Source organism: Gigantopelta aegis, unplaced genomic scaffold, assembly GCF_016097555.1.
Source record: "Gigantopelta aegis isolate Gae_Host unplaced genomic scaffold, Gae_host_genome ctg2552_pilon_pilon:::debris, whole genome shotgun sequence".
Taxonomy (NCBI): domain Eukaryota; kingdom Metazoa; phylum Mollusca; class Gastropoda; order Neomphalida; family Peltospiridae; genus Gigantopelta; species Gigantopelta aegis.
Window position 1 is genome coordinate 68 of NW_024532952.1, and position 72,089 is coordinate 72,156.

The following is a 72,089-nucleotide window of genomic DNA, read 5'->3' on the forward strand; positions in this document are numbered from 1 at the left end:
TACTGTTAGTTGAATTATGAAAATACACTGTAAAAGGTTTTAAGCCAGCTCATTTGTTCGAATATATCGATAGTGTGTTTGACCAAATTCGTGTTTTTCTCCAGCATCGGGGGGGGGTGGTGGGGTGGGGGGCAGTTACGCTTATGCATGGTGTATGTATATATATATATATTATATATATATATATATATATATATATATATATATATATATATATATATACATATATATAATATATATACACACCACACACACACACACACACACACACACACAGACACACAACCAAACACATACAGTGAAACCCATCTTAACCGGACACCCATAGAAACAAATAAAAAGTCTGGTTTTCAGTGACATGCTGTCTAGATATCTGATGCTCTGTACTGTTATTTAAAAAGGATAATGAAAAACGTCTAGTTTGAAAGACGTTTTAGAGACTTGTCACAACACACAATCACACATAAACGAATACATACACCTGAACACATAGCCTACATTCTCAAGTAACACCAGAATCCTCGACAATTCATTCTTCTTCATGGTTTCGTATAAACGTTCAGAGTTCATCATTGCATAATGGTTTAGCAATTCATCTAAAAAATGTAATTTTTTGCTTTGGTTACCCTATACATACATGTATTTTTGTATCAGTATTCTCATTTTACAACAATACTTACTTTATCCTTTCTTCGTTCAAATGTTTCCCGTCTCACAGTCAAAGCAAACATTAATGCAATTATATATATATATATATATATATATATATATATCTATATATATATATATATATATATATATAGATATATATATATATACATGCACTAGTATAACAGATAACAAATAAAAAGATACATGGACATACAGTATATTAAAGTCGCAATCTTTTTCCACCACACTACAACATTTACCAATGCAAAATGACTTACTTTATCTTTGTCTTCAACGGTCATACTATTGCCTGTGTCAAAGGTAATAGGAATTTGTGGTGACATGTTTTCAGTTATAGATGCTTTGTATGTTTGATTTAGATTGAAACTTGGCTTATTATCATTGACATCCAAAATAGTCACGGTGAGTGATGCTGAAAATGAAACATAATTTAATCCCAACTGTTCTGAAAGTAGCATTATCAAATTTCATTTCGGTTTGAGTGTATTTACATTACTTATATATATATAATATATAATATTAGCAACAATATATTATATATTGTGAATCGTCCACATATAATAACTAAAGAGCTAAAGAGAAAATCAGAACTCTTAACAATATATATATATATATATGTCCCTGAGTGCGTCATTAGTGAGTTCACAATTAAAAATACCTGTATATTAATAACAAACTGTTAATTTAGTTTCCTACCACGTGTTTGACAGCAAACATTCTTAACTGTGGTTCATTGGGTTTCCATCTTTTGTGGAAGACCCGGTGGCAAAGCGAATCGGCGCAGTAGGTTCGAATTCTAATAACTGACATTTTGAGTTTCAAAATAATTTTTTTATATTTACAGTATAACTGAATAAGCTACCTGTCTATGAATTGAAGAACTACAATTGTCTGCCTTTACGTTTGTGAATGTACGTGGAATCTATCTAGTGACTCCACTCGTTCAAAACAAAATTATATTTGCAAGGACGTGGGAATTTTTCACATTTCATAGTCAGTAAAAACTGAAACCGTTTAGACCAGCTATTTTATTGCTTTTTTATTTGTTTTTATTCCGTAACAAATTACAATCATATAATTAAGTAAATATAAACACATACATACACACATGCGCGCACGTACACATATCCATCCATCCATATATGTATGTGTGTGTGTGTGTGTGTGTGTGTGTGTGTGTGTGTGTGTGTGTGTGTGTGTGTGTGTGTGTGTGTGTGTGTGAGATACAACAGTTTTGCTAAAATAAATAGTTAGATCTAAAATACAGTGATGTGGTTATATTTTGTATTCACAGTAAAGTACACTCAGAATGACTTAGAACGAACACGTAAAGTTCCGTTTTTCTCTCGCTATATATATTAATACATTTTAATGGAAAAAACCGCACTATGTATGACGAATTAACATTTAAAAAGAACGAAATACTTTGTCCCAAATTGTGAGTTTCAGTGTAAATGAGTGTGTATACAACGAACCGGGCATAAACAAAATGATACAGCAAAAACTGCAATGAAGCAAACACTACCACACAGAACAGATACAACGTTTTGTTTTTAAATGTCGACTCGTGTCAATTATAGGATTAAGTTATTAACAGATCATTCTCACTTCGCTGCACTACAGGCCGTGATGACAAGCAACATTTTTTCAAGGCATGCAACAGAAAAGAATAACACTCATTTTCAACTTGACGGCAATTAGCATGGCTCACCGTGACCTCGTCGTGTATTGTCTAATATTTTGCAAAGGGTAGCTTCAAAAATCCACTTTCTGTGACAATCAATAAAGTTGAAACGAAGTTGACGACGACACGCCACAAATGTAGAGTAAACCGGCGATCCCGGTAAGTTATCACATTGAACGATTAAGGAGGCTGAGGAGCCTATATCTGATTATTGTCAAACGAAATGACCATAATGAAAGACATCGCGACAGTTTTGCAAGTTATGAGGCTGCTGCCAAGTAAGCAGACAAAAATTACAATTTCAACAAAAAAATAAATAAAAATAAAATTTTAAAAACGTGACTAAGTTAACTTTTGTTAAGTTCTATTATGAATGTTTTCTTTTTATTATTGACAATAATTGTGTTAAAATGTATGTATGCTATATGTAACATGTTTTAAAAGAAAAAAATCCAATAAGTCTGACTTTGGAAATGAAAATGACCAACTTCTTCAAATGTGTACTACGAACTACAACTATAACAAACTAATTATCATGGTCCCTTCCAGTTGGTTATAAGAGTACTTTACTGTGCTTGATTTTTCTTCGTAGCCTTATTTTATGTCCATAATGATGTACTTTTAATGTTCTAACCAGTTGCAGTTTGTGGTTTGTTTGTCTTTTCGTGTTGATCCCAGACATGGATATATAAGTGAACAACCTCAGCTGTTTCTCGGTCCAGCTTTCCAATAATTTTGATATCACCTGTGCTTCTGTTTATATTAAACATATTCTGAAAAATAAATACATAATATAATCGAAAACATAAGTACACTTTTTGTTACAAATTTTAAAGCACCTGATCCTTGTTTTAGAGTTTCATACCGTTTCTGTTTTGCATAACATGTATTTTGAGCTATTACATACACCAGGGCGGCTTTTTTAAAAATTCCAAACCTATGATGGGTGTCTCAATAGTTGTGAGCCCTGCTATGAAGGATGTGTTTTATACCCTTAACAGTTTGCATGAATTAAGGACAATACTCTCTATGCTTTCAGGCCACATGTGAACCAAGTACACAACCTGACATCATATACCTGCAAGCATCAAAGTGACTAGGTATTCTCTGTTGAAAATGGATAACCCTGCGATGTCATCAAGTATCTCCAACTGAATTGACTACCACTTTATAATGAGTCATGGGAGATGTCATGATATGATCAAAACGATCCTTTGATTATCTTTTTTCTGATATATGATTTTGATAATGATAATGTTTTTGTCATTCACATTACGTTAACATTAAAGAAATGCACATGCAAGGCTTTTGAACTGGAGAGCATATTCAACGATATTTAATGCACATTATTGCTTAATATCAATAAGTATATTAGTATATTTAATTAATAAAGCAGTTAAATGTGATGGTAATTATATATAATGGACGCAGCCATTTTGTTCCATCCCAGTGAATCTGCCAAAGTGGCTACAAAACAAGTCGAAATAACTGGATCATGTTTTGTCCATGCATTAACCTACATACTGAAATGATAAACAGGGTGTTTTCTTAGTTAATTGGTCTATTCTTTTAATTGTGCCTCCACCTGTAGTTCTTGATTTGGTAGGTAACCAGACTTGGCAGTTGCCGCCATCTAGACACAAAAATAATACCGGTATTGTGATGTATTTGTTTGTAATCTGATGCGTCAATCTATGTCCTAATATTAGTCTTTGTTTAATGGTATTGAGAAAATGTAGACATTTATGTTATTAGCATGTAGTGGATCAGGAACCGGATCACCATATAGCTTTTCAAAATTAAAACGTTCTCTAACAAATAACCTGTCACCCCTAAAATGGTAATGGACATGGTTTATTACTGTAAATAATTCTGTAACATTCTTGATTAAGTAGACTGTTCCATCTAAAATCACAGAACTGACCAATTATGTAGTCCCAAAGAAAACAAAATTATAATGTGTGGTCGTTTTTGCTTGAATTTACCAATAGGCCTAATAGTATGCATTTTTTCTTTGAGAAAAATACTATATCCCCATTTCGTTCTGTTAATGCAAATTGAAATATATTTAGTTAAACAGTTTATTATATTATCAATTCATTTATGTTGCTTTTGATCAAAGCAAAGTGCCTTGTCGTAACTTACTGCGTTTGTTTACAATGTACATAAAAGAGTTGGTAGGACCTGATGTCACTTCCTACCAAGCTAGAGGACCGGACGCGACGAACACGAAACAAAATGGCTGCATCCAGTGTAGCAGAAAAAATCACATTTGTTTTTATTAGTTCTAAAAGTATGCGTTTTTTAAACTGCCAGTATATTTTGGTGGTCTGGGTATGCATCTTTCCAACACATACGGCTCATATTTGACTTTACTTCCCCTTTAATAAACGATGTTGTTCAAATTAAGCATTTTTTCTCTAACTAAACATAAAATTAAAATAAATGCAAAAAAAGAAAGAAAAATAATGATTATTTACTATTAAACACCTCATTTAATTTATAATGTGTAGGCGTATAACATAATTTATTGTAACATTTGTAACATACTCTTTTCATTTGGGCAGTATGGGTAATTTAATTTATATCCACTTTCACGGAAACACTTCTTAGTATATCGAATGTAAAGCCATTGCAAATATTACAATGACCCATAGAGTAAAACAAATCTATGACCCATTGCTCCTACTGTGAGTGGTCTAACCACATGGATACCCCCTGACTCTTTAAGACGAAGGAGTAAGATGTACCTCAATGGTAGAGAACTAGCCTGAGTTGCAGTGGGCCATATTTTGTTCTCCTACCCAAACCAGAATCCACTACTGGCATATTAGAGGTTGTCATATTTGTTGACCTATGTGACACTAAATATAAACGAGCCCTTGGTGCTACTCAGTAAGACTCGACTATGTGGTGACTGTTGATTTACGTATTTATTACCTACTAGACCACACCTCACAATAAATACTAATACATGTTAGACACCAAATAGTCATCGTTGAGCAAACATTCTTTTCCTTTGATATCTCAAGATGAAACAAACAGAAGATATGGTTTAGTATGTTAAGTAAATAATTCAAGTCACATACCTGTGCAACGACAGTACTCCGATTCCACCAAATGGAATACAAAAGTGATGCATCCTCGTCTAGATCGACAGCGTGAACAGATCTTATTATAGTATTTACTGTAACATTTTCATAAATTTCATCATTTACACTTGTTGGTGTAAATGTAGGTTTCTCATCATTCACATTCACTATAGAAACCAATACATTCGTTGTGCTACTTAGTGGCACCCTACCACGATCAGTAGCTACCACCGTGAGATTATACTGCTTTTGATCAAGTTCTCGGTCTATTGTGTTCCTTAAATGGATCTGCCCCGATGTGCTGTTAATGATAAACTTGTCCAGGCCAACAGATTCCAGAGTATACATGAATTCGTTGTTTGGCTTGCTACCATCTTTGTCTTTTGCAGATATAGTGGATACAAGGGAACCTACGAAAACAAATTTGAATATTAAAAGCTTTGAACATATGAATGGCAAAAACGTTAAGGGTAAAAGTTGAATGATAAAACTAGATTCCAATGCACATTTTAACAAAACACTGAATACTATTAATTACACTAGATCTTTGTTTCACCAACAAGGATCAATGACACCATAATAGCCAAACCTTTAGCATGGGGATTGTTATAAGGCAGTTTCCAAAAATAACAAGTCATATGTGGTTGTCAAAGCTGGTTAGAAATGCAAACATGCACTAAGGTATCTGATCACATGTATATATAACCAGTTACAAACAGTTAATGTTTATACTTCTACTTGTATTTACTGTTTGAAGCTGTAAAGACATGTACTAACCAACAGGACTGTTTTCTGTAGTATTTGTAACGTATGGCGTACTCTGAAACTCAGGTGCAAATTCATTTTTATCCTGTTGAAACAAAATGAAAATACGTGTATACAGTTTGGTCAAGTATATTTCTAATTTCACCTTTAAGCAAGAATGTATTGCGTACGTCTAACAGATAATTCGTTTAAGTCATTTTCAAATAATCTACTAAAGATTTGTGCATATACATATAAGTTATACATATCAAGTAGACACATAAATATGCATACGAATTTAATTTGAGATATAGTAATAAGTGTATTGCTACTGAAGATAATTTAAAACATATTAGATTTAATTATGTATTGTGTTTAATGATTGTGTGTCGATATGGAATAGAAATATAGATACACGGTGATACAAATAATGTTTTAGTCATTTGCAATGTAAAGAACTAGAAAGTGATAAATACGGTAAATGATGGATTTTGTTTATAAATGCAATTTCTTTAAAACAGAAAATATAATAAATATATTGGCCAGACAATTTTACATACCTCTACCAAAATTGTAACTTTCACAGTTGAAGACAATGGTGGAGATCCGAGGTCCTTTGCTTTAACTGTTAATCTGACAAATCCTCCAAGAGACACATTCAGTCCTTCATAATCCAGTGCAGTGTTAATGCTTATTTCACCACCAGTCGCATTGATGGCAAAGTTATTAGGGCCACTTATTATACTGTAAACTATTTTAGCGTTATTTGTTCCACGCTCATCGTTATCGGTTGCCTGGAACCAAAATAATGTTATTGCAATATTTGGTACACATCTCATAAATATAATTGCATGACTTTTCCATGACAAAATATATATTTTTCATCACCATTCTTCAATGTTTTAAAGGAGCCAATGGGCAGAGAGTGAGTAGCAACTGTAATGATTTTTGTACTTGTACCATGATTTCCAAAATAGAAAAGGACAATCTTTTTGTACATTTTAGAAGTTATTGTACGACAGACTTTATTAACCATGTTACAAACTGTATCAAGCGTGTGTTCAGATGGGTTAAGGGAAGGTAATTGTTTTTTGAAAATTCAGTGTCTGATCAATTGCCTGGGAGCAAGTGGGTCCCTACTTTATATAGCTGTTCTATTAATGGTTATAAGAAGTATGGCACTCCCCGCCTAGTCGCCCTGTCTACCCATTTTATCTTGTTTTTTAGCTTTATATTGTATCAAACTACTTTTCACACAGATATGCCAACTGAACATCAATACGTACTAACATATTTTCATTCATTGAAACATGTTTACACTTAAGACTTCATAGTGACATTAAATTTATGTTTTCTGCCCAAAACATAACTAGCAACACTAGATGACAACGGGTAACTTAAGCATCTTTCAGACACTGACGTATATTTTAGGCTCCATTTGAGCAATTGCATGCATATTAATTAGAAAGCGCCATCACCTTCCAATAATCGTCAGTCTACAACTATAGCAGTAACTCTATGTAGGTCAAAGCAACTGGACCTACACTGAAAGGAGTGCCATATTCTTTTAACCTTCAAGTTCTGAGGTTACATTCCATGAACTTACCATAATAGTGTTTTTCCCATGCTTCTCCATGCTTTTTCGTGATTGTGCAAAAACATTGTTCATAGTATATAATATTATTATTGCAACAGGACACATACTTAAACCACAAAATTATAATTTATGTCAGGTTTTCAAACCATCACTACATTGGATCTGACAGATTGTGTGAACAAATTACCATTTGAAGTAATGTAACGTTTAATTCTTAAATTTAAAAGCTAAACACTTGTTTTGCTTAACGGCAGCACTAGATGACAATGGTAATTGGCTGTCAAACATCTGATCATTGTGACACATTAATTTTAAATGCATAGCCAGGCTGCTAACTACTATAGAGTTATCACTGTTTCATCCCAGTTATAATTATAACCAGTTTGTGAAGATTTGTTTCTAAGGGAAACACTTTTTCATTTACCAATATATCCATACAAATATTGCAATACAGACTGCACCGTATTTTATTTGTTGTATTATATTGTAGTGTTCAGAGAAAGCTCACTAGAGTTATTTATTAGTAGCAAGGGATATTTTATGTACACCTTTCCAAAAATATGACAGCTTACACCACATAATTTGATATACCAGTCGTGGGATAGGAAGGAAGTAATAAAATCACTACACCTAGCTAATAGTAAATGTTTTGTGACATCATATAATGTCATCTATGAAAAATAAAATGTATTTACATTTCACATTTTAAGCTCAGTAAGTGGTGTTCTTGTATTACAGTGTAACCGATTTTAACACAAATAGTTTAGTAAGTCCCCTTATTTGGTATGCAGTGCATTCTTCTACCGAATTCCTAATTCAATTAAATGTATTCTAACCTGAACTTTAACAGGTCTATTAAAATGTGTAGACCCCTCTTCGACTGTTCCATCGTACTGATCTGCATTGAACCTTGGAGTTTGGTCATTTTTGTCAAGTACTGTTATAATTAGAGGTGCAGACACTTGTCGTTCCCCATCCGAGGCAGTCACAGTGAGGGTGTAGGAGCTTCTAGTCTCCCGATCTAATAGGTGTGCTGCCCTTATTGTAATGACACCAGTTCTATTGTCAATTGCAAACCTACAAAAAGACAGTTACTAGTATGATATATACGAATAATAAAACAGTTCTAAATAGTATCTCTAAACAAGGCAAAAGAATAATTTGACAGCAAATGCAGACAAGAAACTTGCCATCAAGGGTACATTGCACAACAGTAAATAATAAAGCAGAATATTAGATTACATATATATTCACAAACAAAACCCTCAACTTTTATGAAGTTATGTTTAAAAGTACTATTCTGAGTTTGCTGCCACCATAGTAAATAAGAGAGAGAGAGAGAGCGAGAGAGAGAGAGAGAGAGAGAGAGAGAGAGAGAGAGAGAGAGAGAGAGAGAGAGAGAGAGAGAGATGGTTATTACTAGACTGTTTTTCGGTATCGTCAATATCACAATAAAAAATGTATTAACATATAATCTCAAGTGTAATACAACGTCTTTTGTATGATGACTACGAATGGGTATGTCAGTTATAGAGTGTCGCCATAGTACGTTTAAATGCCGTGACTTCGATTAATTTACGTCTAATTTACAAAGTTATCAAATTCTGAAAGTATATGATCTGAAAAATATCATATGCACACACACACACACACACACACACACACACACACACACACACATTGTGCATGTTGTATATATACTTGATAAACTTCATTACAAAAATATTATATATATAATATATATAATTAAATTTTCTTTGCATCTATACACTTTACGGCAATCTGATTGGTCCAGAGGTGCTTACTTTTTTCGTTCATATCTCAATGAACTGCGAAAAAAAAACCCACGCCTACCACTGTCTCGCACGCCTTCTGTGCAGCAAGCCGGATTATTCAGGCAACCATAATTAGATATTTTGAAGAAAATACATGTGAAAGCTACAAAAGCAATACAAAATGTATACTATAAATTGATGGAAAATGCTATATCAGAGTAGACATGTAGATCTATACGCATTGATATAAAAAAACACACCGAAAAACCTCTTTACTAATCATGACATGAGACTCGGTCGGTGGCCAGAGAAATCATGTAGGAAACTTCACGCCTGTAATTTACTTGTAAGCGATGTTCTACAGCTGTTGGCGAAAATTAAACGGTTCCACCGACAGCATAAATGTTAGAACGTTCCCTTCATTAACTTTCATAAAATATAAACTAAACACGAATATAATATAATGAAATGATCCGTAAAAATGCACAGCAGCTAGATGAAATGGTGTCGTTTATCAAATCATTTACCAAATGACGCCATTTACAAAAAATAACCTCATTCAAATAATAGTGAATGAACGTATATGAATGAATTTTGCATAAACAATAATACAGGCATATTTAAAGCTAAACAAAATAAATTCAGTTATGTATTGTTAAAGTATGCATATAAGTTTAATTATAAGATTTGACCGCAATTATTTTTTGGTTCATGCAAGTATGAACCAAAACATAATTGCGGTCAATTCTTCTTATATATATATATATATATATATATATATATATATATATATATATTTTTTATTTTTTTTGTAATGAAGTTTATTGAATTAAATATGACAAAATCCTAATTATAGGCACATACACTTCCGGAAACCCTTGCAATGAATAAGACACAATGCTCTTAAAGTCATCATCTGTGGCCTGAAATAATAGAAATAAAAACAAATAAGGTAAACAAAACAAATATAATTTGAATCAGTATTAAAAACCCACTATTTTCATCTATAATTTTATTTATTCCTTTCTTTTGTATGTTTTAATATAATGCAAGACCTCACGTTTGATATACTAGTAGGTGTGACTGATAGTGAAACGGGAATTCCGAATTGCAAACACATGCCTTACTCTTTATTACAGGCTCTATTTGCAAAAGCAAGGCAAAGGAATGGAAAGGAACATTAATTTTTGTTTAATGACGCTCCAATACATTTTATCTACAGGTACTATGTATTGAACATATGAGTACGACAATCGGTCAAAACTGTAAGAGAAAAAACCCTGCGGCCATTTGGATGCACCTGCTAAATAGTAACAAGGTATGTTATAGAAATAATCTAAACAACAAAACCATTATCCAATATCAAAACATACCTGCACAATATGGTTGAATGGGCAATTGGTAAAATGTTGGTTTATTCCATAAATCTCTATTTACAGGAGGTCTGCCACTCCCGAGGAGATATTTTACAATACATCCTTGATGCACCACTCTGATACTCTATTAAATCAAAATTAGCACAGGACAGAGCTCCTTGGAATAAATAACTCTGATGACATCCACTCGGGTGAAAAAAGGGCTCTTTTGTTTGACACAGGGGTTGAAATTCGAAATGGTTTAAATAGCACATTTTACTTCATATATGAAAAAATGCCATTTTAAAATGTTTCACCCTCTCATAAAACACTGTCAAAACAGTGATGATATAAGAACAGCATATGCCATGGCCTTCGACATACTAGCTGTGAATACTAAACTTATTTGGGAAAAAGCAAATGAGTCCTCCAAGAGGACCCCTCTTACTTATTATCGACATTTCCTTGATACATTATGGAAATAATTCTAAAGTTTTATAATGTCCTTCTTTGAAATACATTTTAAAGTACCTACCTAAGAAATGCCACTACAAACATTATACTCCAAGGAAATGTTTCATCATGCAACACATACGCGCACACATGCACACAAACACACATTCATTTGATATATTTTGTATCTGTGAGTGTGCTAACACAATACATGTACCAACCTGAATATGTGGTTGTTGTATGAATGTTGTTGTATTTTCAAACACAGTAGCGTTATACTCTGTTCTGTTAAACTTAGGGTTGTTGTCATTGACATCGATGATGGTAACCATAACAAACGCATGATTACTGTGTGTTCCATCAGATGCAGTTACCTTAAATAAATTAAATAAATGGACATTTGTTTAACAACTCTACTGCACATTTTAGAACTACGGCAGTTTTATGACTTCTAATGTATCTTTACATAGTATGATATTTAATACTGAAATAAATTATTAAAACGATCATAACATTGTTCTCTTTTATAATAATAATAATAATAAGAAGGTTTAATACATTAATATTAAACAGATTTATTGTAGTATTTTCCAACTGTGGTGTGAGACCTTCACTGGCTTAATAGGGTTACTAAATTAGAGTTATTCCTCCTGATACAAATTTGGGCGCAAACGGCCACTCTCAAAACTGGAAAAAAATTAACTAGCATTTAGCTAAAAAAACTTATTAAATTTAGCAAAAACTTTGTTAAATTGATTTCGATTACAATGCCGCCAACCAAGAGGTTGAGAGGGAGGCGTCTCGCCCTCAGGTTCCGAGGCGAGGATTGGGAAGGAGGACAGCGACTTCGACTCGAAGTTCGCGTTCGAGAGGTGCGCGTGCGAGTGGCATGGCCGTAAGTGCAGCGAGTAAAGATACACAGTCAGGTGAACGGACCAACAGATGTGAATAGGGAAGCAACAGGTAACATTTGGAATTACGCTTTGGCGGTTCCTGATAGTGTTTCTGTCAATAATTCCGATAATCTTACGCCGGTTAACCGGGATGCGGGGACGGACCCAAATGCTATACCGGGGGGTGGTCCGGTGGGCTTCATGCAGTTAGGCGCAGAATCGGTGGGCAACCCCGAGATCTTGCTTTTAGCCGAAGATGACATAGCGGCCCATGTGCCGGGTCAATTAAAACAGAAGATCTGGGCGAATCAGTATATAAATTTGGGGCTTTTGTTGAAAGGAACCATTGAATTGCAAGATTTTTATGGGGGAGGGTCCTTAGTTCTCAATGAAAATGGGGTCCTTGAAACACGACCACGTGTTTTCAAGGACAAAATATCCACTGTTGAAAAATGGACTGATGCATTCATAATTTTTATGCACATCTATATACAAAAATTTCCTGCCAAGGCGACTGAATTGACCCAATATATGTCCGTCATTAGAGATGCGTCAGCCAGAAGTCCGGGATATGGATGGAGGGAATATGATGAACAGTTTAGATTGCGCCAAGCCATTGCCCAGCAATCTTGGTCAAAACTAAACACCGATCTTTGGCTGCGATTGCTGTCTGTACCTAGAGCTGGTGCAGCTAACCCCTCGGGTAGTAGTAGTGGTACCGGCAGAGCACAAGGGGCAAAGGGAGTATGTTATGGTTTTAATAAGGGTTCTTGTAAATTTAAAATGTGTAGGTATCAACACATATGCTCAGTTTGCCGTGGCAATCACTCCAAACTAAACTGTTTGAAGGGGCAAGGTGATTCCTTTCGTAACCAGGGTGATAAAACCAGCGATGCCCAAAGTGCTTGGGGAAAAAGAAAAATTTAGTTTGGGATTTACCTCAGTAAACACCACAGTGCTTGGTGCTGAGTTGAAAGGATATCCTGATGAGGCTATTGCGAAAGAATTACTAGACGGTTTCATGTATGGTTTTCATTTGTAATACACAGGCCCCCGAATCCCCGTAGATGCTCCAAATTTAAAATCATTGAATGACAATATCGCATTAGCTAGAGAAAAGGTTAAAACAGAGATTGAGATAGGTAGAGTGGCTGGCCCCTTTAAATCAAGACCTATTGCTACATTACGTATATCTCCTTTAGGTTTGGTTCCTAAGAAAACCCCAGGTCAATTTAGAATGATACATCATTTATCATATCCAGAAAATCATTTCGTTAATGATTTCATTGATCCCCCATGTATGTTCGGTATCGTATACAAAATTTGATGAAGCAGTTTTTCTGATACAAAGGTCAGATCAAGGGTCATTGTTAGCAAAGGCTGATATTAAGTCTGCATTCAGATTATTGCCAGTGTGGCCAGGTGAGTTTGATTTATTAGGTTTTAAACTTGAAGGGCAGTTTTTCTTTGATAAATGTCTACCAATGGGTTGTGCTATTTCTTGTGCTACATTTGAGAAATTTTCCACATTTTTAGAATGGGCCACACGTAAGAAACTTTACCGGGGGGGGGGGGGGGGGGGGGGGAATGATACATTATTTAGATGATTTTTTGTTTGTGGGGTCAAATAATTCGAACCATTGTCAACAAGCTCTATACACGTTCTTTAATTTATGTAGTCGGTTAGGAGTGCCTATTGCTGATGATAAGACTGAGGGCCCACAGGAGGTAATTTGTTTTCTGGGCTTGGAGATTGATACTGTTAACATGTTAATCAAGGTACCAATGGAAAAGGTTCACGAAATTGTGACTAGGATTTCAGATATGTTATCAGGACAGAAAACTACATTGAAGGCGATGCAGTCTTTATTGGGCATTCTCAACTTTGCATGTCGTGCAATCGCTCCAGGTCGAACTTTTTGTAGGCGAATGATTAATGCCACTATTGGGCTTACAGAACCATTTCATCATTTGAGATTAACAGCTGACATACGTGCTGACCTGCTTATGTGGTTACAATTTTTCAAATCATTTAATGGAATATCGATGTTCCGTGACCAATTTTGGGTCACAAGCGAACATGAAAAACTTTTCACTGATAGTTTAGCAAAACAGGGAAATGGCTTTGGAGCATATTACAATGGTAGTTGGACTTATGCGAGTTGGACTCAATGGTGGTTTGAACAGATGACATTACAGTGTTGGAATTTTTCCCAATTTTAGTGGCAATATTTATTTGGGGCAATAGGTTGGCAAATAAAAAGATACTTTTTCATTCTGATAATCAGTCTGTTGTAGCCATAATAAATTCTATGACCTCGAAGTCGCACAACATTTTGACATTATTGCGTATCTTTGTACTTCGATGTTTACAGTTGAACATACTTTTCAAAGCAGTACATATTCCTGGCAATGTAAATATATTAACAGATAGTTTATCACGTTTACAGCTGGACAAATTCCGACAACTGGCTCCTCAGGCAGATTCCAGGGAGACTTATTTCCCAACCTGGCTCTGGTCAATTTTCACAGTGAAATTAGAAGACTGCTAGGCGCAAGTCTATCGAGCAGTACCCATGCTTGTTACAGTAATGCTATCAGAAGTTTGGCACAGTTTAGATCCTTAATGCATATGGGGGATATATGGCCGGTCCCTATTGAGCATTTACTATTATTCATAGGACACCATTCTACTAAGGGGTCAGCCCCATCTTCCATCGCATCTTACATATCGGGCATTAGTTTTGTGCATAAAGTGCATCAGTGGGAAGACTCGACTTCCTTTTTTATTGTTAAAAAAGCTCTGGAAGGTTTGAAGAGGTTGCATGGCCGGCCTGACTCTAGATCTCCCATTACCCTTGATATTTTAGCTCAAATACACTCAGAATTGAGGCATATTTGTGCATCTAGATATGAATTGTTGTTATTCAGGGCTGTGTATTGCTTGGCCTTTTTCGGTCTGTTCAGAGTGAGTGAACTAGTCTATACTACACCACATGCATCACATAGGCCTTTGTTGTTCTCCGATATAACATTAGATATAGGCAATGTTTCAGAATTGATTGTGACTTTAAGATACTCCAAAACGGATCAAAGTGGTCGTGGTACAACAGTGCATATTCCGCTAATACCAGGTAGTTCGGTTTGTCCTGTTAAAAACATGCGAGAGTTCTTGTTGGTCAGACCTGTCAACAATGGTTATTTGTTTGTCCATTGTGATAGAAAACCCCTCAATCAATATCAGTTCAGTGCAGTATTAACTAAAGTAATTTCTTTCTTGGGTTTACCTCAGGCACACTACAAGTCTCATTCCTTTCGAATAGGTGCTGCAACTACCTTAGCTATGAGAGGAATTTCGTCTGACACAATTCAAGTGTTGGGTCGTTGGAAGTCCACAGCTTTCCAAAAATATGTTAGAGTTCATATGAAATAGGGTTATTGTTGCAGTGTATCAAGTCATGCGCTGCTTCTGGTTAATAATATTCATTGACTTTTTGCAGACGTATGGATAGTGGAAAATCCCCCGCCTCAATACATTGTGTTACATGTCGGTAGTAATGATGTAACAGAGATAGCCACTGCAGAACTGTGTGTGAAGGTAGAAAGAGACATACACAGTCTCACATGAATGGGGTTGACGGATATGTGAAGACATATCCGTGTGGCATGATATGGTGGGCACGCATGTATGATCAACAGCTTTAATACTGTTAATTGCTATATTTATATGGCAGTTATTATTGTGGTTGCTTTGCCATGGAATTTTACACTGGGAAGCTAGTCATCAGTTCTCACATATACCCAGGTAAATGCTTCCTATTGCCCTGCTATGTTGCACACTAGGGGGCGGAAACTTGCTAAGGTTTACCCTGGTAGTTTTTGGTTGGAATGCATTGGTGGGGGTATATGTGAGTGGGTTGGTCTTTCATGTACATGTGTTTGGTATACTCTGCTATGTTGTACACTAGGGAGTTGTTGGGTGCTGTTGTGTCCATTGCCGTGGTAGGTAGATACTCAGCAGGAATCCCACTTATGCGTGTGCATGTTAGTGAACTGCCCTGCTATGTCTCAACACTAGAGGGTAGTACCCAGAGAATTTGGAATATTGTTTGTAGTACATGCCTGCCCACCATATGCTCTTGTCAAATGTGTCATTTAATAAAGAGCTGCGGCCATTTCATCCAAGTACTGTGTCATTGTTTGTTGTGGTATTTATAAGAAAATATCTTAAAATAATAATAATAATAACTCCAAAACCATTAAAAATAACTTCATGAACATTTTAGACATGACCATTGAGCGATTTCTCGTTCCAGCCAGTGCACCATGGCTTGTTTATCAAAGGCCGTGGTATGTGCTAAGCTGTCTGTATGATGATGCACATAAACGATACTAATGAGAAAATGTAACAGGTGTCTTCTCTAAGACTATATGTCAGAATTACCAAATCAGTAATATACGGGTTACTCTGCCCCCCCCCCCCCCCCCCCCCCATATATACAGAAAAGCTAGGTAACGTGAGAAAATACGGCCTTTTGGTTGGCTGACCAATCTCTGACCTACATGTACTTAATTTGTTCTAATTATAGAAAGTTTCCTGACGTGGACTGAAATTTCATCATTTGCATGACCTCAAAGTGTCCTACTACTGATCACCTACTGAACCTGACAGCCTACCTATAAAACCCTTGATTTGGGCCCTTAGTCATGTTAGAAGATTGTGATGAACAGAATTAACATTAGTTTGATTCGCAAGAGAACAATGACAACCAATCCATCAAAAAGATGATGCAGATTCCAATATATATTGGGAGTCAAATGTTTGTTACAGCTACACCATGGAAAAAAGAAATGCTCATACATATCAGAAACGTTTATGGTAATATCGGTATGACATTCCCACCAAGTGTGGAATAGCTGTTAGTATGAAACAGTGGGTTAAACTATCTACATGTGTCCATAACAGCCTTAAAGCAAGGGACTGACAATAAACATTTTGCCATTTAAGATCCAACTTATATGCTAGTGAGGATAAAAAGCACTGCTGGTGTGGACATTAGAAACGTGTGGTGGTGTGATGTTACCCTATAGTCATAACGGAAGTGTATTTGTCTTCACTTCCGACCAGTTGCAGAAGTTTTAAAATTATGGAAAATATTGTGTTAGAACTGAAGTCTATAATACCTTGTGCCTTACAGGTGGATAATCAAAATCTACAACTCGAATGAGGATAACTGACATTCTGTATTGGATGGCCAGAGTATAAAAAGGTTTTGTGATTTATTAGTGCTTGGGCTCCAGATAGATTATTTTAATTTCACTAAAAATGGAATCGGGATATTAAACAATGAACAGTAGCAACAGAAACAGTAGTCACGAACATAACGTTTTGGTTTGTAAATGTTTCAAAAGATCAAATGTAAAATAGTGATTATCAAACAAGATGAGAACACGCATATGAATCACAAAGGAAGTAGTTGTGTAATGCATTGCATTCAAGGTGTATGCCTTCAATGTGCTCTAGTGGTGTCGTTAAACAAAACAAACTTTAACATCAAGATATATGGTTCAATGATTAGAGCAACGTAGTATACTATGGACGAAACTCACCGCATGACTGGAATCATTTGCAATTATAGTGAAAACAAAACAGGGACCTGCGTAGACTAGCAAAAGTATTTTTTATTTCAAATTACAATGATTGGTGCACTTGCATTAAATGGACATACACAGAGGTCTTAAGGAAAACATGTGAATATTGTAAGTGTTCCATTCTTTTCATCATCTTTGCCAATAGAGGAATCATGATCAGTATTATCATCTGCTGATCCAGGAATGATACTTGTTTAATCTAGAACCAATATGCTATCTCAAGTATTTCTTGGTACCCACCTACTGTGGAGAGAACATCTTTAAATAACTTCCATTACAATGACTTAATGTTTATATCGATGGCTTCTTGGAACATGTTCTTTTCTTGATAGCGTTTTTTCTTGCTTTCAAAATGAGGGTGGGATTTAGCTCAGTCTATTGAGTGCTAGCCTGAGGTGCTTGCATCACAAGATCAAACCATGTTGATGAATCTATTTAACTGATTGAGTTTCTTTCTCGTTCCAACCAGGGCAACACAACTGGTAAAAGGCCGTGGTATATGCTTTCCTGTCTGTAATAAAGTACATGTAAAAGATCCCTTGCTGCTAAAAGAAAAATGTAGCAGATTTCCTCTGTTGACTACATGTCAGAAAGACCAACTGTTTGACATCGAATAGCCGAAGATTAATTAATCAATATGCTCTAGTGGTATCATTAAACAAAACAAACTGTAACATTTTGCTTTTAAAATAATCACAATATATGTCTATTCAGTCTCGATCATCAGATGTATGCCTTAGTTTTATAGACTGGATAACAGCTTTGTTTTCTCTGCGCATATTGATTTTCTTCAGACAGGTATCTACCCCATCATCATCTTCGTCGTCTGATATTTTCTCTTTAGAGAGTTCCTTTGCATGGCATATAATAGCAGAGCTGTTTCTCTGACGATGATTGCACATCTTCTGCGACATCCACCATTGCGTTCATACTTTTATACCATTCAGCCATGCAAATGGCTGAGTATGATTAGAACGTAATCCAAGCAGACGGTTGCCCCAATGACGCCGTAAAGGGTTTGCCATCGTCTGTAGAGCCAGATGATGTGTTAGGAAGAGAGTCTGTACACCAAAATAGTTTTAACACACAAAGTGTGTCCTGACACTATCACAGTGAAGGGATGTAGCAACCGAAGAGGCTGCTACTGTTGTTGCTACTGTTGCTACCATTGCAGGGAAGGATTATTTTAAGATTAAAGGAAACTATGTTTGTTTCGTACTTGTCAAAAGCATTTTTTTTTCTCGCAAATGTGACATTGATTCACGATCTTGTCTCTTCAAATTCTCAACGTAAAATGATGATTTCTGACTTGACTTGACTTAACTTAACTTGACTTGGGGTTTTTACATACACGTTGAAAGGACGCTGTTGTAGTACACGCCTGTCATGGGCGCCCGTGTTGGCTAAGGCCAACTCTTCCATCAAGGATATTAAGGCAGGGGATAGGGAGAAAACAGTGTCGGTAGCGGGCTAGGTGATGTTTTGGTGTCATGGTGATTTGACGCATACTTTGGAATGGTTGACAGAAAGCAAAGTTTGAGCTATTTCTTTTTGGCCTTATTTTTTTCTAATGAGTAGCTCATTGTTGGGACCTTTATTTAGCCACTTTGAATTATATAGTAAGACTGCAGTTTGCCTTGGGCTTGTTGCTTGTAGAAATGGGTCCACGTGTTGACGCCGAGAATGTACATGTTGTACTGATCTGACATGTTTCTTCTCTGAAGGTTCTATCTCAAATGATGATCTTGTCAATTGCTCCTTTATTTATATACCTTTTTGCACAAGCATATAAAGGGTCAATTCATGCGATACATCTAGTATGACCCCCGCCCCCCCCTCCGACACACACACACACACACACACACACACACACACACACACAACATAAATCTGTAGTTTTTGCCGACAACACAATTAAGAAAAAGGTTGGAATACAGAAAATGTCTACAGAGATCACAGGAACACGCCATCGGACACACCTAGACCCATAGGGCATAAATGAGAAAACAAAACGTTTTGCTCACATTTTTAAACAAAATAAATATTAAATGCGTGGCTGAAACATTTATACTAGGACATCCACTAATTCACTATCTTCAAGAAGATTTGCTACCACATTGAGAGCTGCTATATTCATATGAAGGGACCTGAGAAGCATAATTAAGTGATATTCACTATGACTTAATGGACATAACATACATTCTATCCGTTTGTCATTAGTATACAAAGGGTGGTCCAGGATGATTATGAACATTTAGTAGTGGGATTCAGAATGCCAATTAACTTCCATCTTCACTACACACATCGAATGATGAATAGGCTGAGTCATAAAAAAGCATACGAGAAATGATGATCACATTCTTCTCATGGGTGGTACTGACTGGTTGATGGTTATCATGGAATACATGCAACGAAATAATCTCACTTTCGTCCCCACCACACCATTCAAATATTATTCCAGGTGCATGTGACGCATATGCCCTACAAGGTTCATGCCTGCAATATGTGCATTCGGCATATGTACCAACCAGTGTAATATGAATCTGGTGAATGTTTGCAACATAATTAAATATGTAAGACACTTTCTCCAAAGAGACAAGGTGGTCAAAACCCTTATCCAAAGAACCGCGTTTGGCATTAATTCCCATGCTGCCCTTAAAATATTTATTAAATAGAAGTCATACTAGTCTAGTATAACCTATGTAAAGTTTTAATGTTAGCTATTTAAAAAAACCCACGAAATTGTCATTAAGCAGTAAACTACAAGATGTGTAATGGACTTACATTTCTAAATATGTGTAATTAAGTGTGTAAATGACAATAACTGTGTTCAATTCTGACACTTACACTGGCTTTCATGGCAGCCAAAGAGGCCATTTTAAACAATGGCCGCCACAACAATCAGAGAATAAATCTCCAATGTTCCTATTTCAAACATATTTCTTAAGATATGTCTTAAAATGCATAATGGCATATTTTCATCATCAAAGACACACATTTGTCCTTGATGGTGATGAGTCGGATGATGATGTTAATATTGAGTGAAACCTTTTAGTTGAAATGTACACATAATATTTGAGGGTATTTAATATAGTATGCTCACCATAATAATAATATAAAAATGCCATATATTCCCTTCTTTTACCTAAGAAACAGAGGTATTTCGGCTCATATAAATTTTATAATATAAACTAAATCCGAATAGTTTTTTAGAATAAAAAGAGACGTTTTAAAACTATATTTAATTTAAAATGGTTATTAACATGTTTTATGACCCTGTATACCATATCCATACATAATATTGACTTATCTGTACTACAATACATGTCCATGTTATAAAGAAACAAAACCGGTCACAATGATGCTATAAGTCAATTTTGGGTACTGACCTTGAACAACGTCAAAATGACCTTGACCTTCATTAGAAAACATTTAACCATATCTTTTGTAATCTACATACTATAACAATTACAATCATGGATGGTTAAAGACATTAACATTCAAGTCTCACGGAATTACATATGCCCCTACACTACAAATTAAGTAAGTATATGGACCAACCTACAGAGAGGATAGCACATACATCCTTTGATATACCTGCCACGGTGTACTGGTTCGAACGAAAAATAACCCAATTGGCCCACCAATGGAAATTAATACTGCTACGTCCTGCCCCAGTGTTTCATGATGTTATTTTCAATAATTCTGGTGACTGATCATTCTAGCTATTTGTTAGTTATTTGTTTCCATGGCAACAGGAACACATGTATAAAAAAAACTCCCTTATAGAAAAAGGCACACACGAGACCACTAGACTGATTTATGTTCAGGGAGTAATGATGTTATCTTGAATGGTTTTGGAGTTGTGGTCTAGAAACAGTGAATTTATACATTTTATTTGTTTTCATGATAACAGAAAAAATATCAAAAATAAAAAATCTTTCATAGCAATCAAACACTACTAGACGACGAGATGATAATGTGTAAAAAGTTTCATGAAACCTTTTTGAACTTTTGGGGAATTGTGCTGCAGAAACTGTGAATCTCGCCATTCTGGCTATTTGTTTTCATGGTAACAACAGAAAATATTGAAAATGAAAACACCCTCATAGCAAAATACACTACTAGGCTACTAGATTAATATTTATAAAATGAGTCATGGAGTTATCTTGAATGATTTTGGACGTGTACTATGGAAACATTACCAGATGGGCAGACGCAAAAATAGATGGCATCCATTTAATATCCCTCACAAACTGTGTTTCGGGGTATAATAATAGTAATAATTATAATAATAGTGTATGCATGAGTGCATGCAAGCGTACGTCTGTGTGTACATCGTTTATAACTAGACGATGGCTCTTTGACTTCTCATAATCCAAGCAAGCTAAATCAGTGAGAGTAGACTAAGAGAACGAGAGAGAGAGAGAGAGAGAGAGAGAGAGAGAGAGAGAGAGAGAGAGAGAGAGAGAGAGAGAGAGAGAGAGAGAGAGAGAGAGAGAGAGAGAGAGAGAGAGAGAAAGAGAGAGAGAGTACATACCATCAGCACATAACTCTTTGTCGTCTCATAATCCAAGGAAGCTGTATTAGTGACTCGTATCTGAACAGTGGTTTGAGTCTGTCCATGATTTGAAGCTGGTTCAAATAACGTAGAGTTGATGGATATGCTGAACTGAGCATGCACACCCTATAGGCAACAAAGACAATGAATGTGTTCTTTATCTGCAAATCATTATATTATTTATTTATGTATGTTCTAATATATGGTTATTCGATGGCTGATCTCAAAGGTCAGAAGAATTCCACCATCATGTGGAAAAAGTCAAACACCATGCTCTCACATCCAAAAATCATGCCCTCGCAAAAACCAACAACAACATGTCCTTTCATTTAAATATATTTCACCATGTCCTTAATTCCAAACACCATGCATTAAAACCCCCCACATTAGATCATGACCTGGCATGCTCTTACATTCAAATAACATGCATTCTGAGAAATAACCTTTTGAGAAATAGATTTGAAAATGTCAATGTTATGATGATATTAAATACGACAATGTTACTGAAAGATACATGCATAATACATACATATCATATATATATATATATGCATTCATATATTAGTATAAACCCACATGTAATTCAGTGCAGGGAGGATGAAATAGCCTTATGTCGTGCTCGCATCGGTCATACCTACTTGGCCCATTAATTTGTCTTGAAGAAAGATCCTCCGCCTCAACGTGTGCACTGCCATGGTACCCTGACTGTGCGCCACATTTTGGTGGAGTGTAAGCATCTGAGAGAAACTAGAAAATATTTATTTGGCCAATGTAATCTTTCGATTCCATCCAGAACTTATCTTACAGTTTCTACATGATACTGACTTTAATTATAAATTTTAATATTATCTATCTGTGATATTTGTAATTTTTGCACAGTTCTTTACACTGTGTTTTAATTTAACTATTGTTTTTTTTATATTAATGTTGATCATCACTTTATTTGTTTACATTTACAATAGTTTGACACCCAATAGTTGATGTATTTTTCGTGCTGGGGTGTCGTTAAACATTCATTAATTCAGTCAGTCCACATATAATTATTTACCTGATCTGAATCTGAGATAATCATTGCATTTACGTTTGTAAATGAAATGGGTATCCCACGTGAATTTTCTCTGATCTTGGCAATGTATGTTGTATTTTGGTTGAAAACTGGGGCATTATCATTGACATCAAGGACATGGATGACAAGAGTAGCTGAAAAAACAAACGTTTCTTTAATCAGAATTATAATAACTATTAGTTACTATTAATTAGGTAAGGTTTATAGAATATGTAGAGTAGAGTATATATATATAGATAGATAGATAGATAAATAGATAGATAGATATAGATAGATATAAAATTATATACATATACATGTAAGATGTATATTAATAATATAAATGTTTCACATAGTTACTTCAGAAAGATCGTCATGCCGAAGTAGGTAACCAAAAAAATAATTGCTATAAACTGAATAATAATGTGTTTTAAACAGTATGTACTAATTTGTATAATATGATTTACAAATAAAAACACCAGGAACCAGGCGTGTTGCTGTGCCCCTCAACTAAAGGACGAAAATGGACGGTTTTTCTGTTCTTATTAATTAAAGATAAAAATGTGTATTGTGCTATATATATATATATATATATATATATATATATATATATATATATATATATATATATATATATATATATATATATATGATAACATATAAAATTTAGAGAAAATGATCTTTTGCTCCAACCTCTTCAAAAGACAAGACATGTTATGCATACTTCCGATTGGACAATGCTACATCAAATGGGTTTCAGTTTCAGATGATATTGCACTGATCTGTGGCTCTGCGAACTGATAAATCATATTTCACTGTTAAAATGGCGATTTCCAGTGGCATTGACAATTAAGTACTATCACTTTTATCGACTGCATTCGAAAATGTAGCATCTTTCAAATGACGTTTTATGTATAACGTGAATAGTGTAAGCGATTAGTACTTGCTAGGTTGTATGGTCCTAGATTGCTTGTATATAATGTGTATATAGTGTGCAATATTTATACCACTCAACCGCTACGTGGTGTCCTGGTATAATATTATTGTGCACTATAAACTCGTGCAATAAATAACATGGCAAAACAACTGGTCTGTAGTTCGGTCTATTTATTTTTTTATTAAACTGATTGATATACAATTATGGCACTGTGTTGAGACCGATATGTTTTATGGAGCACAAAAAATAAATATGGTCTCGGCATCCAGACTTAGACATGAGTTTATTATTGCTGTGTAGTTTGTTTTTTGCTCCATAAAATATCATATTGGTTTTTGTATAGTGTTTGAAAAGATATAACACTCCAAAAAATAAATATAACTCACCTAATGCAGTCTGTAATGAAATACCATGAATATCTTGAACTTTGACAGTTAATGTCACCGTCTCAACCAGTTCACGGTCCAAAATTCCCTTGATAGAGATCCCTCCATTTAAGGAATTAATATCGAAAACACTCTAAAGCCAACAAAAATAAAATATGTATTTAAGATAACGAGTGTGTGAGTATATGTACGTTATGAACTGTCCAAAATAAAAGTCCTTTGCAATAAATGGAATGATAAAATGTGTTATCTGTAAAGGTATCTTTACATTTATAGCAGTCTAAAACATTTTAATTATAATATTATTGCAACTGATAAATAATGTTAATTTAACTTATTTTATTAATAAATAAGGCCTTTAAAATGGGATTTTTGTTTTTTTGCAAACATTTCGTATTGTTTTTCATGAACCTTTTTCGTTATAGCCTTCGTCATTAAATGTACATATAGTCTGGCCGTCAGAATAAGATTTTGGGCTGAATCTTGTTTTGAATAACATAGTTTTTTTATTGTCGATGTTACATATCCAGACCATCCACATTTAGAATCCGAGTGATGCCACGCTGGCATCCTTGAGCAATTTGAGATATTTACATGAATACAAGATGGCCACCAACTATTAATATTATTTCATATATTAGCCATTATATGATACATTTATGTATTTAAAACTGCTAGTTGTGTGTATTTTTACACAATACGAAATTTAGATAAATTTATATTGTAAATAGATCATTTCGTATTTTCAGGAAATCCAAGATGGCCGCCGAATCTAAAAATTTGGCCACATAATTATTCTCAGGTCGCGAACATGTACAATATATTGCCTTTTTTGCATGAGAGAGTTTTGTATTGCGGAATTGGTGTGCAAATACATATAAACATACAGTATTCTGCTTTTGGACTCCGCCCTTTACCATTATAAATCCTTGAACACCTCCAGAAATATGATGGCTGCTTGTATTTCTCGATATATACAGCTGGTGTAGATTTTCTGAAATTGGCAATAATTGTTAATGCAACGTTACAGTTGCGTATCGGCAAAAAGTCCTGAGAAAAAAGCATAGCGTTGCTAGATGCCCATTGTCCAGTTACAGACGTCGTTTCAATTGCTTCCTGTCATTTAGGAGATAATCACATGGAGTTTTTAGATTTGAGGGTGTTATTGTCTATTTGATCTCGCAAATGTCATTTTAGACGAAAGGCGTTACATGTGATGCGTCACATCCAGGGCGTATGGAACGGGATATGGAGTGATATGTTTATAGAAACAACGTTCATACGATACGGGCATGGGAAAGGTGAGATCATTGGAATAACATTAAAACCACAGACCTTTAAGACATGGGCACTCAGTCTCCATGCATGCAGTCAACTGGTTGGAGACATAAGTCGTATGTGTGAGGAAGCTACCTCAAAACACCAGAATGTACACAAGGAGGAGATGAATGCAAGGATTGCGTCAGATAAAGAGGACAGGTCGGGGCTTCGAAAAAAGCTGGAACTTTGTATTGACCCACTCAATCCAGAAGGACACCCAGAAAATGTTGTCAATATTGTCAGTGGGTGCATTGCGCCATCATCAGTGAATGTCCATGACACACTAGCAATTGGTAGCCAGCAAATGAAAGAGTTCGATAAAAGTTGGCCTGCAGGGTTCCATAACACAATTTCCATGAAAGTTTAAACAATGTCAATTACAAAGAAACATGTGAAAGTTGGCGAGACCAATGTCATTGACACGAACATCATATACCCGAGAATCATGGGCCTTCAAGCTAGTTCAAGGGAAGCGTGTGTTGTCATATGAGTTGACACCTGTGGCAACATCAATGTTCACGGATGCTGGAGATCTGTGAATAGCCACATCAAAGTCAACCTTGAAAAAACAGCTTCAAGTAGAACTCTCAGGACGGCATGCTACCGAGGATATTTCTTGCACTGTGATCGATGGATGTGCTTTACTGCAAAGTTAGTGACTTTGTAGCTAGTTTCAAGAAACACATAGGTACAATGTTGGACACAGGCGATGTTCATCTCGTGTTTGATAGGTATCGTGAATACAGTACGAAGTCTGTAACACGACAAACACGAACTGGAAAGGAAGCCAGTAGAGTGCACCAGCTGACTCTTAATACCGAACTTGTGTCACAAAAGGTTGTGCTTCTGGTCACCGCAAACAAGATTCAGCTGATAAATATCATCTGTACAGACATCAGGAACGATTTGGAATTCCACAAGGCTCACACACAGAACCACAAACTCGTGGTCACTGGACAAGATGACCCACCATTTGACATAAGTGACGGCGGTGTTGTGCACTTGCAACACGAAATGAAGACGTCTCACAAGGAAGCCAACACCATTGTTGTTCAGCAATCGATTATGGCTGCCAGGGATAGCACTGGCGTATCGGTCTTGTGTGATGACACAGACGTGTTTGTGTTACTACTGTACCACTACTTAGAGCAGAAACTGACATCTCCATTCCTGATGAAATTTCCAGTGCATGACAGAGCTGTTGTAGACATCCGGGCAATCGTAGCTAAGCATAAACCATATTACCAGGACTTATAGCTACTAACACACTATCGGTATGTTACACAGTTGCATCCTATTTTGCTATTGGCAAAGGCAAGGTATTGAAGACACTACGGGCTGAATACTCACTCTCCCTGTTGGGTGACTTAGATGTCGGAATACCACAGGTCATCGAACAAGCAAGTGCGTTCATTGTAGCATGCTATTGACAATCGAACTGTGTCACAATGTCTGAAGCACGTCTGAAAGTTTGGGCTCTAAGAACTGGGACTGGAACAGCATTCACTCCGAAACTTAGTTTCTTCCTCCAACCACTGAAGCGTTTGTTGAAAATGTAAGAAGGGCACATTTGCAGGCACATGTATGGAAAGAGGCGTTGGTATTAAGCCTGTCCAGCTTGATTCAGTTTAGTATGGTTAGATGAAAGATGATCCAACAAAATCCCTTTCACCTACTATTGAACCCGGCAATGTAGATGTTGCACCTGCAGACATTTTGCAGCTCATCAAGTGCTCGTGTGCAACAGACCCCCTCCCCCCCCCCCCCCCCCCCCCCCCCGTGCAACACTATGAAATGTTGGTGTAGCAAATCGAAGCTTGCATGCACTATATTTTGTACATGTCGTGCAACAAACTGCTGTAATGTTCTCACTAGTTCGGTGGAGTCGGCTGTCGACATTGAAGTTGAATGAAGGAGACACAAGACGGTCGTTCACATCGAACAAACTATTGCCCGTGTAATGAAGGTTGAAAGTCTCCTTGAACAACACTAAACTAATCCACGACTATGTGTAGCCCAGTATGGTCCTCATGAAGAAAATCTAAACTAAAATTGCAATATATAGAAATAAGACCCACAGAATGGAAATGTTACAAAACAAAGATACAAGACGATACACCACCAGCATATCAATGAGGGATTGCAGTACCCATCTGGTAGGCATCGCCCTGTCGCTGGGTTATAAACATTCCGCTGTGGTCATGGTGGTAGTCTAATGTAGTTGGCGTATATTTCATAGAAATCCTGTTGATATTAATTTTGTGTTATGTGGAGCTTCCGTTTTCTCATTTATGTCTGATGTTGTTCCTGTAATTCTTACTATCATTTGGGGATCTTATAGCTATGGTTGTGTTGGGTATCTCGACGCACATGCCTTGATGAATACTTTGCCGTCTCTGTATTACATTTTCTTACATAAGCCATACTGTATTACATTTACAAATATATTGCGAAATAAATATATTTGGCGGCTATCTTGGATTTATGCAAATGAGTCAATATGTTATTTACATCATAAAAGTACCCGAACAATTACTTGTGCCCAATAACCACGTTACAAAGTTTTAAAATTCGTAAATATGCCATGTAATTGCAAATATATGGAATGATATTGAATTTGGCGGCCATCTTGGATTTATGCAAATGAGTCAATATGTTATTTACATCATAAAAGTACCCGAACAATTACTTGTGCCCAATAACCACGTTACAAAGTTTTAAAATTCGTAAATATGCCATGTAATTGCAAATATATGGAATAATATTGAAATTTGACGGCCATCTTGGATTTATGCAAATATCTCAAGGATGCCAGCGTGGATTCTAAATGTGGATGGCCTAGACAAATAAAATCAGCAATAAAAAAACTATGTTATTCAAAACAATGTTAAGCCCCTGACGGCCGGACTAATATGCCCCACTCTATGGTGCTTCTGGTTGATACATATAGTTGCTTCTGGTTTATGAATATAGTTTCTAGAAATGTTCAGTTGTATACATCCAGTGTGATTTTCGTCGTCCTAATGTCTACAGAAGGTCAAGTCAGAGAGATGACGTGATCGTGTGGTGTGCGCTAGACTTTTTCAATTAGGTTCTGTAAGTACCCTGTAGAAACATATCCGACTAACTCGCCATGAGATGTCGTAATTTAGACAACTTCAAATAAAAACAAATTTAAGTATTTACAAGAAATAACATCATTTGACATTTCTCGCTGGTTACCGTAAGTGTCAGACGAAGTTGTAGAATCCTTTTAATTTGTTGTGTTTTGGGTGGGTTTTATTGCATCAGGTGGGTGACATACGTGCATTTTTGTGTTGTAGTTTGCTATGTATTGTGTAGCCAACTTTATAAAATGTCTTGACAAATTATTTTGGATCCTTCTCCCAGTAAAGTACCATACCATAAGTATGTATCTGATGTCATCACTGAATGTATTCCTTTGTTATAGAGCACTTTACATGTTGTGTTTTTGCTGGGAAAAGAGTGACTCAAATATATTTGTTTGAGATGAATACCTGAAGTGTTTTGATGGCAACTTTTTCACGCTGATTGTTGAGTGCAGAAGACAAGGACCACTCTAGACTGTAGCTTAAGTTGTGGTTAGTATCTGGATCTGTTGCGGTAAACCTGTATACAAAAACCGTACCACTCGACGTTGTTTCATTAACACGAATTTTAACAGAATCTTTGGTAAACTGTGGTAATTGATCATTGACATCAGTGACAGTAACATGAATTGTCGTCGAACCATTGTGAGGTGGCGTTCCTCTGTCAGTAGCCAGCACAGTCAGGGAATATGAGGAATTTCGTTCACGATCTAGTTCTCCTGCCACTTTGATCAGTCCTTTTTTACTGTCGATTCTAAACTTGTCGGATCCTGGTCCAGACAGCTCATAAAACACCTCACTGTTCTGTTTGGTTCCATCTTCATCCGTTGCTGTAACAGTTGTCACACTTGTCTCTGCAATACAGAGCACAATGAATGGAAATAAAGATTCCTGAACATGAATTAATCTATGACAATGTAAAAAACCAACAAAAAAACCCACCAAACCAACGCCACACACTAGGATTTTATTAGTGGGAATAAAAATTATATATACATATACATATACATACACACACACATACACACACACACACACACACACACACACACACACACATATACACACAGGCATATACATGTATATATGTGTGTGTGTGTGTGTGCGTGCGTGCGTGCGTGCGTGCGTGTGTGTGTAAGGAAATGTTTTATTTAACAAATATTCTTTCCGTAAGTGTCGATTACATATTTTCGTTGATCACATTTCACATGCCTAGATATGAAAAAGTTTAAAGAAAAGAAATATTTTATTTGACTGTTCACACAACACATTTTATTTACGGTTATATGGCGTCATTCATATGGTTACAGATCACACAAATATTGAGAGAGGAAACCCGCTGTCGCCACTTCATGGGCTACTCTTTTCGGTAAGCAGCAAGGGATCTTTTATATGCACCATCCCACAGACAGGGTAGCACATACTACGGCCTTTGATATACCAGTCGTGGTGCACTGGCTGGAACGAGAAATAGCCCAATGGGCCCACCGATGGGGATCGATGCCACATCGACCGCACATCGAGCGAACGCTGTACCACTGGGCTACGTCCCGCCCGTGTGTGTGTGGAATGCTTATTTTACATTTTGCATCTGAATAACTGTAATGTTAGGCAAATCATTTGCATATTTTAACCAGTTAGTGGCCAAAAAAACCCAACCCCGCACAAGGGAGCTATATTGTATTTTGACCTATATCAAATGGTTGCGTCACTTAACATCTATTGGTTGACACGCCAAAATATATTTTTAAGTGCAAAATGTAATTTGATTCTGAAACATATAATTACTGATGATTATATGAAATGGGACATGTTCTGGGTCAACCATGAAGTGAGTGATTCTGTACTTCAATCTGTGCTCCTTGTTTAAATAGTTATACTTATTTCACTAATAATACAGATTATGAATGCTCTGTTTATTATATAACTATGTATACTTGATATTTTTTTTTTTTTTTTTTTTTTTTTTTAAAGTTTATTATTCTCAGAAAATAAATACGGTAATGCCAGGGTTGGGGGCTCTGGTATCACCACCTTACATTAATGTTATAGGATACACGCTATATAAGAATACCAATGATATGTTATACTAGTAATAAACATATTATCACAAAAAGGAAAGAAGAACTAATAGAAGGAAGTAAAATAAACAAATAGAACAAAATAATACAATGATAATGATAATGAAGACAAATAAATAAATAATCCCTAGCGTTGTTGTCGGCTAATAAGTTTATCAACAGTGTACTTTACATTCCCCTATGCATCGAGGTTGGCTTTGTCAGAATATAGCACCGCATTTTGAAAGATCTTAAGTACTAACTATCTATATGGCCACTATATCCCACTTGTTTCTGAAATGGTCATTATGTACATAAATATACTTTTCAATATTTCTATTATATTTTATTATACTAATAGCTTCAGAAAATTTAGGATATCGTTTTGCACATTTACTTTTTGCTCGTGGACATACTGGAAATACTTTCTTTTTGAAGTTTGGTATATATGTAACTTTGTAGAAACGTTTCGCAATTAGTTTCTAAACTGGTTATCGAAATAGTGTAATCACTTATTTAACTTAAAACAGCCTCTTGAACTAGTCATATTTGGATTTAAAGACAGCACTAAAACAGATAATATGTTTTATATGTTGCTATGTTTGGCTAAGTATTTCATTTATAAATGGAAAGTTTTAAATGTTAAGTTAAATATTATTCATTAAAAAAAAGGAAACAAATATACACTAACGAACAACATTAAAGGAAGGGACAATTAAGGCATTTGACCTGGTATGTATATTCAACGATATATAATGCACATTATTGCTTAATATCAACAAGTATAATCGTATAGTTAATTAATAAAACGGTTAAATGTGAAGGCTATTATATATAACGGGCGCAGCCATTTTGTATCAACCCAGTGAATACGCCCTCTAGCGAGCTGGTGGTTACGTAATACCTATGGTGTCACGTCAGGAATTAGTCTTCGAACTAAAAAAACAAACATACCTGATTTTTTGTGGATGCATCGCAATATTCTGTAATAATAGTCATCACAGTAGGCCAGCAACAATGATATATTATTTTTAATACAAAATAAACCACCATTGTCAAAGTGTTGAAATAACTATTATGTTTTGTATATAAATTAACCCACGTACTGAAATAATAATCGGAGTGTTTTCTTAGTTAATTGGTCTTTTCTTTCCGTGGCCTGTACCTGTGGTTCCTGATTGGCAGGTGTATATTTAGACGGTCCCCAGACACTGTGTCTTGACACACTAAAAAGATGTGCCTCTTTTATTAAGATCACAGGGTATTGTGTGTTAACCGTACAGACACCCCTCTAATCGTAATCGATCTGCCATGCTGTTTTATTACTGTAATTCTGTAAAACCCTTGATTAATTTGACTTTCCAATCTAAAATCACAAAAATTACCAATTACGTAGTCCCAAAGAAAAGAAAACTATCACTTGGGTATCGTGAGTGGTCGTTTTTACTCGAACGTAGCATACCAATAGGCCTAATAATATGCATTTTTTTCTTTGGATTTTAAAAAAAAGAAAAATGCTATAACTCCATTTCGTTCTGTTGATGCAAATTGAAATATATTTAGTTAAATAGTTTATTATACTGTCAAGTCATTTATGTTGTTTTACATGTCAGGTTAATGAAAGCGAAGAGCCTTGTCGTAAATTAGAGCGTTTGTTTACACTGTGCATAGAGGAGATGGACGAAGCTGACGTCACTTCGCCCCAAGCTATATACACCGGACGTCACAAAAACGAAACAAAATAGCTGCCCCCAGTTAGCAGGAATAATCATGGCTTTTTATTAACTCTAAAATTACGCGTTTTTCATTTGTTAAACTGTCAGTATGTGTTGGTGGTCCGGGTATGCATCTTTCCAACACATAAAGCTCTTGTTTGAGTTTACCTTTAATAACCAAATTTACGAAGCATGTTTATGTCTTACACGCGTCTAACTACATATATTTGTAATGCCTAAACACCTGCGTTTAAGAAAAACAGGCTTCGTAAATTCGGCCACTTTATTATCTTAATAAGCAAGAGATAGGGGAAATTATCAGTGTGTTTCATAAGATGGGTTTGGCGCCTAAATATGATACACCTGAGGAATTAAAAGCATGGATTACAGGCATGTCTCAACAACAGGAGCCGATTGTCAAGACTGATGATCCTTTACCCCCATCCAAGGAATCTGCTGTTGCTTTTACCCATTTTCCTAAATTATCCTTCTTTAGTGGAGATGGACAGGGAAAAGATACTTCATTTGACTTGTGGATTTGATTGTTTATTCAGGATAAGACTCACAGTTCCGAGGTCATCAATCAGGCCATCATGCTCAGGTGGCTATGCAGCTGGGTCCTAAAGCTTCTATTTCAGATGTTTTGACGAAACTTAGAAGTATTTTTGGGACAGTGCAGAGAAGCTTTGATGGCACAATTCCATAATGCGGGTCAGGGTGTTGAAGAGGATATAGCGACCTGGGGATGTCGAATGGAAAACCTTTTGCCAGAGCAGGATGAAATGTTGAGGAATATGCTATGGAGTGGACTGGTGCCTGAATTGAAGTTTAACAGCATACATTCCTTTGATATGTTTAGGGTGGTTTTGAGGGAAATTGAGTACGACACGAAGAATAACTCAGTTGCTGCAGTCACGGCGTCACCTTCATCCAAGAAACCAGCTTCAGTAAATATAGTATCATCAACAGAAGCTGTGACACACACTGATTTGGATAAACTGACTTCAGTGGTACTGGATCTTTGTAGCCAGGTTTCAGATTTGAAACCTAAACAAGATTCTGCTGCTATTCACCAACAGAAGTTTCAGATTCCACCAAGCCAGTCCAGATACGATTCACCATACAACCAAAATAGAGGTGGTGGCACACCATTTATCCATGAACCTAGGTCTTATGGCAGTCATCAGTATCGACAGACAGATGTCACAGAACATGGATAACAGTAGACCTAAGACATTTCCAACTAGAAGTAATGAGCCTGCTTCATCTTTTCCAGATGGAAATAACTTGGAGGGTGCAGGTGATGCAAGTTATGAATATCAGGAACGAGTGTGTTACAGGTGTGGTTACGCAGGACACATTATTTGTTTTTTAGTGTCCCTGATACTAAGTATAACGCTCGTGTGCCTGTGTTGCTGGGTACTGATATCTTGAGTTGTCTGAAAGCAGAATGCAAGGCTAAACATGGAAACACATTTCTGCAAAAAACTCCATTGTTTACTACATGGTACTTGGCTTACAGAAATATGGTTTTGCAGGAGAAGGACTTGATAAGGAATGATTGGCGTTTGGGTTTAGTTAAAAATGCAGAAGACCAAAACATTTTTATTTCTCCCAAAAGTAGAGTGGTTGTAAGAGGTCAAGTGGATAAAGTTATAAGATCTCCGAAGATTTGTGCATTTCTCCAACCAATACCAATGTCATCTTTAACAGATGACATTGATATTGAAGCTACTGTTATTAATTTTGACAGTGAGAATGTGTCCATTATTGAAGTTAATGTCTGTAATGTAACATCTCGAATGGTAATTATTCCACCACGAGTGTTGTTTTGCGAATTACACCCAGTGACTTTAGAGGATCCACCAACTCAACAGCCAACTGGTGTACCAACATTGTTAGATCAGGTTGGCATCGAGAGGAATGCTTTTACTCGAGAAGAAGTGAAACAAGGAATAAATCTTGTTCTAAAGTTGCATGATATATTATCCAAAAACGATCAAGATCTTGGTTACTCTGGGCAAGTACAGCATAGAATTGATTTGTACGACACTACTCCATTCGAACAACGACATAGATGGATTCCTCCATCCATGTTTGAAGAGGTAAAGCGTCACTTGCAACAACTTTTATCCACTGTAGTTATTTGACGATCACACAGGCCATGGGCTTCGAATGTTTTATTGGCAAAGAAGAAATATGGTAAGCTTAGAATGTGTATTGATTATAGACAGTTGAATAATCGAACCATCAAGGATTCCTACACAGTGCCACGGATTGAAGAAACCTTTGGATTGTTTGGGAGACATGAAATATTTTTCAGTTTGAAATTGAAGAAACCCATAAATAAAGGACCACTTTTACGATTGGGCCTCTTGGATTTTTATTAGTTTAACAGGATGCCTTTTGGATTGTCCAAAGCTCCAGCAATGTACCAGCATCTGATGGAAACTTGTCTTGGTGAATTGCATCTCAACATTTGTATGATTTACATTGACGATTTGATTATCTTTTCAAAGTGTTATGAAGAACACGTCCAGAGATTGCAAGTGGTGTTTCAACGACTTCGCGACTATGGGTTGAAGCTTGCTCCAAAGAATTGCAATCTATCCAAATGTTTCCAAGATTGCCAAGTCATTAAATGAACTTCAAAGAAGTCAAGAAGATAAGCTTCTGGTGGGAAATGGGGAAAAGAACAGGAAGAGGCGTTTGAACAATTAAAAAGAGTAGACGGTCTTCTCCACCCATATTAGGATATGCAGACTTTACTAAATCATTTCAACTTCACACAGATGTTTGTGCTCAAGGTTTAGGAGCTGTGTTATACAAAAACCCAGATGGACTTTTAAGAGTCATTGCCTATGCCAGTAGAGGAGTAATTCTTTTCAGCTCACAAACTGGATTTTTTATGTTTGAAATGGGCAATATCAGAAAAATGTCATGACTATTTATATGGACATGATTTTATTCTGGTGACTGACAACAATCCTTTAACTTATATATTGACTTTTGCTCGTCTTGAAGCCACTGGGCATCGATGGTTGGCTTCGTTGGCTAATTATAATTTCAGTATCAAACATAGACCAGGCAAAGCTAATGCTGGTACAGACACTTTGTCAAGATTGCCAGAATACACAGATGACTCGCACGAAATGGAAAGTGTGTCAAAGGATTCTATTGAAGTAATTTGTAAGTCTATATATGTTTCGAATTTAGTAGAGAATTTGTGTTTGTCTCTTGATGTTGATGGATTTGATGATGTAAATAGCACAAATGACACGTGTGAACTGAATGCCAGTGAATGGAGACGTTCCCAAAACAGTGTAACAACCTAACTGGTTTGGATGAGCTGATTACCGTAGGACTCTTCTAGCCGAGGGAGTGCTCACTACACAGTCAGACGATAGCCGTGCTATTCTGAGCCTTATCACCGGTGATGCTAATTGACGAGGACGTCATTTCATAATGCGTGTGTGTGTGTGTGCGTGTGTGCGTGTGTGTGTGGCAGGTGATATTTTAATATTGAGTGAATATATTTTGTTATTTTTAATATATGTTTTAGGTATTTGTCACATATAGTTGTCTGTCAAATAGTGTTTATTTTAATAGTTCTCTCAGTCAGGTATCCTTTATCTGATTGGATAATTGCACTGCATGCTTTTCGTGTTCACAAGTCACATTGACAGCAGACATGATTGACATAAGATTTTGACAGCAGGACAAATTACATTTAGAGGTTTCGACAGTAGTGACAACTATCTTGTGAACCATTGTCGTGCGCCCGTGTACCACATACAGGGATATTGGTATTGACATTTTTGATTCTCCCATGAGAGTAAAAGGTTTTCCAAATGAGACGTGTTGTTGTTTTCAGTACGTGGACCTTGTTACATTAAAATAGTGGCTATAAGTCTGTATTATCTGCCCTTGATTTGCATAGCGCTAAGAGGCCCCCAATCAGCCACAAAATGACTTCCGGCGCCTTCACGCTCCACTCGCTTGCAACAAAGGCCCTTTGTTACTACTGAATTGTGGAGTAGTCATCGACTTGTTCTTTTATTTTTGACGTTAATAAAGTTTTATATTACTATTATTGTTTGTCAGATTGTGTGCAATCGCCTTTTACAGAAAAGAACATATACAATATGTTTTGTGCTCAACAGAAATACTTACGAATAAAAATAAATATGGATGTGACAGATTGTCGAGATGGTCTAATTGTTGAGGGCGAAAACAAATGCTACAGAATTTTTATATCATTAGAAATGCCATGTTATGTAGCACATGTCCAATATACGCTTTGGGTAACTTTTTTCAGAAGTGTTTATATTTTAAGCAATTTTAATGGAAAATAAACTTTCAACTGTGTGTTTGCTTAATTTGTGTGATTTGTGGTTTCCTGCCCACGGAATCAAGCATGATACGACTGACTGAAAACTGTTCCACAAAGCAACTTTACTGTAGTCATAAGTGCCCCTTTAATGATTAAAATCTGTGTGAAGAAGTACGAATTAGTTAAATAATAAATTGGTTACCGACTTTTCGGTACATCTTGGATGTATTCATTGTTATCAGACATCCACGAAGTAACTTTGTCAGTTTATTTGCGAGCGATAATTGCCGAATGTATAAGACATGAGAGTTATCTCCCGTATTTATGTATGAAGGTCGTATGGCCTAGAATGTTTTTCATGGAACGCCGAGTTTCATAAAAGGTATTTGGTATATATTAGATCCAATTTTACACAAAAAGTTAGTATCCTTCTTAGAAAATATTGAAATCATCATCTAACTACCATTTGACATCTACATTAGTGGCTTACAACTGCCTCATACCTATTATAAATGTTCACAGTAATTTACGACGATAGTAAGATACGCCTCGTCTAGTTCATCAAGATTAACTTCGAATGTAAGTTGATGAACTACGCCTCGTCGTGGAACGGGCTGGCATTCGTGGAAAAAAATTAAAGGTCCTGATGGTAGTAGTGGTAAGATCGCTTTGTGTAACGGGTCTCTGTTGCGTTAATATAAGGTGTCATTTTTATTAATTGTTGTATATTGACTAGACAACAGCCATTTTTTGTTATCCCTACCCTTAATTCCTGCATGGTGTAGATTTCAACACTGTTATTAAAAACATCAGATATTTTTTAATCGGAATAGATTTGGCAACTAAGAAACTCCAGTCCATAAACTACATATATCAGGATATTATAAAATACGGTAAGACCCTTTAGGACCTCTTCAGTTAAATAAACACCCTCCTAGCTCTTGGACTAAAATGAACGGTAAATTTGAAGTTCTATTTATGCATTTTTTCATTTATTTCCGACAATAAATTTGGCTAAAATATGTGTATGCTACATAAAAGGTGTTTTAAATGAAATAAAATTCAGTATTACTTATAAGCAAATGACAATATATCAGTTACCTGAGGGACTATCTTCACTAATACTTGCATAATATGAGACATGGTCAAACACAGGATATTTGTCGTTCTGGTCCTAAAAACAGAAAGCCATATCTACATAATGCAGGTGACAAAACCAGGTGTCTGTGGTGCGTATGTGAGGGTGAGGGTAGTGCATGTACAGAGCTACTCTTCCAAATTAAAAATGTCTCCAAAGTGTATGGATATAATGCATTTAATTTGTTTTAGTGTGGAATATGTAATACTGGCTGAACGTGTTTGAAGACTGACTTGCTAGTTCGCTTTCGAGTACTTAAATTCCCTTCTTAAGTTACACCATTTCCTAAACATATTCTGTAGCCACACCTGCGAATGATCATATTACAAGTATGTATTATAAGTATGACCCTTAATTGTTTAGCAAATCGTACTTAGTACATGTAACTAGTTAATATTTTAATACTGTAAAATAACATACATTATGTCTGTTTCCTCTATTGTATGCTGAATGTATTAATTATGTGTTCTAGTGTATTCATTGTTTACTAGTGTATGCCGAATCTCTTAGTCCTGATTTATGTGTTTCAGTATTTGCTAGGTTTACCTGAATTGCATTCTCAAGTCCCTCATCCCTAGATAGTTTCATATCAGTTGTCAATCTACAATGCCAGTCACAAGAAGAAAGCGCCTTTTATACAAGTTACATTGAAGTGGGTACCAGTATGAGCTGCTATATGGAAACGATCAATGCAAGTTTAATGTAAATATGTGTAGTTGTGTCAAATGTATGCAGCACGCGTTAGTGGAAACATGTCTTTAATATCATAAGTTTAGGAAACGTGTACAACAATACATGGTGTCTCGGCTTTATTCATTATATGACGTTAAGCCAAACTCAAATGTTTTAATATATTTATGATACACATAAAGAACAATACATTCTTGCCCATTGGACTGAATTAGCCAGCTTCTGCACGGATAAATCCCACACAACATAAATCTGTCTTGCACCCCGGAGCTAGAAAATTTCTACATATGTCTGATGTCATCACTCATGTTTTAACACGACTGACTCATGTTTTTCAGAATTTTGTTTTGCCATTTCACGTTGTATCATTGTTTTTAAAATATTTAAACAAATTAATATTTTCAACTTTTTATTTATTGCTAAGTTATGTCTTTGTTATGTGGACTATATTTGTTCAGTGTACGGTTAAATGTGTTTGTAGGAGAAATGTTTATGAATTGTTCTACAATAAACAAACAGTAACTTACAAAATTAATGTTTCGTTACTGTAATTAAATGTGCAAGAAAAAATAAATCACCGTTGTGAGGTGTAGATAAGGCAATTCCAACCCTCAGTAAACCTCGGCCCTCACACAAAAAACAACAACAAAAAAACAACCATTCTGTCCCTTGGGTTGGAATTGCCTTATCTATAACTCACAACATTGATAGATTCTATTATTCTTTACCATTTGTTATTTTTTCAGTACAGTTAGTGAAATTATATATCACAAGCTACAATGAGTGGCACATTAAAATTAGTATACGATAAATACCAAGTAATGGAGATGTATAATGAATTAGTTAATCTTATTCCAGTTCAATATTTGATTAACTATAGACTTTCCTTCTCCCTTTTCTCTTCCATAAAACCCCTAGCATGTTCCCACTGTTCCACTGGTTAATGGTAAAAATCAGATGAAAGTGAGAATACCTCAACTGTTATTACAACAGTAGTCATATTCGACAGACGTGGTCTACCCCAATCTTCCACCTTCACTTGTAATTCGATGATTCCATGTATATCTCGTGGCAGTTTTTCGTAATCCAAACCTGACTTCAGTTCTATCTTTCCTGTTTGTGAATCCAGTGTAAAGTTGTTCTCCAGTTGATGTGTAGTTTGAACAAACGAAAAATTAAAGTCTTTGTTGGGTGATTGAACATCATAATCTGTTGCCTGTAAATGGTTTATATATATATATATATATATATATATATATATATATATTCTGTGAACATTTCTAAAATATTATTATTATACTGTATATTGAAAGAAAATGCACATATTTGAATATATGAACATACATACATGTACATCACTTGCTTCATCATGTACACATGACATCAGTTTTTTAATTTGAATTGTAACTGCATTATGACAAAAAACTGGATGTTATTTTAACCATTATTATTATTATAATCATGATTATGGTGATTATTATTATTATTATTATTATTATTATTATTATTAAATTTGTGTAATTATTATTATAGTACAACACTGAGAAAATTATGTGGATAGTTGCAAATCATTATCCCAAAAGGCAAACACTGTTGATGTACCTCTACTTCAACTGATCGTTTAAAAGTTTGAGTGTTTTCTTGGACGATTCCGTCATAGCGATCTCTTCTGAATGTTGGATAGTTATCGTTAACATCCAATACATGAACAGTGACTTGGATAGATGTGCTCCGGTCGCCTTTATCAACTGCATCAACATTCAGCTTATAAATTGTTTGTGTCTCTGCATCGAGAGCCCTGGTGGCTATTATCTCGCCTGTTAATTCGTCGACCATGAATCTGTTGAAAAAAAATGTTGAGTCACGTGACAAAAATGGAAAACCAAGAAATTAGATTTATCTAAAGGTATTAATTAGAAAATGTTAAGCATGAAAACTATTAATGCCTGTCACAAGTTAAGGGTATTCTTTTCATAATGATAGTGTATTTTAGAGCATTTATTTAAAATACTTTGGTAATTGAAAATATAATATGCAACTATGAGTAATAGCTTACTAAAAGAAATTATGTTACACTCTGATTACCAGTAAATAGTTTGCAATGTGGGCAGCTTGTGGATTACGTTGGTGAACACTTTATTTTTATGATGTAAGTATATATATATATATATATATATATATATATATATATATACACACACACATATACATATACAGAGAGAGAGAGAGAGAGAGAGAGAGAGAGAGAGAGAGAGAGAGAGAGAGAGAGAGAGAGAGAGAGAGAGAGAGAGAGAGAGAGAGAGAGAGAGAGATAGTAATCACTGAATGATCATGATGATGATGTTCAGTTCAGTAATGGTGATGATGGGGATGTGATTAGTGAGTGACCATAGCGATAGCGATGATTGGTTGATGGCGACGGTGTGTTGACTGTGATCAGTGAATGGTCATGATTGGTGAATGGTGATAATGAGTGACGGTGCTGTTGATGGTGAACAATGAACGGTGAATGGTGATGACAAAGTTGATGATGGTGATTATTATGGTGAACGATGATGGCAAATTGTGAATTTTTTTATTTGTACAAAATAATAACGTTTTAATGAATGAACTGGATGTGTATTAATTTTATTTGGAGAGGAACTTGTTGTTAGTGTTGATGTAAGAAATGACTCCTAAGTTGTCGTTTTTGTTTCTTTTGCGTGCTGGCTTGTGACAATGCCAAACTATTTCTATAGAAACAAGTAGATAGTTTAATACTGAGGGAGAAAATAGAATATGTCTCTTGTGCAAGACTGGTATTAGTGAGGAGCTTCCTTACATTGTTAATTGTAAATCTTTATCTGCTGATAAAAATTTATATATACATAGATACTAAAAATGCATGCGAAGTGCAACAAGTTTGCCGTTTATTATCTACAAATAAAATGTAACTTTTTGTATGCAGATATTTACAAATTATCATCATAAGGATAAGTCTTCCAGACTAATAGTAAACTCATTTCCTATATGATTTCTCCATACTACACTCGGTGTGCAGTCTTTAGAGGTTAAAGTTTGCCTTGACAGAAAATAGGTCCCCCGTGGATAGCTGGAGCCTTTTATTAAAGTCTCGAGTTTAGACTTTATGAGCCAAGGTTATGAAAGGGTTTTATCATTAGCTATGTGTAATTTTTAAAAACAGCCGTGTATGATTCACAATTAATACGGTTAGGGGGAGGATTCTGGATTCCAGTTATGAAGTGTCCCCAAACATTCAGTGTTTATCAAAGGAACAGAATACATTTATTTATTGTTAGTGAGGGGAAATGTAAAATATTGGTTATCTTGGTATTTTACAGGGAAAGATTGACATATAATGCCTGTTAATGATCTTTTGATAACTGTGGGTGTAGCCATTTGCACGAGTATTATTTCATTCACGTTTAAGTCTTAATCACATCTAAAATAACCATGACATGTTTACCTTTCAAACGTTTTATTAGCTAGTTGCTAGTAGCTCACCAGTAATAGGTTGACGTATAAAACTAAGGACACTGAAATCTACTAGCATACCTCCAGATAAAATAGCTGTAATAAATACTTACGAATCCTGTCCCTGCAGTACATACTTCTTCATTCCATACAGTAGTGAATCTTTATCAGTTGCCTAGAAACATGACGAAACAATGATCCTACATGTTGTGTTTAAAATAAAACAGAAGAAATATTAGACTATAAAAATTATTCTTTGATCATCCAGTGAAGCAAAAAGAAACGTGGGATTTTTCCTAGCCCAAACCAATTAGCAAATAAAAAACCAATGACATCAGAGACAATGTTGTGTGGGATTTAGCTCAGTGGTAAAATGTGAGAATTAATTATGAATTTTTATATTAGATTATCACATCGATAGTACCCAAGCAATAACTGTTTGGTTATTAATTAATTAAACTATACTAATAGACACCACATGTTTAAGTTTATAGGTACTAATCCTTTGCTTTCGTATCCACTAACAGTGTTCTTACCGTGACTCGAATCACTGATGCATTTGGTGTGTTGTTCTCTGTTATATTAGCTGCATAGCTTGACTCATTGAATTGTGGAGAGTTGTCATTTGCATCTATTATCGTCAGTGAAATGGTACAGATACTGCTACGTGATTCTTTTGTTTTGGTCTCCCTAGCAACAACCTGAAAGTCATATACACACTTGCATCTTAGAAATGATTTCATTTATTCCAAAGTCCAACAGAAATGAATGAGTGAATGTTTCATTAAACACAACAGCACAAAACACACCAGGCTATAGGGTGTTAGTCAAAGGTAAATATACAAAGCCAGTCCAAATGTTTTAACCAATACACAGTGTAAACATAGAAGATGATGCACACCCATAAAAAAAAAACAATAGAAAAGAAACGTTATGATCAGACCATGGAAACCGTTCATGCAGCAGTGGTATGCAAAGCAAATGATAAAACTATACAAAAACAATATAGCACTGAATAACTTATGACAAACAAAACACTTTAAAAACAAACATAGACTGACGCTAAAGAAATTACCCTTTATTCGAGGGGCGTGGCAATTATTAATATTATAAGTGAATTATAACTTACATATTTATTAAAATTACTTATCTGCTAACAAAGAACATGTTCAACTGTTTTTGGATAAAGAATTATTGTTGGGTAGATATCCAAGTGAGATTCGATTTCCAACATTGTGTCCATCCTCCATTAGAACTTGATTCACATTACATACGGCATGCAAAATAATGAATTTGTAGTATGGAATAAAAGTACATCTACAAGGCTACACAAATATATCATAGCTCCAAGCGATGTAAACAATATCGACAAAACGTTTTCATCCTTCAGAAAAACAACAAAACCATAAATACATTCAGTTTTGTATATTTGCAAAAGGCAAAGTGCAAAACATTTAACAAGGTTTGTGTGTGTGTGGGGGGGGGGGGGGGGTCTGCTTCCACAAACCACTGTCTGGTGCTTCGTCTGTAGGAGGACAGCCATTCAAAAGGATAATACATCCTTTTTGTACTGTCTTTAACAAGACTGCCATTCCTAAACCTGGTTCGATAAATATCATCCGGCACAAAGACAGAGATCAGTGGAATATTTTATATAACATTGCTATAGACTTACACGTATTGTCATCTTGTGTACACTTTCATAATCCAGGGCAGTCTGGTTTTTAACTCTGAGAAGAACTGATGCAGTGGATGTAACGATTTTAGGAACAGGTTCAAATGTTGTCTGGTGATCCAGGAGCGTAAGTCTGAATATGCTGTTGATACCCTGGTAATCAGAAGAAAAACAAATATGAAATAATCTAGGTGGGTAAGTTTACCTAGATGGCTATGTTGTTCTCTTTGTATGCTTTGAAGACAAGAAGAAACGAGAAGAACAGAAGGAAACTCAACAACTCCTTTCTAGAAACAGATTGAGAAACAGTTATAGGGGGAGGGTGTAGAGTCATAGTGTACTCAGTGTTTTTTATGGTATATACTGGCATGAACCAAAAACTAACTGCAGTCAATTTTAAAAATAAATTTAGAAATTTATAAAATGAGTACGATTATAAATTATTACTGCCACTCCTTGCAAGACCAAACATACCCACCCACCACCACCAACAACAACAAAAATATAATCCATATGATATATACATGTACTAGCAGCATTATGTACATGAGTATGTTGAATTATTATAGTCAGATGCAATTACTAAGAGAATATCTTGCTCAGTTTTTAGTGGGTGAGAATTACTAATTGGGAAATAATTGCTATTATATAATATATATTATTGTACTTTTGATATCATAGGTCCTTTTTTGAACCTCTCCCTAGAAATATCCCCTGTCTTCTGCTCAATATAATTATGAAATCACCTTGTCCTCATCGGAAACTGTAAGAGCCCCACTCGTGAAGCTGATAGGAATACCAGGTTGGCTGTTTTCGGTGATTGTAGCCTCAGTATGTGTGCTTGAGAATGATGGCGGGCTGTCATTGATATCTTGTATGTTAATTGTGAGAGTTCCTATAACACATAATATAATATATAAAGAAACACTGTATAATGTGTTGCACACAGAGGTGCACAGCAGCAGACCTGCTAAATGGTCCAAAAATGTTGACTGAACATTTAACATGTTTTGAAAAGTATTTTATTCAACGAGATACACAGATATTTTGGCATGTAGCTAAATTGTAACTACGTCGCCAGAAAAAGAAATAGCTATCATTTTTAAGTTAAAGGGACACGCCCTAGTTGTTAACCATTACGGCTTTGTTTTTCGCTATTAAACCCATTTTTTCACAAATAAAATTGCACTTTACTTACATTTTATTATTTAGAATACACATTTCCATTCACCTGAAGTGCTTTTTGGTAATCCTGGTAATTCTGATGTTTGTAAAACCACGAAATGCATTTTTTGAGATATTTCTTCACAGTTCGTGAACATTTTCAGTAACAATAAAGTTCAGACAAGTAAGTGTCTCAATACAAAACGTTACAAACCCTTAAAACCTATAATTTTGCTAAGTCTTACGATATCTGGAGAGGGGATACAACCAGGACAGAACAGTTGGAACATGTCCAGGAGAAGTGAAAGGAACGCACCCCAAGTCTGTGAAATTTGTCGTGACGTAGGCATTGTTGTGCTTCGAGCGACATATACCGGTGACATCAGAATACTAACTTTCAAAATTATTTCAAGCAATTGGGACATGGGGATTCCCATGATATTTATCGATATAAAACCTGCTTTTTCACTCCAGTTGATAAAAACGTGATCTAAGTGAGTTACAGGTTTGTAGATTAACCAAATTATAATTTATTTTCGTTGGATGGAATTAGGGTGTGCGGCTTTAATAAAGTTTAAAATGTGTATAATATAGTAGCGAACGTTAGTTTAAGAAAAACGTACATTCGGAGTTATATATCAATAAACTTGTTAATTCTGGAATACTGAATTAATATTACTTAGTATCATACCTGTTGAACTATGGCGATACTGAATTAGAGTTTCATACCTCTTAACTATAGAATATTTAATTACCATTACATAGTTTAAATTTTACAATAGAATATTGGATTACCATCACATAGTTTGATACGTGTTAACTATAGAATACTGGATTACCGTCACATAGTTTGATACTTGTTAACTATGGAATACTGGATTACCATCACATAGTTTGATACGTGTTAACTATAGAATACTGGATTACCATCACATAGTTTGATACTTGTTAACTATGGAATACTGGATTACCATCACACAGTTTGATACGTATTAACTATGGAATACTGGATTACCGTCACATAGTTTGATACTTGCTAACTATGGAATACTGGATTACCATCACATAGTTTGATACTTGTTAACTATGGAATACTGGATTACCATCACATAGTTTGATACTTGTTAACTATGGAATACTGGATTACCATCACATAGTTTGATACTTGTTAAATATAGAATACTGAATTATTATCACATAGTTTGATACTTGTTAACTATAGAATACTGGATTACCATCACATAGTTTGATACTTGTTAACCATAGAATACTGGATTACCGTCACATAGTTTGATACTTGTTAACCATAGAATACTGGATTACCGTCACATAGTTTAATACTTGTTAACTATGGAATACTGGATTACCATCACATAGTTTGATACGTGTTAATTATGGAATACTGGATTACCGTCACATAGTTTGATACTTGTTAACTATGGAATACTGGATTACCATCACATAGTTTGATACTTATTAACTATGGAATACTGGATTACCATCACATAGTTTGATACTTGTTAACCAAGGAATACTGGATTACCGTCACATAGTTTGATACTTGTTAACCATAGAATACTGGATTACCATCACACAGTTTGATACTTGTTAACTATAAAATACTGGATTACCATCACACAGTTTGATACTTGTTAACTATAGAATACTGGATTACTATCACATAGTTTGATACTTGTTAACTATGGAATACTGGATTACCGTCACATAGTTTGATACTTGTTAACTATGGAATACTGGATTACCATCACATAGTTTGATACTTGTTAACTATGGAATACTGGATTACCATCACATAGTTTGATACTTGTTAAATATAGAATACTGAATTATTATCACATAGTTTGATACTTGTTAACTATAGAATACTGGATTACCATCACATAGTTTGATACTTGTTAACCATAGAATACTGGATTACCGTCACATAGTTTGATACTTGTTAACCATAGAATACTGGATTACCGTCACATAGTTTAATACTTGTTAACTATGGAATACTGGATTACCATCACATAGTTTGATACGTGTTAATTATGGAATACTGGATTACCGTCACATAGTTTGATACTTGTTAACTATGGAATACTGGATTACCATCACATAGTTTGATACTTATTAACTATGGAATACTGGATTACCATCACATAGTTTGATACTTGTTAACCAAGGAATACTGGATTACCGTCACATAGTTTGATACTTGTTAACCATAGAATACTGGATTACCATCACACAGTTTGATACTTGTTAACTATAAAATACTGGATTACCATCACACAGTTTGATACTTGTTAACTATAGAATACTGGATTACTATCACATAGTTTGATACTTGTTAACTATGGAATACTGGATTACCATCACACAGTTTGATACTTGTTAACTATAGAATACTGGATCACAATCACATAGTTTGATACTTGATAAACTATAGAAAACTGGATTACTATCACATAGTTTGGTACATGTTAACTATAGAATACTGGATTACCATCACATTGTTTGATACTTGTTAAACTATATAATACACAATTACTAATGCATAGTTTCATATTTATTAAAGGAATGATTAGGCAAGGCTTTTGGACCGGTATTTTATGCACATTATTATCTAATATCAACAAGTATATTCGTATTTGTATTTAATATAACTACAAATGTGATGTCAAAAGTTAAGCACCAATAAAAAATGTTTACAGACACGGAAACGCCATATCGTACTACGAGAATACCAATAATATTTTTTAAATTTTAAATATATACGAAAATAGATAATATTCAAAGAAAACAAATCCTTGAGATGATGTCATAGATATACTGAAGGGTTGTGTTAACACTTGAACAAGTGACATGAAAATTAGCATTTGCATACAATTTATAACTATTGCTCCACAGCTGATACAAATGACCTGATCGTCGCTAACGTCATCTATAAATGTTAGCAAACATCTCAACACGGGTTTGAGTATGTCGGACTGGACACGCCACCTCATGCTGGACACCAATGGACGAATTTCCAAACGTGATATTCTCTGCCATTCCTCGTGAAGTGCCCAAGTCAATTCCTATAAATTCTGCACAGGAGAATCCCTCTTCCTCACCAAGCGTTCCAAAACATACCAGATATACTCTATAGGGTTTACGTCAGGGCTCCTTGCAGGCCATGGTAGAGTTTCAATTGTATGTCGTTGCAAATAGTCGAATACTGCTATGGCTCGATGAGGTCGGGCATTATTATCCATGAAATCAGGGAGATTGCAAGTGTGTGTTTTCGTCAAATTGGTCAAGATGGTATCCTGATATCTCTGCCCATTGAGTGTTCCGAGTACAGTCACCAGATCCAGTTTATAGTCAAAGAAGGTGCACCCTAGACAATAACTGAACCTCCACCAAAGGAACCTTCTTCCAGAATGTTTCGCTGCTAATAGGCCTTGCCTCTAGATCTCTATACTCGAGTTCGACTGTCCATTATGTGGAGCAAGAACCGACTTTCATCTGATCAGTGTACCCTTCACCAGGTCCTTAGGTAACATTAGGCTCTTGTGGCTCACCACCTGTTCAGACCTGCGATGTTGAATGAGTAGCGGACGTCTGATTGGCCGCAGAGCTCTCATTCCAGCAGCAGGCAGCCTCCTGACAGTGGACATGGACACCCTGTTGTGTGTTCCCCATCGGGTTCATAGCACTCTGCTGTTGGTTAATGGGGATTGTCTTGCAAGGCGTACTAGGACCATGACATCATGAGTTTGGACATGTTTTTGAATCTAACGAGTGATGACAGTATGGTTAATGTTCAATTGTCTGCCAACCTCTCTGCGTGACATACCAGTGTTATGCATGCCAATAATGTGTCTGTTCATGTCAGGGATCTCACTTTCAATGTATGCTGATATGCACCAGGTATCACAACGACAAAAGGTATGGCAGACTACTCATGCATTGGATTATTACAGGCAGTGAGACAGTAGGACGTGGTTTGACGGAGCTCCGCCAATCTTGCTATCTTGAAGTTGCTATACTGTTTCTTTTGTTTTAGTTTTTATCAGTTATAATATGTAAATTTCTTTATTAATTCATATATACGTACATGTGAAGAATGCGAGAATACCGTTGCATGCAGTGAAACATCAGTGAAAAAGAAGAGAACTGTTAATGACGAGAATACATGTGGTTTCAACATGGCGGCAAGCCAGATTTACAGAAATGTACCATAGAAAACGCAAGTCAGTTCTGATTTACATGGGAGTGGTATTTGCCGACATCTCCAAAACATTCTACTACTGGAAATAATATTATCAGCGGGCTGCTTTGTCTTGTAATAAAACAAATGGATGTATTATCGCATGATACCATTGTGAAATTGTGTTCTGATGTTTTCTCAGATCACGAAGATGAGGATGCTAAGACAATCTTACTTGACCCTTGCTATAATATGGAAAGATATGGACGTATGATAAAGCAAATGGGGCTTGAAAAGAAAAAAGAATAACATTCATGATATTTTGAATTTAATGCATAAGACTGAACCAGATGATGTATCATGCTTCTGTGCTAAAGATCTGAACACACTGCCGCCAATTCTTTACACATGAAAAATACCATTATTTTGAAGGAACTCGAAATAATAAAAGACAGTATTGCCTCTTTGCAAACAGCCCAGATACCCACTGCTGAGATATGTCGCAGTAAATCCCAGAATAAACAAGACTGTGCATGGTCAGAGGGAATGGCTGTCGATGTAAGCCAAGAAAATTATAAAGATACTGATATTGTGACTACTTCACCTGTGAACAAATGTGTACACGACACTGGTTTAGAGGCAGAAACAGTCACACTTAGCGACATTAATATTTTGAAACAAAGCCAAAATGTAATAACTGAAAAGGAAGATGGTGAACTAGATGACAGCTTGACATATGCAAAACAGCTGATATTGCAAACCAAAACAGGCAATCGAGCCCAGTACGACCAGATGAGCGTTTATCTCATGTTACTATGGAGATGTCTCAACACACAGGTACTGCTGATATGGCCGCTGGATTGGCATCTAATGGCATGGAGCTGGCGAGAGGAAAAAAAAGCTCTTCCGCACAGAAGCGGTGTTGATTCAGAGGGATTTAAGTCTGTTGGTCTAAAGCGAAATACATCTGGTAGTAATAGGAACACATTCATCGGCATTTCAGTGAGCCAAATCTACACCGGAATCCGTTTCCGTAACCAGGTTGGCGCCGGGAACTAAAGAGTCGGACATACTTGATTACGTAAAGTCAGTACTGGGGATTGATGTCTGATTTGATAAACTCAGAACACGATATGACACCTTTTTGTCGTTTAAAATCCTTGTTGACTCCAAAAACATCGATAAACTAATGAGTCCTAACGTATGGTCAGAAGATGTTTTAGTTTGAAAGTTTTACGTGATATAACATTAGCAAATATGATGAAAGAAGAAATTAAAATATGCTCATACCACTGTTGGTCTCTTAAAACATTGGTGCCAAATATTCGTGAATTATGTGATGCCAATGATATACGTTTGTTGCAGAAACTCTGGTTAGTTAACTATGACTTGTCAAACCTCTCTTACATACACAATGTTTTTATGCTCGTGAGGTGTCTGCTATGGAAATCAGCAGTAATTTACTAGACAGATGTCCATATGGTGGGGTGGCTATCCTACGGATGTAGACACTAGGCAGTTCAGTTAATGTGTGTACATACATGTGTATGGCGAAAATTGGGAGGATTACGTCTCGTATCTTAGAAAATTGCATACCATATCAGAGGAATCCAACACTCCAAATGTGTACACATAATCGTTGATTGAAATCTCAATATTAAGTGGCAGTCAAGGTTCGGTTCTGAATTATACAATATTTGTTCAGAACATGGATATATTATTATATGCTGTTCTATTAGACACAGACACGTACACATATATTAGTGAGGCGCATGTGGCAACGGCATGGCTAGACCACTGTTTGGCTACTACAGCTGCACACGATGCAATAACTATTATGAATATATGACATGACATTGTTTCATGGGAACATCTGCCACTACAATTCACCATCAATGTGAACAGTTTGACCAAATGCAGTATAGCCAAAACTCTCATACTGCCAAGAACATCTGTAAACTGGTCAAAAGTTACTGCTGATGATATAAAAAAAACAATGCATAGAGCCGAGTCAGATATTTCCTTGTCTCAAATCTATATTCCTAATGATGCAATTTCTTGTAAAACTCCAAACTGCAATATATCTGGTCATCTACATGAAATTGATAGTTTATATAATGAAATTGTTAATGCATTAAAATTGGTATCTCAACATTTGATTAAAGGTAATAGTGACACTCATAAACATGTGCCTTCATTCTGTCTTTCTCATTTTGACACATTCTAAGAGAGTATATAAACTGCTTATGTGTTTATTCTGTAAATTTATTATGAATACTTTTAAGTCCCCTGGCTAAAATACCTATACGAATATGTATTTTATGTATGCATGTATGTATGCCTGTATATATATATTTATTTGTTTGTTTATTATTTATTTACGTGAAATACTTATACGTTTGTCATCGTGTCAAAATATATGTATAAATGTATTATGTACCTCATATGCCGTGGTTTACGGCCTGAGAGTAAATAAAGTTCAGTTCAGTTCAGTTCAGATAGAATAACTAGGTAAAAGATCTCATTGCTTGAGATGCCTACTTGTTATGGCGAGACAATGGTAAACACAGAACAGGACTTATATGTGAAAATATGAACAAACACGACAGCAGTTTAAATACGCTCTTAGAATGTGTCAAAATTATAAAGTTAGGATAAAGGCAGATGCTATAGCATAAATTTTGAACGACATGAACTTTCGTGCATTGTGAAAAAAATATTTCTATAAAAAATAATAAACGGACTCTCTTGGCAACAATTGTGGATGGTGTGACTGGGGAAGAAAATATTGCAGGCATGTTGAAAGAACATTATAAAGAACTTCTAAATTCGGAATGCTGAATTACTATTACATAATTTCATACCTGTTGCTGTCTGAGTTGTTCCACTTGGTGCATTCATATCGACAACATGTACAGGCAATATGACCTGTTCCATCTGTTCTCTGTCAACCTCTCCAATGACTTTTACTTTGCCAGTACTACTGTCAATCCGAAAGGTATTCTGTTCAATTAAACAATTAATATAAGTATTGCATTTCATGACTCAGTCGTGGATCTAGGCAGGACCCCGAGGCCATTTGTTATAAAGTAATTAATTTTGCCTTTATATAAGAGTCTTGCTTATGAATATCTCCCATTTACATTTCATTAGTGCTGCAGACCACCAACCCCCATCCCACCCAGTGAAATATCCTAGTTATGCACAAATGTAATATGTTTGTGTTTTGTAAAGTAGTATGTCAATAATTTGAGAATGAAATAGATTGCACATGATGGTTATAATGGTGTAACTTATTTTAATGACTATATTAAAATCGAGCTCAAGCACACTAGCCTGGCTAAACATATCTGCTGTTAACCAAGGACAGAGGTGAATGGGCTTGTGAGATGTGAACCAACTGAGCCCACATTGGGCAGTCTTGTCACCAAGTTGAAAACGGTCCTTTCTAGTTACTATTCCCCATTGGCACATACAAGATGATGAATCTGAGGTGTGATGGGTCATTCTCGATGATCGCATTAGGTTTCTATCCAAACCAGTGTTCCACGACTGGTATACCAAATATTAATGTATGGTGAGGCGGGGGGGGGGGGGGGGGGGGGGGGGGGAGAGAGGGGAGAGAGAGAGAGAGAGAGGAAGAGAGAGAGAGAAGAGAGAGAGAGAGAGAGAGAGAGAGAGAGAGAGAGAGCGAGCGTTTGATTCAGGTATATAGTTACATACATGCGTGCGTGTACACAACCACATATAACACTAAATCACACACAATTACATCTTGGTATTTTGGATTATACATTTCTGACAAAAGAGGTGTACCTGTAATAAAGTCTTATTAACGGACCTTCCTTGATCATCAGTCCCGCTTGCCCTGTTCCAGATTATGGTGTAGTTAAGATGTGCATCTTGATCACCGTCATTAGCAGTAAAATTATACACAACTGTTTGTGTGGCAGCATTCTCCTTCATTGATACCTGAACATTTTGACTTGGAAACCTTGGAGGTTCATCATTCACATTTGTTACTTCTATACTGACCATTACAGATCCTGTTTTGGATGGAGTCCCAAAATCCATTGCTTCCACAATCAAAGAGTAATGATTCATGGATTCACGATCAAGCTCACCCGCTCGTGTGATTTGTCCAGTGGCACTGTTAATTTTGAATTTGTCAGCTCCTCCGCCTTTTATGATATAAACAATTTCATTGTTTGGAGCACGTCCATCGCCATCTGTGGCTGTCACAGTGATCACGCTTCCATCTAAATATTACAGACATGTTTAACATTTATGTACATCATCACGTTAGATTTTATTATCAGGCACGGATTGGGGCCACCACCGCCCTAATTGTGGTCCAGTAATTATTACCAACCCCACAGATTAATGTTACTCGCAACAAATTCTTTGTTTCATGCTTGATTAGTATCATTAAATGGCTCCATCAAATTAAAAAAATACAGACATCCAAGACGTCTGCAAAATATATGATGTACAGAGAGAGGAGAGAGAGAAGATGGAGAAGAGGAGAGGGAGAGAGAGAGAGAGGATATCGGTGGGGGGAAAAGAGAGAGAGATGCAGAGAAAGTGGAGAGAGACCGAGAGAGGAGAGAGAGAGAGAGAAGAGAGAGAGTGAGAAGGAGAGAGAGAGAGAGAAGAGAGCTGAGAGAGAGAGAGAGAAGGGGGAAGGAAAGAGAGAGAGAGAGAGAGGAAAGAGGAGGTGGAGAGAGACGAGAGAGAGAGAGAGTGTGTGTATGTGTGTGTGCTTGGAAAAGCTACATGAAACAAGACATTTTCATATTGCATAATATACATTGTTCAATTTTGCTATGTGTTGACACTTACTATCACTAAACATTTACAAAACGTTATTTGGAACTACTCCATGTATGCAATAGGACATTTTAATGTTCATACCTTGGGTAATATTTTCTGGTACAGATGTACTGTACTCCGTTTTTGTAAAATTTGGCGCGAAGTCATTTATATCCTGAAAATATAAATATTCATATTTTTTATATATATTTTCAAATGTTTTAATTTGCGGATCCTCTGTGTGTACTATATCACTTCGTTGGAAAGTGTAAGAATATCCACATGCCTTGTCGTGAGAGAGGCGAATACAACACATATTCAGTATCTGTTCGAAGTTTTAAAACGAGTTCTATAGGGTGTATACCACCAAATCAAATCCCATAGACGACAATAGTAACATAGGTTTCTAAAACTCCTACCTGCAGCGTGTCAATCGACATATGCACCACGGATATAGATACTACCACCCCTCACCCTTATAGCAAATCAGAAAAACATTAAGCTGCTCATTTCAGAAATAACGGGTAGCGTTTATGACTATCCTAGTTCCACACAAAATTAAAGTACTTTTTTAATTTAATTTCATTTCAACTTATTTTCGTGCTTATATCCAATTAAGGTTCAAGCACGCTGTCCTGGGTACACACCTCAGCTATCTGGGCTGTCTGTCCGGGACAGTGGGTTAGTTGTTAGTTGGTTAGTGAGAGAGAAAAGGGCGTAGAGGCCTTACACCTACCCATTGAGCCCTTAAGAACTCGCTTAGGGTGGGAGCCGGTACCGGGCTGCGAACCCTGTACCTACCATCCTGTAGTTCGATGGCTTAACCACTGCGCCACCGAGGCCGGTTACTTTTTTTTACTTGACACAGCGGTACTAGATGAAATAAAATTGCATACATCAGGCATGGAAACACGTGAGAGCAAAAAGAGAGGGTGGCTGCAAAGGAGCCTACGACGACTGGGTGGGGGCTGGGCACGAGAGGGTGGCATCCCCCTCTTGATATAGCAAATGTTAGGCTAACAAACTACCTACATATCAGCTAAGTATGTCTATTGTAATCACAGTAGATTGCTGGTATTTCATGATTTCAAGTCTGTGGGGAGTCGACTTTGAATCAGGATATGTATGCTTCCTGAGAGTGTGATAAATAAACGCTATATAAACCATGAGACTACCCCTTGGCATAGTGCAAGCAAAATAAAAGAAAAACTAACCAGGGCAGTTATTAGTAGCCCAAACCTTACACACATACACACCCTATAATGGCATTTTGAGATCTCCCCAAGAATGGTCTTAACAACGCGTCGAATTCGTATGCGTGAATACATTTTTGGTCCAGATAAAACGGTGTTTTTTTTTTTTTTACAACAAACAGTCACATTTATCAGAGTTGCATCAGAGTGATGTCACTGTGACAGTGGTAAGCAAACTAGACTCAGCACTTGTGGTGTGCGTAGGGGCGGGATTCAGCTCAGTCAGTTGAGCGCTCGCCTGAGTTGCTTGCGTCGCAGGATCGAACCACCTCAGTGGTTCCGTTCAACTGATTGGGTTTTTCTCGTTCCAACCAGTGCACCACAACTGGTCAAAGGCCGTGGTATGTGCTTTCCTGTCTGTGGGAAAGTGCATATAAAAGATCCCTTGCTGCATTAGGAAAATTTAGCGGGTTTCCTCTGTTGACTATGAGTCAGAATTATCAAATGTTTGACATCCAATAGCCGATGATTAATTTATCAATGTGCTCCAGTGGTGTCGTTAAACAAAACAAACTATTCGTGCAATTGCTATGAACTAACAGCTGAGCAAAAGATCTGAAGTAACCTTCATTTGAATATTAAAACCTGCTCTTTGACAGAGTTGGTACTGGGATTCGAATTCAGCACCTATCACCCTAACTATACTATGTCACTGAGGCCAGTTAAACTTTAACAATTGGCTGAATGTTTGTTAAATTTGCCTCCACGTGGTAATTTATGGTGTCTAACTTTGCTATGTCACACGAGGTCATTTTAAACTTGCCTGAACAGTAATGGATGCTGTCACATTGGAACAAAGCACTGGATCCCCCTGGTCACAAGCTCGCAGTGTAAGGTGTATTAATCCGAGGAGTGATTTGCTTAAACCCTCGTAATCTATGGCGCCAGTCAATGACACCAATCCACTGGATGAATCCACGTCGAAGTTTGTCTTCAGGTCAGAAGGACTAGTGCTAACAACACTATAAGTTACTCTGCTGTTTGGAGTATGTGCTTTGTCCCTGTCAGTAGCCTGGTAAAGACAAATAGAAATAATCATAACCATTCGATTTCGTCTTCATCTGCGATTCCACGAAACAAATACAAAACAAAGAAAAAAACAAAATAAAATGATTGGAGGAGAGGGAGAAGAGCGGAGAGGAGAAGCGAAAGGAGGAGGAGGGGAGATGAGAGAGAGAGAGAGGGAGAGAGGAGAGGAGGAGAGAAGAGAGAGAGAGGAGAGACGAGGGAGAGGAGAGGAGAGAGATCGAGAGAGAAGAGAGAAGGAGGCGAGAGGATGAGAGAGAGAGGAGGGAGAGATGGAGAAGACAGAGAGAGAGACAGAGAGAGAGAGATATGAAACAACTAGAAAGTGACATAAATGGCAGCAATAAGCTTTTTTACAAATATAATATTAAATACATGTGCTACGGTTTTCATATTTCGCACTTAAAGTGTGCTGTATGTCACTAGGACCATAGCAGTGATTTGAATCTCAAGTAAAACTCAAGGTGTTCTTTTCAGTTAAAATGTGTCAGCCAAAGCTCTAATCTCCATTGCACTGCTCTATGTGTATGGGGATACCGTAGAAACCTCACCCTACAGCTCACATCTTTGAGGCCCCATTACTTAAACCTTACAATCTGGGCAATTGAATTGCTGGCAAACAAATCCACTTGTTTACTTTGTTTTTAAATCTGTGTTGATTGCCAACTTCTTTAACGGAAAATTATCTCAATATTTTAGTTTTGATTTCAATCCTCTTTATATTTTTACAATATAACATAATGATATTTCTCAAACAAATGAACTAATTACCTCTATTCTCAATTCATTGTCAAACTGAATACTGTTTTCTTTAACGCGACCTTGATAATCTCTTCTCAGAAATTTTGGAGCATTATCATTTACGTCCGTAATGGTAATGGTCAACGGTGCCGTCTGCCGTCTACCACCACCATCAGTGGCAACGAGCATCAGGTAATACGTCTGCTTGATTTCATAATCAACAGAGCCAGTCATATTCACTTCACCTGTTATATTGTGTACGCTGAACCTATAAATATTGTATTGAAATAAATATAATATATCTGCCAATTTACTTAATAATCCGCATACCCATACTGATGTTTATTACATACCTATTTAATCTTACTATAGTGATAAATACATTTTGAAACCGTGTGATAAATTTATTTTGTATCGCACATATGTGCAATATGGAATGGAACTTTTAAATGGGGAATTCCCTTTTTCTTTTTACTGCAGTCTATGATTTACAAATTACGTCATATCGTATTTGAAACATTATACAAGGATGACGCAGAGTAAGATACTTAATGTTAAGTAAATCCATGAAACGAGTTTTGATCACAGATTTAACAGTGTTGTTACGACGTTAAATTAAAAACCGTTTTTGTAACAGAAAACAAGGTATGTAATAAATACAGAACTTCTCATACGTTGTTTTCGCTTCCTATTTATTGCACTCGTTTATTTTGCGAAATAACATTCTTGATCAAAATAAACTAGTGCAATAAATAGGAAGCGAAAACAACGTATGTGAAGTTTTGCATACAACCTGAATAAATAGGCGATATATTATCATGTTTAAAAGAATCATGATAGTTTGGATTATCGTTTGTGAGAACCGTTTGTAACTTGGATCGTTCATGTATCCGGCCACAATGTCGGACCGCCCTATCCAACATCAGAGTACATGGCTTATTGTTAGAGTGCTTGTTCCATTTGACTGCCTTCTCGTCTACCCTCATGGTAAAAACAAGAGTCGACAATCATGCTTGACGAATACAGAATCTTAGTAAAAACAAGTAGATGCTGGAAAATTCAGTTATGTGTACATGTTTACAAAAAGATGAAAACTAAATGTGTTAGCCATTTTTATCGAATATCTTGTGAATTTACGAAAACATTAGCCAATAAACACTTACAGCCCCTCTCCTCCTCGAAGAGAATATACAATATTTCCAAAGATATTCTTGTCAGCATCTGTTGCCTAGAAAATTTAATAAAATAAATATTAATTTTTCTAATTAATGTTTAGTCACAGCAGACACCCTTTCACAACTGTATACTTGATATGTGAATAGCGGTTTTGTTTTTCAGATTTACATATCCTGGGTTAACACACACACACACACACACACACACACACACACACACACACACACACACACACCAGAGCTGTACCCTGATCAAAATCCTAGGGATGTACTACTTTTTATACACAAATGAAACACTATACAAATTAAAGGAACATTCCTGAGATTGCTGCAATGTTTACGATGTTATCGACTAACAGAGACTTTTAACGATTGTAATTACATATCATTTCATTTCATTTCAGCTTATTTTCGTGCTTATATCCAATTAAGGTTCAAGCACGCTGTCCTGGGCATACTCCTCAGCTATCTGGGCTGTCTGTCCAGGACAGTAGGTTAAGTGTTAGTTGGTTAGTAGTTAGTGAGAGAGAAGAGGGTGTAGTAGCCTTACACCTACCCATTGAGCCCTTAAGAACTCGCTCTGGGTTGGAGCCGGTACCGGGTTGCGAACCTGTACCTACCAGCCTGTAGTCCGATGGCTTAACCACTACGCCATCGAGGCCGGTAAATTACATATCAAATATATTTTTCTGCATAAATTATTAGTGGCTCTATATTAAACGTGTTTCTGATCGTTCTAATATTTGTATTAGGTTACATTTCATTTAATTTTCTAAAATATTATTTTTTCGTTATTACGAAATTATTTGAAGACAAAATCCAGTTTGGGCTTCTTACAAATATTAAGACGATCAGAAACACATTGAATATACAGACTGATATTCTACACAAGAAAATATATTTAATATGTAAGTTTAATCGTAGAACTATTTTATTAGTAGGAAACATCTTACAATGCAGCAACTCAGGAATGTCCCTTTAAAGATGTGTATGCTATTTTCTGGAGTAAAAAACAAAAGTGAGATTTATGCCCTGCGCGCGCGCGCACACACACACACACACACACACATACACACACATGTAAGCGTATTTGTGGGCTTATTAACAGTAGTGACTACTTACGTTTATACCCAGCTCAACTGTGATTAAATCGTAAATGACTTGTATAACATGTTCTAATTTTCATGAGCTGAGATCACGACAAAATAATTTATTACTCACATTAATTGTTATCACGTGTTCTGAAATTGTCACATTCTTCTCATTTATAGACACAGTGTACTGTGATGGACTGAACACAGGGTCGTTGTCGTTTACGTTAATGATTCTAATCATAACAGTTGCAGTGCTGTTCTTATGTTCAGCAGTACGAGCTTCTCTGGCAACTACCTGAATGTATAGAGGGAATAACAGGCTAATAACGTAAGTTATCATTTTTATCATGTGAAGGTAAGAATGCGGAACAGCACGAGACATGGGAGGGGTGGAATTCCCCATTCAACCTGAACAGGATAAATCATATATCCTATGTCATTAATCTGTTATAGTTTTCCACATGATACTGTTAACACATGTATGAAAGAAAGAAAGAAATGTTTTATTTAACGACGCTCTCAACACATTGAATTTTACGGTTATATGGCGTCAAACATATGGTTAAGGACCACACAGATATTGAGAGAGGAAACCCGCTGTCGCTACTTCATGGACTACTCTTTTCGATTAGCAGCAAGGGATTTTTTATATGCGCCATTCCACAGACAGGGTAGTGCATACCAGATAATAGATATACCAGTCGTGGTACACTGGCTGGAACGAGAAATAGCCCAATGGGGCCACAGATGGGGATCGATCCCAGACAGACCGCGCATCGAGCGAGCGCTTTACCACTGGGCTATGTCCCGCCCTTTAACACATGTATGATAACAAAATAAAGGCACATTACTGGCTGGTCCCAGGTGATAACTAGATCACCAGTACCATACCATCCAATGGAATCAAAATCGATTACACAGTGACAGAAGTTAACCTAAAATTGATTTGTCTATGGCGCGTACGTTAGCTACACGCATAAGGGTTGTACATCACTTTTAGTTGTAAAAGACATTTATTTTTTTACACCAGGTTTTCGAGGATATGTAACAAACATAATACTACATTCATGTCCACTAGATACCATGCATATTACAACTCTCTCGCTCATTTGATATATTATAAACAACTCTTATCTAATGACCATTCATGTACATTGTAGTATTCTCGTTGTATCATGCAACTCAAAAAAGAGTGGAAATCATTTTCATTCCAAACGCTCTGTAAGCTCAAGTTAAACAAGTAAGTTTCTTTTCAAACTCGAATGACGTTATTTTGGATATTCTTACATCAAAATAAACTAGTGCCTAATTTTTTTGTTTTCTGAAAGCTGGACAGCTTTCAGTGTCAAATTGCTATTGAAATGTTTTATTTGATGACTATGAATGCATACGTCAAATATGGAGTGTCGCCCTAGTACGTTTGTTTAAATGTCAATAAACCTAGTGACGCGACTTCTATTAATTTACATCTAATTTGCTAAGTTATCAAATACTTAAAGTATGTGATCTGAAAAATATCACATAGCACTGAAAATGTAAGATATTGTATGATAAATGAATGTATATGTATATATATATATATATATATATATATATATATATATATATATATATATATATATATATATATGTATATATATAACTGAGGACTGATTTGATGTATGCTCTTTTAAAGTATAATTTATGAAAATATATTTTTTAAATGTTCAGTTATCAATGTTGTTACCATTCAGTCATTTGGTTAAATGGCTGGGGCTCTAATTAAGTCATTTGGTCAAATGCCTGAACATTTTAGTCATTTTGTAAAATGTCTAAGGGTCACGGGCATTTTACATAATGCCTGAATATATATATACATTGGTTTGGTGTGTGTGTGGGGGGGGGGGGGGGTGTTGAGAGAGAGGGCAGCCCTCTACATTGGCGACTAAAACATTTCATATTATCTATATAAAAAATAGTAATAGGCTTCGTATGATGGATCATTTTTATCTCATTCATTCGGCAAATATTAAATTGTCAAAATGATGCAACGCAATGTTTGGACATTTGTAATGTCCCTTGTTTACATGAAGATGCAGTTGGTTAAGTTTTCAGTTTGCAAAAACACCAACAGATACATGTAGGTATGATTTGTATTAGGACATTAAGACTGACATAATACTTTTAATGACTAAATATATAGAATGTAGGTCTGTTTACAGAATACAATAGAATAGATGTTTAACGACATCCCAGCACGACAAATACATCGGCTATTGTGTGTCAAACTATGGGTCTGTTTACAGAGTCATAATACGAATTTGCATGTCCATAAAATACTAATATATTCCTGTATGTATCTTATGCGAAGATGCATTTATTGTACTTTATATGCCAAAAAAGATATTTTATTAGACGCAACTCAATAAAATCGCTGATAATAAGTAATATTAATGTTTGTCAAAATTCTAAACCGAATTCATTATTTTAAGTCATACATTTTAGATGTGTTACTCACAGTTAGCTGAAAGAGTTCCTGTTTTTCAAAGTCGATGGCCGCTTTATCCTTTACAGTTATCAAAATGTTTGCAAATGATCTGGCGTTCTTAGGTACAACATCGAACACGTCATTGGGCACAGTAGTCAGTGTGAATTCGCTGTTTACATCCTGGAGAAAATTAGAGCAGTATAATGAGCTGTTCGACTCTGACCTGCTTTGCACTCGATCCCAACTCCTTCCAACCTGGTCGCAAAATGTACCTTACAAACATTGTCCTTCGCTCATATTTGAACCAATACCCACATCAGCACAAAATCCACTCATGCATGACCCTCACCTTCATATAATTTTGTATTCGTTTTTGGAATACTAGTATATCATCAGATCACCATTGAGTTTTGTAATGACTACCTGTTTTAATATATTACTGTTGTTAATTAAGTTGGGTAGGTTAGACCAAGTGGCGCAATAAATGCATGTTAGACACTTAGTATCTGAATTGTAAAAGAAAGAAATGTTTTATTTAACGACGCACTCAACACATATTATTTACGGTTATATGGCGTCAGACATATGGTTAAGGACCACACAGATTTTGAGAGGAAACCCGCTGTCGCCACTACTCTTTCCGATTAACAGCAAGGGATCTTTTATTTGCGCTTCCCACAGCCAGGATAGCACAAACCATGGCCTTTGTTGAACCAGTTATGGATCACTGGTCGGTGCAAGTGGTTTACACCTACCCATTGAGCCTTGCCTCGACTGGGATCCGAACCCAGTACCTACCAGCCTGTAGACCGATGGCCTAACCACTACGCCACCGAAGCCGGTGAATTGTAAAAGAGGCAGAATTGTTTTACATGACATTTCGTTATAATTAAATTTCTGTTACATTCATTACAACATAACGTCGTCTCATTGGTCCAGACGTAGCAAGGGTATCTGTTCATTTCTCGATGAACGTAAAAATTACGTCATATCTGACGACGTCGTTTTATATGGGCAAGTTGTCTTATTGAGCGTTATTGTTTATGGACCAAAAAGAATTTTAAAATGTATGACGTTTTAGTGTTATTATTAGCTAGTTTGATTCAAAATTAATTGTAGGTATTCTCTGCTATTCTTTTACTCATTTAAGGATTGTCTGTTATTTCGTTTACGTCATCTGGGTATGAACAAAACAAAATCATCCGCAAACCTATGTGAGCATGGCTTCACCGATTCACACATTTTGCGGATAAACATTCCTTAAATGAGTGTTAGGTTCATTTTTACCTGGTCCTTGTCTGAAACGGTCATGTTTATGTGTAGATCAACTGGTATTCCAGCAGGGGTATTTTCCTTTACGCTGGCGTTGTAGTGTATGGCGTTAAATGTCGGTGTATTGTCGTTTATATCTTTTACTGTAATCGTTACAGTTTCTATTGATGAACCTAGGGTTCCGTTTGGTGGATCAGATGCGTTACGTGGATATTCTTGTGCCTAATAGAGAAAAAAGCACACAATAGTTCGTTCATAAAAGACAGATCGTCACATACATATGTAAGATGGTTGTTTTCCAATAAAAGCAAATGTTCAATGTCATATCATAACCACACAATTATTTCAACAAGAACACCATCCAAATATACATAATTTTCACCAAATATATCCGTGTTTGTGTGTGCTCGTGTGTGTATTGGACATTCTACAATTCTATTTATTTATATAGTATAAATATACATAGTTTAGTACTTTAGGTCAGCAAATCAAGCATTTTAATGAATATTTTGGTGAAACTGAAAGAAAATATTTCCACCATGCATAAATTTATAGACATTTATAAGTTTTATATAGTCCATACATCAAAATATTTAATAAGGTTTCCCGATATGATACACACACAAACACAAACACACACAGAATGCAGAGTTGAATGCACGTTTAGCAAAATACTGTTTGATTCCATGAATCTCTATCTTGTGATTCGTATACAGTGTTAACTTATATCTCAATATTTGTTTTCATACTAGCCACACAATATGTAAACCTGGAGTCAGTTAAGGTACAAAACATAACATTTGGCAATTTTATAAGCAAAGAAATCACAGGGGAAATATACATTTGGAGTATAAATGTAGACTTGAATATTCACTTAGTGCATAAATATTATAATATTATAAGTAATATGCAGTGACTACATTACAAATTATGACTCTAAACTGCCAGGGACTTGGAGGTTCTGAAAAAAGAAAAGATATGTTGAATTATTTGAAACAGAAAAATCTTAATATTTATTGTTTGCAGGATACACATTTTACTAAGGAACTTAACCATATATACAAGCACAGTGGGGTTATACATGCTTATTTAATTCTTACTGTAGTAACTCCAGAGGTGTAGCTATCATGATAAATAACAATTTTGAATTTATTATAAACAAAACAAAAACAGATGATTCGGGAAATTATATAGCTGTAGATATGACCATTGAGGGTAAGAAAATAACACTTATAAATATATATGGACCTAATGATGATAACTCCACCTTTTTTAAAGATTTACTGAAATGCATCGACGACTTTGATATTGAACAATACATAATCTGTGGAGACTTTAATCTAGTTTTAAATCAAAATTTGGATACAAGTAATTATTTGCATGTAAACCATCCAAATTCCAAAAACGTTATATTGGAAAATTTAGAGGTATACGATTTGGTAGACCCATTTAGGGAACTCTATCCAACTTTAAGGAGATACACATGGAGAAAGAAAAACCCGCTTAAACAAGCTAGGTTAGATTTTTATCTTATTTCCAATAATTTAATGGTACAGGTAGAAAAAATAACAATTGAGAATAGTTATAGGTCTGACCATGCCGGAGTAATTTTAAGTCTAAAACAAAATAATATTATAAAAGGTAAAGGTTTATGGAAATTTAACAATTCTCTACTACACGATACAAACTATGTTAATACCGTAAAACAAATTATAAAAAATATAAAAATCCAATATGCCGTCCCTATCTACAATACAGAGAAAATAAACACAATCCCTAATGATACAATTCAATTTACTATTAATGATCAATTGTTCTTGGAAACACTTTTAATGGAAATTAGAGGAAAAACTATATCTTATTCAGCAGCCAAGAAAAGGGGAAAAAATGACATAGAAACAAAACTTTGTGAAGAAAATCTAGTAGTAAATCTCAGTGAAATAGAAGAAAAGAAAAAAAAAAGATGGACATTAGAAAAGAAAGACTAAAGGGACATTTTATTAGATCTCGAACTAAATGGGTGGAAGAGGGAGAAAAGCCAACAAATATTTTTGTAACATGGAATCTAGGAACTTTTATAATAAATTAATTTCAAAAATAGAACAAGAAGATGGAAAAGTTATTACAGATCAAAAAGAAATATTGAAAGAAACCAAACTGTTTTACGGAAAACTTTATTCCAAACAAGTTGGGGAATATGAAAATATAGCAGAGAAAATTAAGGAGTACAAATTTGATAAATTATCAGAGGACGATGCAAATAAATTAGAAGGAGAATTAACGTATACAGAAATTTTATTTTATCTAAAAAGTATGAAAAATGACAAAAGTCCGGGTTCAGATGGTTTCTCAGCTGAGTTTTTAAAAAATGTTTGGATAGACCTAGGATATTTTATAGTTTAGATCTATTAATTTCAGTTACAGTATCGAAGAAATGTCTAATGTGCGAAAGTTAGGTATTATAACATGTATTCCAAAACCAAATAAATCTAAGCAATTTCTTAAAAATTGGACACCGTTAACACTTTTAAACTGCACCTATAAAATAGCAACAGGCTGTATTGCAAACAGGATAAAAAACATTTTAGATAAAATTATTGAAAAAGATAAAACTGGATTTATAAAAGGGAGATACATAGGCGAAAATATACGTTTAATATATGACATTATGCAATATACCGAAACACAAAATATACCAGGTCAACTACTATTAGTAGACTTTGAAAAAGCTTTTGATTCTCTATCATGGTCTTTCATTCAAGAAGCTTTAGATATTTTTTATTTTAAGACTTCTATTAAAAACTGGATAAAAACGTTTTATAAAAATTCTGTCTCAGCAATAATACAAAATGGACACTTATCAGAAGGTTTTAAATTAAATAGAGGTTGTAGGCAGGGTGACCCATTATCTCCTTACATATTTGTAATATGTGCGGAAATACTTGCAATTTTAATACGTAATAATAAAGAAATCAAAGGTATAAATATTGAGGGAGAAGAATTCCTGATTTCTCAATATGCCGACGACACTACCTTTATCTTGGATGGATCCCCAAATTCCCTATATAATACACTTACTACACTGGATTTCTTTGCAAAAATATCTGGTCTGAAGCTAAATTATTCAAAGTCAAAGATAATATGGATAGGCAGGAAAAGATATTCAAAAGAAGTGTTTCATCATTCTAGATGGAAGTTAGCATGGTGTTCAATTAAATTTACTTTATTAGGTATTAATTTCTCTTTAAATTTACAAGATATTATTAAAGATAATTTCGAGCCAAAAATAGAAGAAATGGAAATTGTATTAAAAGCTTGGAGTGTTAAAATCACTAATATTACGAAAAATAACAAATTTGTTAATTTCACTACCATCACCGTCAGAACAATTAGTTGAAAAGTTAAATAAGCGATTTTTCAAATTCATTTGGCAAAATAAACCTGACAAAATTAAAAGAGATGTTGTAATTCAGGACCATAAAAAGGGGGGGTTAAAAATGATTAAATTATCTACGTTTATAACATCATTAAAGTCAACGTGGATAAGAAGGTTATTTTTAAACAACACAAAACTGGCATGTCTCTTCTCGTCAGTTACAGGTATATCGACCAAAGAACTAATTATATATGGTGATCATTTTATTAATTTAAAAAAAAAAAATATGACTAACCCTTTTTGGGAAGATGTTCTAGATAGCTGGTGAAACATCCAGTGTAAACAACCAATAGAAAATGAAAACGATATAGCTGGTATAAACATTTGGTTTAACAGTAAAATATTAATAAATAAGAAGCCTATTTTTTATAAAAAAAAAATATGCAGAAAATGGAGTTTGTTTCATTAGTGATTTAGTTAATACCGATGGAGGATATCTAAATCTATGCGATTTTATTGCAAAATTTAATATAAAAACAAATTTTCTAGAGTATGCTTCTTTAATTAATGCAGTGAAATGTTTCATAGGAATATATGGAAAACATAATGATGAAATAAACGAGTCAATTATAAACGAAAAACCAGTCTACCCCCACAAGCTAAAACAACTTCTTAAAGACAAAACGGGATGTAGAGAAATATATAAATTGTTATGCTACACAAAAACCATTCCAAAGTCTCAATTAAAATATAAAAATAAAGGTTTTTGTTATTCACCAGCAGAATGGAATATAGTTTACAATATACCATTTAAATGCGTTAGAGATACAACTTTACGTTGGTTTCAATATAAAATTCTACACAGATTTCTCGCTACTAACACATTTCTATATACAATACATTATATTAATTCAAATAAATGTACTTTTTGTAATCGTATGCTAGAGACAATTGAACATTTATTTTATGAGTGTTGCTATGTTAAAGAATTTTGGAAAGATATTACAAATTGGATATTCAATACTATAGAAGAGTGCATAATTATAGATAAACATATTGCCATTTTGGGTCTGCTTAAAAAAACAAATACATATGCAATAAATTGGTTAATTATTAACATAAAATATTATATTTATTCCATGAAAATACAAAAACAAAAATTAGACTTCTCTGCCTTAAAAACTATAATTAAAGAAAAGTTGGAAACTGAAAAATGTATCTTATATAAAAATGGTAATTATGAAGATTTCAAGACAATATGGGAGCAGTGGTATAATTTATTTCAAACATCATAAAAATGTATTAAATCTATCAAATATTGAGATATATTTATTTCTAAAATACCTTCTTCCCACTTTATACTCCTTCACACATCTTTTTATAATACTTTCTTGTATCAATACTAATTCCGTACATAACATCTCCTTTTTCTTTTCCTTTTTCCTTCTTGGACCCAGAAAATAATAATTTAAAAAATTTTTTTAATAAAAAAACCAAACAAACAAAATATCAACAACAACAATATATATGGATTTTATCTATTCGTGTGTATATATTTTGCCATTTATATGTATGTATATAAAACTGTGTATATCATATGAAATTAAAAAAATATTGTGAGACAGTGAGCTCAGGGCACCCCAACCCTGACACTGCCTTTTTATATTCTGGGGACATTAAATGTAAAAAAAAAAAAAAAAAATACAGAAACACTGAAAAAAAAAAATAATAATAAAAAAAAAAAAAAAAAAAAAAACCTTTTCCAGTTTCCTTAAGATGCTTACACTCCACCAAAATGTGGCGCACCGTCAAAGTACACTGACAGTGCTCACATTGAGGTGGAGGATCTTTCTTTAAGATAAATGAATGGGTCAAATATGTACATGGGGGATAGGTGCCGTTCGGATCCTACACAGAAACCGCGAATTTCTTGCCGGGACCGTAAAACTTGTAACATCACAAAATAGGGACTGATTTCAGTGATTAATTCGCCGAGAGAATAAACGTTTTAAGTATGTTTCGTCCCAGTTGTCAAAATTGAAAACACAATAAAGACATGTTAACTTCAAGAATTATAAAATGGCCCCAAATTTCCATCATATTAATTTAAAACGATTCAAATTCGCCAATTTCCATAAGTTTTATTGGGACGAAATCGTCTGTAGTTCCCGAACTACAATGTACGCAAACTACTTTGCACTTTTTAATATCTTCTTCCTTTTTTGTATCTTTGCAGATTTATTTTTTCACAGTACAGGCAAAAAATAAAATAAAAATAATAACTAGTTAAATAATTCACTATTATATATTACGTGCATGTACTTGTGCTTGCTTATCTTTTTTTTAATCAGTGATAGCTTTTTATGTAATTTGTGTTGAGTTAAATAATCAACAGTAGGCATATATATTATGTATTTGTGCTTATATCGAGTAATCCATACTTTAATATATATATATTTCTCATCAAAGATTTGACATCATCAAAGTAATAATAAATATTACAGAAATATGTTTTGACATATATCTTTCTTTTAGACTTCTATAATGTGTACATGACGCGGTCACACCCATATATTATGTACTCCTAAATGCATCTAAAGACAACTGAATTAAAAAAAATACCGGGGAGACTATTCCTAGCATTCTCGCTCCAAAATTATTTTGCCAACTCTCTGAACTAAAATCCTGGGTGACACATTGCCCAAGTATCTCAAACCCAACACACTAACATGGCATGGTAAAAATGCAATTTTTGTTTTCTAATCAAGATATAATTTTATATTTAGAATTATTTTACAAATGACCATTAAAAATAAAATGTCTTGCTCTTAAAATAGTTTATAAAAAATGTATGTATGATAATTGGCGTACTTGTACTACTTGTAAAACGTATCGTGAATTAATCGAACTGCGAATAAATCGAACCGTGGACCAAAAACCGAAAATAAAAAAACCTCATTCTTTGTAAGATGCTAGCTACATTCTGTCATTCATTCAAAAAGCGTTCTATTGTTGTATTGTTATCGCAAAACTAAAAGTTTTTTGTATTTACTGAACTTAAAGGGACATTCCTGAGTTTGCTGCATTGTAAGATGTTTCTGAAAAATAAAATATTTCAACGATTAAACTTACATATTAAATATATTTTCTTGTTTAGAATATCAGTGTCTGTATATTCAATGTGTTTCTGGTAATCCTAATATTTGTAAGAAGCTCAAATTGGATTTTAACTTCAAATAATTTCGTACGTACGAAAAAATATATTTTAGGAAATAAAATTAAATTTAACCTCGTACAAATATTAGAACAATCAGAAACACGTTTAATATACACCCACTAATATTTTATGCAGAAAAATATATTTGATATGTAATTACAATCGTTAAAAAGTCTCTTTTACTCGATAACATCTTTAAAATTGCAGCAAACTCAGGAATGTCCCTTTAAACAAATGATTTAAAGAGTATCTTCATTAACAAATCTAGTCTGAAATACTTATGTCGAGTCGAGCTTATGCCACGTAACTTATATTTTTGGTCAGTGACCGAAAATATATAGAGGTTATTTCATGGGTTTTTCGAATACGATATTTATTTCAAGGAAAAAAGAAAGAAATGTTTTATTTACGGTTATATGGCGTCAGACATATAGTTAAGGACCACACAGCGTTTGAGAGGAAACCCGCTGTCGCCACTACATGGGCTACTCTTTCTGATTAGCAGCAAGGGATCTTTTAGTTGCCCTTCCCACAGGCAGGATAGCACAAACCATGGCCTTTGTTGAACCAGTTATGGATCACTGGTCGGTGCAAGTAGTTTACACCTACCCATTGAGCCTTGCGGAGCACTCACTCAGGGTTTGGAGTCGGTATCTGGATTAAAAAGCCCATGCTTCGACTGGGATCCGAACCCAGTACCTACCAGCCTGTAGACCGATGGCCAAACCACGACACCACCGATGCCGGTTTATTTCAAGAAGTGATGTGTGAAAACCATATTTTCATGAGTTGCGAAGCAATGAGTGCAAATATGGTTTTCACACATCACAAGTTGACATAAAAATCATATTAGAAAAACCACCATGAAATGGTCAGTTTATTATGTACATCATTCCTAGTTTTTGACAATATTTTTCGCTTTTTTTTGTTAAAGGGACACGTCCTAGTTGTTAACCATTACGCCGTTGTTTTTCGCTATTAAACCCATTTTCTCACAAATAAAATTGCATTTTTCTTACATTTTATTATTTAGAATATATATTTCCATTCACTTGAAGCGTTTTTTAGTAATCCTGGTAATCCTGGTGTTTGTAATACCACAAAATGCATTTTTCGTATTTCTTAAAAACGCGTCTATTTTTAGAGGGGATCTTCCCGTTTCAACGTCACAGACGTTGATATACCACGTGACCGTTATCATTTTGGTTCGGTTTGTTTTCTCCTGCACGGTTCGCGCAATCAACATCCGATTTGTTGTCGTTTGCTTGTCGTTCATTTGTGAGGTTTTTCGTGAACATTTTCATTAACAAGTATCTCAATACAAAACGTTACAAACCCTTAAAACCAATAATTTTGCTAAGTCTTACGATATCTGGAGAGGGGATACAATCTTGTGGGGTGGGGGTGGGGGTGGGGGCACAAGCTATATTGCTACCTTTATTTAAATAGAGTAGGACAAAAAAGAACCTTACATTTTCGTCCTGGGGAGGGGAAGTGCCTCCCCACCTCTGGTTCCTACAGACTGTACTACTACTACTACTACTACTACCACTACGACTACGACTACGACTACGACGACTACGACTACGACTACTACTACTACTACTACTACTACTACTACTACTACTACTACAACTACCAACAATAATAAACGGTGAGTCTAATTGCTAATAACAATAGGTTAGCCACTAGTACCCGGTGCCGAATAGCAAATGTAGGTTAATTGCGGTTTATATATAAAATTTATTATTTCAAACACTGTAGTATAGTCAACATGGTCCTGTTCCAAACTCATTCCTTTCGCTGTCCAGGACAGAACAGTTGGAACATGCCCAAGAGAGGTGAAAGGAACGCACCCCAAGTCTGTGTGCACTCTGCGAAATTTGTTGTGACATAGGCATTTCTGTGCTTCGAGCGACATCTACCGGTG

The 72,089-nt window shown here is 35.4% G+C and overlaps 1 protein-coding gene across 1 annotated transcript; it reads right to left on the bottom strand.

Moving 5' to 3' along the window:
* Positions 1-929: 929 nt before the first annotated feature.
* Positions 930-33,524, bottom strand: LOC121391489 (protocadherin Fat 4-like; the record flags this gene model as incomplete). The annotated part of the gene is made up of 13 exons (XM_041523105.1): positions 33,521-33,524; positions 29,685-30,130; positions 24,847-24,979; positions 23,527-23,678; positions 22,458-22,604; positions 11,594-11,746; positions 10,429-10,487; positions 8,626-8,866; positions 6,753-6,986; positions 6,226-6,298; positions 5,446-5,858; positions 2,991-3,129; positions 930-1,084 (listed from the first exon to the last, which is right to left on the bottom strand). Coding segments are annotated over exons 1-13 (2,349 nt in total), but the record flags the coding sequence as incomplete, so codon positions are not given.
* Between the last annotated feature and the right edge of the window lie 38,565 nt (positions 33,525-72,089).